The sequence below is a fragment of the Artibeus jamaicensis genome, unplaced genomic scaffold (assembly GCF_021234435.1).
Source record: "Artibeus jamaicensis isolate MK-2021 breed Jamaican fruit bat unplaced genomic scaffold, CSHL_Jam_final contig_477, whole genome shotgun sequence".
In the NCBI taxonomy this organism is placed as follows: Eukaryota; Metazoa; Chordata; class Mammalia; order Chiroptera; family Phyllostomidae; genus Artibeus; species Artibeus jamaicensis.
In genome coordinates, this window is record NW_026521854.1 from 487979 (window position 1) to 548926 (window position 60948).

The window sequence follows — 60948 nt, forward strand, 5'->3', positions numbered from 1 at the left end:
GCCTAGGCTGGTATAAGTATTGCTACCCAACTTTTTAATATTTTTTTAAGAGAGAAGAGAAGGGAGGGAGAGAGAGAGAGAGAGGGACACTTATATAACTTGTGAAGTAATCAGCCCAGTAAATCTAGTACCCATCTGACACCATACACAGGTATTACAATATCATTGACTGTAATCCCTGTAGTCAATGATATTGTACTTTACATCCCATGGCTGTTCTGTAACTACCAATCTGTACTTCTCAACGCCTTCACTTTTTTTGCCCATCCCCTCATCCCCTGTCCCATCCGCCAACCATCAAAATGTTCTCTGTATCTACGAGTTTGTTTCTGTTCTGCTTGTTTATTTATTTATTTTTTAGAGTCCACAGGTAAGTGAAATGATCTGGCGCTCACTTTTCTGTGACTGACTTATTTCACTCAGCACAACACCCTCTAGGTCCAACCATGTTGTTGCAGATAGCAAGGTTGCATTCTTTTTTATGGCTGAATCACATTCTGTTGCATAGCTGCTCCACATCCTTATCCACTCATCTACTGATGGACACTTGGGCTGCTTCCATATCTCGGCAATTGCAAATAATGCTGCAATGAACATATGGATATATATGTCTTTTTTATTTAGTGTTTTGGTTTTTTCCAGATAAATACCAGAGGTGATATTGCTAGGTCCTTCTTTATCTCTTGTTACAGCCTTTGCTTTAAAACCTGTTTTGTCTGGTATAAGTATTGCTACCCCAGCTTTCTTTTCTTTTTTTTTTTTTTTAAGACAGAGGAGAAGAGAGGAGAAAGAGAGGAAGAAAATCATTGACTTGAGAGAGAAACATTAATTGGTTGCTTCTTGTATATACGCTGACTGGGGACCAAACCCATAGATGTCTAGGCATGTGCCATGACTAGGAATTGAACCAGTGACCTTTCACTTTGCAGAGTGACACCCAACAAGTATGCCACACTGGTCAGGGCCCAGCTTTCTTTTTTTCTTTTAATAAAATATCTTTTTTCCATCTCTTTAGAGTCTGTGTGTTTTTCATCTGAAGTGAAGTTCACATGTTAAAGCAAAGGCTATAACAAGAGATAAAGAAGGACCTAGCAATATCACCTCTGGTATTTATCTGAAGTTTTTCATCTCTTGTAGACAACGTATGTAAGGGGCTTATTTTGTTATTCATTCAGCCTCTGTGTGCCTTTTGGTTGGAGCATTTATTCATTTGCATTGAAAGTAACTTTATAAATATGCATGTATTGCAATTTTATTGTTGGTATTTTTGATACCTTCTCTTCCTCCTCTTCCTCCTCCTCCATCTTCTTGAAGACCTTTTAACACTTCATGTAATACTGATTTGGTGGTGATGGCAACTCCTTTAGCTTTTTCTTGTCTGGAAAGCTCTTTATCTGTCCTTCAATTCTAAATAATAGCTTTGCTGGGTAGAGTAATCTTGGGTGTACATCTTTACTTTACATCACTTTGAATATTTCATGCCAGTCCCCTCTGGCCTGCAAAATTTTTGTTGAGAAATCAGTTGACAGTCTTATGGGAGCTTCCTTGTAGGTCATGAACTACTTTTCTTCCGCTGCTTCTAAAATTCTTTGTCTTTAACCTTTTCCAATTTAATTATGATGTGTCTTGGTGTGGGCCTCTTTGTGTTCATCTTGAATGGGACTCTCTGTACTTCTTGGACTTGCAGTCTATTTCTTTGACCAGGTTAAGGAAGTTTTCCATCATTAATTTTTCAAATAGGTTTCCAATTGCTTGCTCTCTCTCTTCTCCTTCTGACACCTCCACGATACAAAAGGCAGTACACTTAAAGTTGTCCCAGAGGTTCCTTACACTATCCTCATTTTTTTAGATTCTTTTCTTTTTCTCTTATTAAAATTTTATTTATTTATTTTTAGAGAAACAAGAAGGGAGGGAGAAACAGAGGGAGAGAAACATTGATCGGTTGCCTCTCATATACCTACAACTGGCAACAGGGCCCACTCCATGTATATGCCCTGACTGGGAATTGAACTGGTGACCTTTTGGTTCACAGGCTGGCACTCAATCCACTTAGCTACAACAGCCAGAGGCAAGAATTCTTTTTTCTTTTTGCTGTTCTGATTGGGTGTTTTCCACTTTCTTATCTTCCAAATAGCTGATTTGATCCTCTGTTTCATCTACTCTACTACTGATTCCCTGTAATGTCTTTTTTTCATTTCAGTTAGTATATTCTTCCTTTCTGATTCTTTCCATGTTTTCTGTCTCCATTTTTATGTTTTCTATCCCTTTGTTGAAGTTCTCGCCAAGTTTCTCTACTCTTCCCCTAAGTTCATTGAGCATCCTTATAACCAGTGCTTTGAACTCTGTGTCTAGTAGATTGTTTGTCTCCATTTTGTTTAGTTGTTTTTATGGGGTTGTGTTCTGTTATTTCATTTGGGTCAAGTTTCTTTATCTCATCATTTTGGCTGCCTCCCTGTGTTTGTGTCTATGTGTTAGGTGGAACTGCTATGTCTTTTGAGCTTGGTAGTGACCTCAGATAGTGTGTGTACTGTAGGGGCCAGTGATGCAACCTTCCCAGTCACCCCAGCTGGGTGCTCCAAGTGCTCCCTCTGTTGGGTTGTGTACACCCTCCTGTTATAGTTGAGCCTTGACTGCTGTTGCCATATTAATGGGAGGGATTTAAGCCCTGGCTGTGAGGACTGGCTGAGACCACCATGGAGGATCTGCTATGCAGGGGCTGACCCCACAGAGTAGAACTCTCTTCAGCAGGGCTCAGGTACCCACCAAGTCCACTCCTTGAGTATGTTGCTTATGGAGGTTATGGGTCTGAATTTACACACCAGGCATATTGGGTCTGGGGCACCTCTGGAGATGCAGGCCAGAGTCAGCAGCGCCTGTGCCCTGTCCAGATCCACCCTGGATGAGCTACAGAACAACTTGCAGATGACTGCTACTTGTGCTGGACTTGAAATTGCCTGGAAGAGGCCAAGCTGTGAACCAAAGCAGGCTGCTTCTAGTGCCAAGCCTGGTGCAACTGACCAAGAGGTACAGGACTCACAGAGGCCAGATGCTGCTTGTCTGAAAGATTTTAGGAAAGTTGGTAGCATGAGCCAAGACAGGTCATTTGTATGGAAAAAGCCACTTGGCTTGGGTGGGCTGGCAAGTTGAGTGGGGTGAAGTCTCGGGGCATTGCCAGGGCAGGGCAAATAGTGTTAACCAGGGTGATGGAGTTTCAGATATGGCACCTGCCTGTAGCTTTTTGGAGGGGAGGGCTCAGAAAACAATGGCCTCTGTCAGCAGTCTGTCTGGGAGAAAGCTGTGTCTCCAGCTCTCACCTGATGCCAGACACTTCAGTTCCTCCCCATATGCCTCTGGTGCTTTTCAAGCTGCCCCAGCACTGGAGCTCAGAGGGAGTGAATCTGAGTAAGTGTCTGTGTATGGGCCCTTTAAGAGGAACTGCCCAGGACTCCAGAAGACTTCTGTCTTACTCAGCCATACTCTCCCCCGATTTTCACAGCCAAAAGTGAGGGTGACTTCTCTTCCTGACACTGGAACCTTGGCTGGCAGACCTAGTGTGGGACTGGAACCCCCTCATTCCTCAGGGGGTACCTCTGTAGCCAAAATATCCCTCCCGATTTTTAACCACCACATGTGGGTACGGGACCAGCACATTCTGCATCTCCGCCCCTCCTACCAGTCTCTGTGTAGCTTTTTAAAAATATATTCTTAGCTACATATGGGACATCTGTTCAGCTAGATTTCAGGTAGTTCTGAATGACAGTTGTCCTGTAGTATGGTTGCAACTCTGATGTGGTAGTGGGAGGTTCTGAGGACCTATGCTGCCATCTTGACCCAAAGATCATTTTTTCCTCCCCCTTCCTAAAAAGTCTCAAATAACCATTAAAAAAAAAAGAGCTCTTCTGGATTTTCTATGAGGGTGAAATTCTTAACATGTGTCAGGACACTTGTTTAACCTGTGTTCCTACTGAATAGAAAGCAAAAAGGTTAACTCAGAAACAAAATCATCCTAGCCAGACACAGAGACCACAGGACAGCACCCTACAGCTGCCAGCTCCTCTGCAGTCACCTCAGCCCATATCACCCCAATGGGCAGCCTCCCTCTCTCATCTCCTCCCTCCTTTCCTTTGTCCCCATGGGCCCTCCCTCCCTCCACAGATAATGCTGGAAGAGACGCTGGTCTGGTGAGCTGGGGGCAGGGAAGGGGAGAGTTACAAAGGGAAGACAGGCCTTCTTGGGCTATCTCACAGTGACATCTCTAGAAAACATGGCTTTCTTTTTTAATTAATTAATTTATTTTTAGAGAGATGGGAAGGGAGGAAGAGAGGGAGAGAAATATCAGTGTGTGGTTGACTCTCATGTGCCCACTACTGGGGACCTGGCCCACAACCCAGGCGCGTGCCCTAACTGGGGATCGAACCAGCAACCCTTTGTTTCTGGTTTGATAGCTGACGCTCAGTCCACTGAGCTACACCAGCCAGGGCAAGACATGGCTGGGTTTTTTTTTTAATTTTTAAATATATTTTACTGATTATGCTATTACAGTCGTCCCATTTCCCCCCTTCACTCCCCTCCATCCTGCACACTCTGTCCCATCCACATTTCCCCCCTTTAGTTCATGTTCATGTGTCATAATTATGAGTTCTTTAGCTTCCACATTTCCCATACTATTCTTACCTTCCCTCTATTTTCTGCCTGCCATCTATGCTATTTATTCTCTGTACCTTCTCCCCCTCTCTCCTTCCTACTCCCCTGTTGATAACCCTCCACGTAATCTCCATTTCTGTGGTTCTGTTCCTGTTCTAGTTGTTTGCTTAGTTTGTTTTTCTTTTTGTTTTAGGTATGGTTGTTAATTATTGTGTGTTTTCTGTCATTTTACTGTTCATGTTTTTTATATTCTCTTTCCTAGATAAGTCCCTTTAACATTTCATAGAATAAGGGCTTGGTGATGATGAACTCCTTTAACCTGACCTTATCTGGGAAGCACTTTATCTGCCCTTCCATTCTAAATGAAAGCTTTGCTGGATAGAGCAATCTTGGATGTAGGTCCTTGCCTTTCATGACTTGGAATACTTCTTTCCAGCCCCTTCTTGCCTGAAAGGTCTCTTTTGAGAAATCAGCTGACAGTCTGATGGGAACTCCTTTGTAGGTAACTGTCTCCTTATCACTTACTGCTTCTAGGATTCTCCCCTTCACTTTAATCTTGGCTAATGTAATTATGGTGTGCCTTGGTGTGTTCCTCCTTGGGTCCAACTTCTTTGGGACTCTCTGAGCTTCCTGGAAGTCTATTTCCTTTGCCAGATTGGGGAAGTTCTCCTTAATTATTTGTTCAGATAACTTTTCTAATCGTTGCTCTTCCTCTTCCCCTTCTGGTACCCCTATAATTTGGATGTTGGAACATTTAAAGATGTACTGGAGGTTCCTAAGCCTCTCCTCAGTTTTTTTTTTTGAATTCTTGTTTCTTCCTTCTTTTCTGTTTGGTTGTTTCTTTCTTCCTTCTGGCCCACTCCATTGATTTGAGTCCCAGTTTCCTTCCTATCACTATTGTTTCCCTGTACATTTCCCTTCATTTTACTTAGTGTAGCCTTCATCTGTTCATGTAATTTGTGACCAAATTCAACCAATTCTGTGAGCATCCTAATTACCAGTGTTTTGAACTGTGCATCTGATAGGTTGGCTATCTCTTTGTCGCTTAGCTGTATTTTTTTTTTTTCTGGAGCTTTGATCTATTCTTCTATTTGGCCCATTTTGGTTTTTTGTTTTTTGTTTTTGGTCTTGTCGCACCTGTTATGTAAGTGAGGGGTGGAGTCTCAGGTGTTTACTAGGGCAGGGCAACCCATTTTGCTGCATTGTGATGCTGTAAGTGGGGCAGGGGTCCTAGATGGAACAATGGTGCTTGCTCCACTCTGTGCTGGACTTCAGTCACTTCCACTGCTTCCCCCAAGCAAACTGGGCCCTTCTGGTGCTGATTCTGGATGGGTGGGTTTGTGTACATTCTAGGACCCTGTGGGTCTCTCCAATGAACTGTCCTGTAAGGCTGTGAGTTTCTCCTGCTGCCGCCTCAACCCTCACAGGTGTTTTCAATTAGTGTTTTGAGGCTTTATTTTCCTGCACTGGGACCCTGGGTTGCATGGTCTGTCTCGCTCCCCAGTTTCACCCAAAGATAACTTGCACCCAGTTATCTGCATGCAAATGTGGGACTGGACGCAGTGCCCCTCTACAATCTACCACCTCACTGGGTCCACCCACTGCCACCTTGCTGCAAGCCCTCTGTCCCGGCCAAGGGACTCCACCCCTCCTACTGATCTGGATGAATGTGTCTACTTTAACTCTTTGGTTGTCAGACTCCCATACAGTTCAATTTTCTGTCAGTACTGGGTGTTTTCTTGTTTGTGTTTTGTTTTTATATTGCCATTGTCCTTATTTTGATTGTGCAAGGAGGCATGGTATGTCTACCTATGCCTCCATCTTGGCCAGAAGTCCAAGACACAGCTCTTTTGATGAACTAGTTTGCTTCAAAAACTGCCACAACAGTCCCTCCTATTGCATGCCTTTGTGCAATGTGACTTTTGCTACTCCTCCTATCAAGAGAGGGGGTCCACACCCTTCTGCTGAGTCCTGCCTGGCCCTCTGACTTTTTCAGCCAGTAAAATGCAGGAGAGGTGACACTGAATGACTCCTAGGCCTAGGCTGTAAAGTCTTCTGGGAACCCAGCTGCCATGCTGTTAAGAAGTGGTGTGGCCTACGAAAGGGATGAGAGGATCCCTGGAGAATGGAGAGACTCCCGCTGATGGCCAGGGCCTCCCCCAGACATATGAGTTGGCCTGTCCATCCCCAATTGGGCTCCGGTCTGGCTGCACCACATACAGGACCCCAGGCAAAAATGTGCAGCAAAACCACCCAGACAGCAGACTCATGAACAAATAAGTGGTTGTTTTAAGACACTAAGTTTTGGGGGTGGGAGGTTGTTAGTTACACTGGAAAGACAACTAAAACACCTGCTAAAGCTGCCTGCTTTTTCAAGCACAGCTCAGGTGTGTTAGACTAACAGAGTCTCCACTCTTTTCTCCATCTGACCCAGAATCCATCTAGTATCCTGGCCTAGAATGGGCTGGGCCCCAGGAAGGGATGGACATATGTGTCCCATTGCAGCAAGAGGGGAAGGGAAGAAGACAGTGTCGCAACCTAGCAGTTACACTGGCAAGTATCTAGTGAGCGCCTGAATAGCATTCAGCCTCAGTCTGGGTGATGTAGGAATATAAAGATACATCTGATAGCATCTCTGTCCCCCAGAAACTTTCCAGATGAGGAGGCAGAACTCACAAGCATAAAACAATGTCAGGCAACTCACATTCGCATACATGTGTGGAATGACACCACATGGTATGAGGTTACAGAATAGGGCACAGCTGTCAGGGAAGGACTAATGGTGGCCATAGGGCTTACTCTAGACCTGGAGAATGGAAGGGCTGACTGGCCCAGGAGAGAATATTTTGGGTGTGAGTCTGGGGGATAGCCTGTGAGTTGGTATGAAGACTGGAATGGGCTTGCTGAGCAGCAGGCAGAGGTGATGCCAAGAGAAGGAAGACACAGCCTGGCCAGAAGGAGGAGAGGCCTCACAGCCATCTCTCTCACTCAGAGCCCCTGTAAGGTACGTGGGGATGTTTGCATGACATTCAACAGCTGACACCGGCCAAGCCTGCTTGGCATTCCATGATGTAAAGTTCTGAGGAAAGGCAGTTCATCCAAGAATGAGCCTATCCTCAAAGCAGGGCCCACCTGGAGAGGGAAGCTGGCAGGGCCAGGTTCCAAAGGGCTTGGTGACAAATGCACTGTTTGCATTTTTGGCCACATTCCATGGCTCAGCCCTGATGGTTCCACCAGTCAAGTTGCTTCCTAACCACGGCCCCACGTTTGGCACAAAGAGAAGCTTCACCTGCCCTGGCCAGCGTCCCAGGGTTCACAGAGCCCAGCTCTGCCCAGGGCAAAACCCCAATATGATGGTGTTGCTCTCTGCCACGTCTACCACTTCCTCCTCCTGCTCTTTGGCAGTACCACCCTCCCTGCCAGGCTCCTCTGTGTGCCTTCAGCCATGCCAGGGCTCTGACCTCACTGGGAGGTGCTCCCACTCCATCCCACAAAAATGACAGTTCCACCCACCATCAGCCCCAACATGGGAGGAGCTATTTAGGACCACACCTTCCCTCAGAGGAGCTATACAGTGTTCATACTCCTGATTTCCAGGTGGGGAAACTGAGTCATGGACATGACCTACCAGGGCATTCAAAACACTTTAGTGACTCAGCGAGATCCAAATGCCACAAAGTCCAATTCAAAGTTGTGTGACCGCAGGCACCTCACTCTGTTGACATAGGGCCTGCCTGGTGCCACATGTTTTGCCTGAGGCTCTGTTGTGGCACTTCTGGGGTTCCACCTGTCACACCCAACTGTGCTGCTGCCCTTAAAGACAGACTGCTGAACCCATCACGGACTTGCGGTTCAGGGGATTCTGGCCGAGGATATTCTGGGTGGCTCCATGTGTCTCTGTGCATGTCCCTCATTCTGATACAAGCGATGTCAGTATATGCCTTCTGCTGTGAGAGGTAAGAATCCCCAATGAAGAATAAACAAAGACCGTAAGTCATAATGCAGACCCAGTCTCTAAGGGGCTGTGCACGCAGGGCACAAATGGCCCACTGGGCCAGGCGCCGGCTCTGCCCCACCCTTGAGCACGCACGTGCTGGACCCCGTGGGGCTCTTAGCGGTGTCTGCACAGCGTCCAGGGAGCCTCGCAGCTCACTTCCTCCTTCCCAGAGGGAAAAGGACTTCTGCTGGGAAAGATACTACAAGGTTTACATATATTATAAATCCTCACCACAGTGAGATACTGTCCCACCCACAAATGGAGACATGGAGGCTACTCGGGCCAGTCGCACTGAGTCCCGCAGCCTTCCTCGCACCCACCTGGCACCAGGCCCCCACTGCAGGGCTCTGGGCTGGCCCAGGGCTTTTCGGGAGCGAGGGACGCCCTCCCACCCCTCCAGTCCTGGATCCCAGCAAGGCCCTGGCCCCTGCCTCGATCACCTCATTCCTTTGGCCTGGGGTACCCACAACTCTGCTGGGCAGATCGCCCCCATCTTTCAAGGCCCAGGCCTTCTCTGTCCTGACACTGGCAAACCCCATGGACAGATCACCGTCAAGACCCCCCAATGGCTGACCCCCTCGGGGTCCTCCTGGTAACCCGTATACCCAGTTCCACCGCCCACTCACCAGCCCAGCTCATCCTGAGCCAAAGGCACAGCTGGGGGTCACTGAGTGCCCTCCCCTCCCGCGAGCAGCCCACCCACCGGAGAGGGAGAGCTGTAGGAAGGGCTGGGGCAGAACCGAAATGCCCAGAAACGTGCTATGGCCGGAAACCTCCACTGCGCCCGCCAACCCCGTTGCGCCCGTGCCTTCCGCACTCGGCGCGCCCACAGGCCTGTCCGGAGCCCTTCCTCCCGGTGCTCAGGCTCCGTCTCCTCCCCTAAAGAGCCAGTCCAGACTCGCCACGCACCGCTTTATCCGCAGGAAGAGAGGCACTTGGCCCAGCCCCTCTGAGCCCCCGCCCATCCCTTCCCTCTCCCCACCCACTCTCTTCGCCTCGTCTTCCCTCCCACCCCCGTGGCTCTCTCCCCTCCCCGCCCTGGCCTTTCCCTCTCCAGGTCCCCTGCGCCGTGCCGCTCTGCCCTGCCGCCCTCCCGCCCCCTGCCTCCGTTCCTCCCTTCCCTTCCCTGCGCCTCTCTCTCCTACTACGCACAGGCTCCCTTCCAGCCTGGCCCCAGCCACTGGCCCCTGCACCACCAGGCAGCCTCTCCTGCACCGGGCTTCATGGTTCGTCCCACCCCACCCTGGTCCCAGCCAATCGGTCAAGAGTTGCCCCCTCTCCCGCCTCCCCTGGGAAGCCTGCAGCTGCAGACGCGGGATTGGAATGTGCGGGCACTGCCTGCGGGAAGGCCACTCCCGGGCTGAAGCCAGATGGGCGGGTCCAGACGCTAGTCCTGTAACCAGAGTCGTGGAGCTGCCATTTAGCACTTAACTTAAAAAAAAACAAACAAACAAACAAAAAAAAACCAAACCGCTTTCCTGTAAAAGATCTCAAGGGGGCCACCAAACAACCCGGCGAGGCGGTGTCGTCGTCTCTTTTCACAGGGGAGGAAATTAAATCGCAAGAAGTGCGGGAAGTTGTCCAGAGTCCCAGGCTGGGCGGAGGATCCGGATTCGGCTGGGCGCAGACCCAGGCCGGACTCCACTGCCCTGCTGCTTAAAAACCGAGGACAATTTGTCACGGGTGATGTTTCTCAGTCGCTCCCGTTGGAGATCCACTTGCCTGGACTACTCATTAAAGTTTCGGTAGCTGGACTGAGAGGCGGAGTTTAGGGAAGGCCGTTTAGGTTGAGGAAGTCTAGAGAGTAGCAACACTCCGAAAGCTCACCCTGGGTTTTCTTCTGCTACAAGTCTGGTTGATCTAAAGGAGGAATGTGCATGTGAAAAAAAAAAAGCCAAAGGCAGAAAAGCCTTGGGAGCTACGATGAGTGGCAGAAACCCCAGGCAGACAAGCTGTACCTGAGAGTGTCCCCAGGACGCACCCAGCCAGGCACGCCCCGCATTCCTGCGCCTCGGGCCTGCAGCGCCGCTCAAAGGGCAGCCAGAGAGAGTGCTGCCAGGCACACGCCAACTAGAGGCCTGGACTGGAATAAGCTCAGAGTGAGGATGGGTCCGGACCCTCCTTCCACAGGCTACCAGTCTTCTCGGTCCCGCCTCCTGGAACTGACCCTCTGCCTCAATGCCCGCGGGCCTTTCCAGGTGCCACAGCATCTTCCTTCAGACCTGCAGAGCTCCCCCTCCCCCACCGCTCCGCTCTCTCCCCAAAGGCTCTGGCTCCCTTTCTCCTTCATTACCTACTTTTTCTCCCTAGCTCTCCTACAGTCTAAGAAGTGCTTCTCAAACCTACATGTCCCTGTGAACCACCTGGGCATCTGCCACAACATGGATGCACATTCTGATGGTCCAAAGCAGTCCCGGAGTATCTAACACGGGCCCACGTTGTGCCGCTGCCGCGACTCTGCCTGCCGGTGTGTGCAGGGCATTTTACACAGAAAGCGTCCACAACACTGTGCTGTACTCTTCATCTTTATGTTTACTTTCTCCTGGCACTAGCATGTAAGTTCCTGGAGGGTGGAGATTTGGTTTGTTTTGTTTGCTACTACATTATCAGCACCTGGAACGGTACCTGAGATACAACAGGGACACATGATTATTTACTGGAGGAAGGAAGAGAGAGGTAATAGCGACACAAGCCAAAAAGAAAGCAGAGGTGATCATTCTAATGTCAACCAAAGAAAAATGCAAGGTAACACTACGTGGAACAAAGTTTTATTTTGTATTTATAAAAAAAAGGGGGGATATCAGTCCAAAACTTTGGGTCTAGAATGATATGCTATCAACTTTATTTAAAGTAAAAACTTTCTGAAGAACATAGAAAACAAATATCACATTGATTTTAACAAAAAACTCCCTCTCTCAGTCACATCTGTTAGGCAAAAGGTGATGTCCAAGACTTGTGGAAAGAAATTAATTTGGTTTAAGAGCTTTTGTGATTGTGGTAAAATATACATAACAAAATTTAGGACTTTGGCCAGTTGTGAATGTGAGGCTCTGTGACATCCAGGATGCTCACGTTGAGCAACCACCCCCACCGTCCGCGTCCAGAACACTCTGTCTTCCCCAAACCATTAGACAGTGGCTCCCGGTCCTCACAGCTGCCGGCCCCTGGCAGCCAGCCTCCTGTTTCCGACTCCAAATTTCACTACTTCAGGTACCTCCTAGAAGAGGAGTCATATAACAGGTGTCCTTTGTAACTGGGTCCTTTCATACAGCATAACGGTTTCAAGGCTCCTACACACATGTTGAGGCATATGTTAAAAGTTCCTTCCTTTTTAAGGTTGTGTAATAGTCCATTGCATGTACATACACTGCATTTTTCCTATGCATCTGTTGGCGAACATTTGGGTTGTTTCCACCTTTAGGCTGTTGTGAATAGTGCTGCTATGAGCATAGGTGTGCAGATATCACTTTTGAGTCCCTGCTTTCGATTTGTCTAGGGATATATATATATATATATATATATATATATATATATTCTCCAGAAGTAGGATTGCTGGATCATATGAACCATTACTTCTTTAAATTTTGAGGAGTCCACATACTTTTCCCCGCAGCAGCTATACCACTTTATATTCCTGACAGTGAGGCACAAGGATTCCAATTTGTCTACATCCTTGTCTGCCCCTAATATGATTTGTATGTACTTTCTATCATTCTGTGGGTTTCCTTTTCATTTTGCTCATAGTGTCCTTTGAAACACAAAAGTTTTTAATTCTTCTTTAATCCTCACCTGAGGACATATTTACTGATTTGAGAGAGAATGAGAGACCTAGACAGAGAGAAGCGTGTGAGAGAAACATCAGTCCGCTGCCTCCCATAAAGACCCTAGGCCAGGGCACAGTTTTCAGTTTGGATGAAGTCCAATTTTTTTTTGTTACCTGTGCTTTTGGTGTTAGAGCCAAGAAATCATCGCCAAATCCCATGTCATGAAGCTTTCCCCCTAATTTTTCTAATAAGTGTTTTATAGTTTTAAGAGCTCTGTATTTAATTTTATGGAGAATACATATTCTTTTTAAAAGCTTGATACATTTCAAAAGTTGAAATTGTACAGACCATGATAACTAGGTGCAATACAATAAAAAACTAGTAATGAACGTATTAGTAAGTGTATATTTGAAAGTTGCTAAGATGGTAGATCTTAAAAGTTCTCAACACAAGAAAAAAATTGTAATTCTGTGTGGTGATGGTTGTCAACTAGACTCCCTGTGGTGATCCAATATATACATATATCAAATCATGTTGTACACCTAAAACTAACATGATGTTACCTGTCAGTACTATCTCAATAGGGGAAAAAGGGAAACCGAGAGCACTGGACATGAAGTGAGTCCCTGGAATTTGATGCTCTACACGGCTGCCCTGCCCATCTGTTGCCTGCTGAGTTGAACGTGATGCCCTCGCACAGCTGGGCCAGTCAGCACTGGTCAAGTAACAGGTTTCTCCTAAACACACACATTCCCACCCCCTCACCCACCGTCCACACCACCATTCAAAAAAAAATCACTAGCAATTAATGACAAACGTTAACTGCTTGGAAATGTTAGAACTCTCTGTAACTCTTGGGCCAAAGAGAAACTCAAGACTGAAATGATAGATTGGTTAGAAAATTACACTGAGAACATTTACCTCTGACAAAATAAGCGTAAGGATATCAAAAGGAAGAAATTAATGAGGATAAGGGGAAATTAATTTGTTAAAAAAACAAAAACAAGTAGTGAATAAATAAAGGGTTTTTTCTATCTAAGAAAAATGGCTATGGGACTTACGGCCAAGATGGAGGCATAGGTAGACACACTGTGCTTCCTCACACAACCAAAAGAAGGAAAACAATTTAGAAACAAAAAAACAACCAGTACTGACAGAAAATTGAACTATATGGAAGTCCAACAACCAAAGACTTAAAGAAGAAACATTCATTCAGACTGGTAGGAGGGGCAGAGTTGGGTGGCCAGGTGAAGAGGACTCATGGCAAATCAGTGTCTGGTGGCCCCTGGGCATGCAGGTGAGAGTGGGCAGACCCAGGGAGGCAGCAGATTGTGGATGGGCTTGGGGCACAAGGCAGCTGGCAGACCAGGAGGTCCCACATTCTGAGGCAGATAAACCAGGTGAAACTGGGCAGTGAGACAGACCGTGCAACCCAGGATCCCAGTGCAGGGAAATAAAGCCTCAAAACACCAGTTGAAACACCTGTGGGGGTTGAGATTCCGGGAGAGACTCCAAGCCTCACAGGAGAGTTTGTTGGAGAGACCCACAGGGTTCTAGAATGTACACAAGCCCACCCACCTGGGAATCAGCACCAGAAGGGTCCAATCTGGTTGGGAGAAGTGGCGGAAGTGACTGAAATCCAGCACAGAGTGGAGCAAGCACCATGATTCCCTCTCGGACCCCTGCCCCACTTACAGCATCACAATGCAGCAAAATGGGTTGCCCTGCCCTGGTGAACAACAAAGGCTCCTCCCCTCACTTACATGACAGGTGCAACAAGACAAAAAAAAAAAATGACCCAAACAGAAGAATAGATCAAAGCTCCAGAACAAATACAACTAAGCAATGAGGAATAGCCAACCTATCAGATGCACAGTTCAAAACACTGGTAATTAGGATGCTCACAGAATTGGTTGAATTTGGTCACAAATTAGATGAAAAAATGAAGGCTACGCTAAGTGAAATAAAGGAAAATGTACATGGAACCAATAATGATGGAAAGGAAACTTGGACTCAAATCAATGGAGTGGGCCAGAAGGAAGAAAGAAACAACCAAACAGAAAAGAAGGAAGAAACAAGAATTCAAAAAAATGAGGAGAGGCTTAGGAACCTCCAGGACATATTTAAATGCTCCAACATCTGAATTATAGGGGTACCAGAAGGAGAAGAGGAAGAGCAACAAGTGGAAAACTTATTTGAACAAATAATGAAGGAGAACTTCCCCAATCTGGCAAAGGAAATAGACTTCCAGGAAGTCCAGGAAACTCAGAGGGTCCCAAAGAAGTTGGACCCAAGAAGGAACACACCAAGGCACATCATCATTACATTAGCCAAGATTCAAATGAAGGAGAGAATCCTAGAAGCAGCAAGAGAAAAGAAGACAGTTACCTACAAAGGAGTTCCCATCAGACTGTCAGCTGATTTCTCAAAAGAGAACTTACAGGCAAGAAGGGGCTGGAAAGAAGTATTCCAAGTCATGAAAGGCAAAGACCTACATCCAAGATTGCTCTATCCAGCAAAGCTTTCATTTAGAATGGAAGGGGGAAATAAAGTGCTTCTCAGATAAGGTCAAGTTCAAGGAGTTCATCATCACCAAGCCCTTATTCTATGAAATGTTAAAGGGACTTATCTAGGAAAAAAAGATAAAAAACATGAACAGTAAAATGACAGCAAACTCACAATTCCTAACAACCACACCTAAAACAAAAGCAAACTAAGAGGACGGCTAGATCAGGAGTGGAACCATAGAAATGGAGATCACATGGAGGGTTAGCAACAGAGGAGTGGGAGAAGGAGAGAGGGGGAAAAGGTACAGAGAATAAGTAGCATAGATGGTAGGTAGAAAATAGACAGGGGGAGGGTAAGAATAGTATGGGAAATGTAGAAGCTAAAGAACTCATAATTTGACACATGAACATGAACTAAAGGGGGGAAATGTGGGTGGGACATGGTGTGCAGGATGGAGGGGAGTGAAGGGGGGAAATGGGACAACTGTAATAGCATAATTAATAAAGTATATTTAAAAAGAAAAAGAAAAATGGCTATGGGGGATGGCTAGGAGCAGGGGACAGGTGCCCATGTTGTCAAGGAGGAGAGAGCAAGACTCCAAAGACTCTCCATCCTTCCCTGCCACTTCCCAGCCTGAGCTGCCCAGAGCATGTGAACAACTTCAGTGTGTTCATCCAAATAGCAGGGATGGGATCTACTTTTTAGGAAGAAGAAGTAAATGAGCTACTGATCTGAAAGAACAAAACACAGCCCCTGGCACATGGGGTGACTGTTATGACTACTTTGTTGGTGGTGGCAAGAATATCAGTGTTTTGTTTCACTCTCTGGGAGGTCCTGCAGAGGAAACGTGGGTGGAGATGCCCCCAAGCCTGGGGCCACACTCACAGGTGATAGGGAGGAGAGGCACTCAGCAGGGCAGCAGCTGAACCCAGTACACACAGGGGCTCCCACCTCCCCCAACCTTGCCCCAGGGTGAGCAAGGGTGCAAATGAAGGTCTCACGCTCCATACTAGGTTCTTCTGTCTCTGCTGCCTGTGGTCAAGGAACCCTGCAGAGAAGCTGGAGAAGCAGCAGAGGAGGGGGGACCTCATCCAGGTCAGATGCTGACAGTGATGGCAGCAGGATGCTAAATGTAGTCAGGACCCAGGTACCAACCTTGACATATGTTCAGCCCCTTGCTCACCTATGCTGGGAGAGGTACGAGTAGGCAGGTTTGGAGTACTAGAGAGATGGGGAGCTCCCTGCACTCCAAGGAGGGTATAGTGCAAGGAGTGGTGCCTCGTGACCAGCCATCCTCAGGGTCACGGGTCTGGGGATGCAGAACACTTAGAGAAATGACAGCTACTGAGCCCATTCACTCATTAGGGCAACCTTGTTTATAGCCCTTGTCTCCTGGGGACATGAGGGCAAATACTGGGTTTCTGAACAAAAAAGCAAGAACTCCACAGATATGCACTCATGGAAACCACACAAACAGCAGGTGGACAGAGGCAGTGCCTGCCTAGCCTGCAAGCAGTCCACACAGGACATCCAGGGAGCAGCTGCTTCCAGCTGGGGCTGCACCCCACACCCCACTTGGGTAGAGGCAGAGAAAGAACATTGCCTGGTGGCACTTTGGAGAATCATCCCCCAAGTTCCATGGTCATCCTCCTCAGTTGTTATGACTGGGGCAGGCCACCTTGCGCTCCAAGGAATGGGCACAGGCCTCCTGCCGCCCCATTGCCACGGGCTGCCACAGCCTTGCAGAAGATCTTTTCTGCCATTAACACTGCAAACCTGGATGGAATCAGCGCAGAGAAGAGTGATCTCGGCTTCTGGGGACAGGTCCTTCCTGAGAAGGAAGCATCACTCAAACAGCGGTTGCTCCTTGGGCTCCACATGATGCGGGTAGGTAAGTTTCCTACCTCTTCCTTCCCCTCAAGCCAGAGGTTATCCAACTCTTTCAGCCAGAGCAGACCTAGTAGCAGAACTGTGTGCCTGAAAGTACTTTCAGGTCCTAACCTCAGGCACCTGTGCATGGGGCCTCATTTGGAACCACAGTCTATGCTGGTGTGACTGAGCTGAGGTGAGGTCTTGCTGAATGGGGTGGGCATTATTAGATGAAGGACATTGGGGTCACACAGGCATACACAGGAAGAAGGCCACATGGGGACAGGCAGAGTGGTGTTCCTACAAGCCATGGACTCCAAGGATGGTGGGCAGCCGCCAAGAGCAAGGAGAGGGGCCTGGAGTTCTTCTTCCAAACCTCCAGAAGAAACCAACCTGCTGACACCTGGATTTTGGATCTCCCGTGCCCAGAAGTGCAAGAGAATCAATTTCTCTGGTTTTAGGCTACCCACTTTGTGGTCCTTTATTATGACAGACTAGGAAACGAATACCCACCTAACAGATGGTGTCAAGTGTCCTATCCCCTCCCACCTCTTTCCTCCAAGACACACATGTAGGAGACCTCTGAAGCAGTGTCAGACTCCACAGTCTTTTTGCTGAAGATGAGGTGTGGGCACTATTTTCAGACCCTTGGCCTCTTGCTACCCTGCCCAGTGCTTTCCCCAGCAACTGTGCCAGAGGGATGAACACAATGCATATTTGTTTGCAACAGCAGGTCTGCCCCCTGGCTGCACCTTAGCATGTCCTGGGACATGTCTGCTATTGAAGACAAGTGCCAGGTGCTGTTCCCAGGGAGTCTGATGAAGTTGGTCTGGTGCCCACTCCTCCCCCACCCCATCTCATTCTATAAAGCTCCTAGGTGATTCTAACACCCAGTCAGGGGTGAGAGCTTCAGATGCAAAAGAGGAGTGGTGTGGGCTTCCAGGCTGGAACCTAGGGGCTGCCCCTGGTGCAGAGGGGAGCTGCGGGCCCATGGAGTGGGCAGGAGGAAAGCGGAAGTCAAGAGTGAAACATCAGGCTGGCTCTCAGCCAGTCACCCAGGCCAGTTAGAAAAGAAAGTCTACTAGGTTAGTATGGGGAGATGCAGCTAGAAATAGCAGGGGGCCTGTCTGGGAAGGCCTTTGAATGCCAAGACAAGTCTGCTCAGCCTGAAGGCAAGGATAAATCACTGGTGATTTTTATGCTAAGAAAGTAGCATGCTCACCCTTGCCAGTGTCTTGTAACATTGGAACATTGTCGTGTAAACCAAAAGGTCTCGGCTTCAATCCCTGGTCAGGGTGTGTACCTGGGTTTTGGGTTTTGTCTCTGGTTGGGGTATGTGGGAGAGGCAATTGATCAATGTTTCTCTCTCACACTAATGTTTCTCTCCCTCCCTTCCCTTTTTTCTAAAATCAATAAGCATGTCATTGGACGAGGATAAAAAATATAAATTAAAAGAACTTCTACATATTAAAAAAATAGCATGATCAAAGAGAAACTTAAGAAGACAACTCCACGTGCAGGAGGTATATAAACTATCTGCACTAACTAATAATACAGTCTGCCAAGGTAATTACACTCGAGCTAACACAGACACCAGTGAGGTTGTCTGAGGATATGAGGTCCTCCCAAGCTAACATTTCTTCCCACACCCTGCACTTAAAGGTCTTCCCACACCCTGCACTTAAAGGTCTCTCCAACTCAGACATGTTCAGACCTCAGTGGTGTTTCTAACAGAATGCTGGATTTGTTTGGAGTTTATTATTATCAGCAATCATGTTTCTTTGAGCCTTTCCCCCTAATGCCTATCATAGAAGGTAATAGTGTCTGGCACCTTTCAGGTTCATAAGCAAGGTTTATAGAAGGGAAGAAAAGAGGAGACCTGCAGCCAGGTGGCATTAATCCTACACAACCCAGGTGGGCCCAGCCGTGGGCCGTGGCATGCTTGGGAAATGGAGGGGAGGGCCTAACCCAGTCTGAGCTGAGGGACCTAGCTGGTGCAGGGGCTGGCCTCTGGTGTGAGTTAGAGACAGTACAGCAGGGTACATCACAAGGGATTGGCTCAGGCTGGGCACAAGGAGGTCCAAACTTAGGAAGGTTGGGGAAGGGGCAGCTATTGCAGGAGGCTCTGGGTGGCAGATGTGCTGAAGGGCGGGTGCAAAGCAAACCCCAATCCCAGCTGCTTGGGTGGGTGGAAGAGTCCTGGCCCAGGGGAGGGGCCCCAGAGCTTGGCATGGTGTCAGGTCCAGCAGACCTGAAGTGGCAGACAGAACATAGGTGGAATGCAGGGGTTGCCACCACTGGAAGCAGCCAGGAGGTAGCTCTGAGGTTCACCTGAGCCTGGGCGTCATGGCTTCAGGGACAGGTGTGGCTGCACTGGGTGGAGGGTGCTCTACCCAAGATGGGCCCAGTGGCTGCAGGGGCCTCCTACCCACCACACCTCCAGCTGATGGAAGTGGGTGGTGAGTGCAGGCAGCTGGTGATTTGCTGGCTTCTCTCTGAAGGAAAGATAACATGACTGGTATCTACTTCCCTGAACTTCCCCACGCCAGGACCACCTGCCCCTGTGCATGCCCACCTCGCCAAGCCTGCATCAATGGGCTTCCTCCGGGTCAGCAGAAAGCAGTAACATGCTCCAGGGGGCCTACATCATAAGGACATTCTCTGAGGAGGCAGCTAGGCTGCTACTTGGGGAAAGAGCCTGACCTGGAGTCAGAAGACCTAAGTCCCAGTCCTGGTTTCATCACTAACTCATTGCACGCTGTTCACCCACCTGCAGACCAGCTGTTGTCCAAGCTCCGCTCCTACTCTCCTCCTCCGATCTTTCACACCTGGATGCTGAATACCATGCCAGGTATGCCACCCATCAAGACAAAAGCTGGAAGGCTGCCACCTCTCCTATCTCGCCAAACCCCTCATGATGTTGCTTTCCACACTTGCTGCTGTGCTAACGGCACTGTGTAACACAGAGGGGAGTGGGGAAGGTGTCAGGGACGGTGTCTGCACTGGGAGATCAAACCGAGTCACGGAGAGTGACAGCTGTGCAACCCTGCTCAGAATCACTGCCAGGCCCCAGCAGGGAGAGGGCGCTGCCAACAGCCCACAGCCCTTCCTGTCTGGAGCGGGACCTTCTGCTGACAGGAGTCCCCACAGTCATGCACTGATCGACACAGTTCACAAAGCTGACCCCGTACCTCAAGGTGGGTCAGTTCTGCAGTGTGGTTTATGTTCCAGAACCTTCCCTCTGTGAATTACCAGACCTAAACCTGATCTGAGACTACACCCTTGTTCAGCCCTAGCCCTGCCCCCTCTCCACCCTGCTTCCTTCTGCCTTCCAGTGCCTTCTGGAGAGCCCTGCCTTAAATAATCACTGCCACAAGAACACCTGCCTCGGATCTGCTTCTAGGGTCTTGATCTCAGAGCAGTGTGGCTTTAACAAGCACATGTAAAACGCCACTGATAGGTAAACCGTGAGCGGGACAGAACATGCTCAGGAGCTTGAGCTCTGGAAGTCAACACCCAGATTCATTCTGAAGACAAAGGAAAGGCTTCTCGAGTCAAAGGAAGCAGAGACAGGCCAGCTTCCCTTTGCCCCTGGAGGGAGCCGTCCCCTGTACTGAAACCCTGGTCTTCCCAATTCATTCCCTAAGCAGCACGGGTTGCTGAGCGCTTCTTAAGTCGGGGACTCAGCTGATTCAGCAGCCCCCCCACCCTTGGATGAAACTCCATAGTGAATGCGATCCTTTTCCTTTTAGAGACTAGGCTGGGGAGGGGGGAGTCCCATCTTAAAAGGCTGCAAAGGGCAACACTAGCCAAACTCGCCCAGCCCACAGTGGCCACCAAGTTCCAAGCAATGTGACCTGGGGCAGTCACAACCGACAGAGCCCAGGTGGAGGTGCGCTGCTGCAGGCACACCGGTCAGACCCGGTGGTCCATGGCCCAAAGGTCTGCACTGACATGCACACATGGGATGCCTGGCCTGCCTCTTGGGGTCTGTGGGGACCTGCCTCAGGGTTCTCACCTGTCAAATGAGGGGCTCATGTGTTAGTAGATGCATGAGTGCAGGGAACAAGCTGAGAACGGTGTTCAGCACATGGAGACATTCAATATATGCTAACTTACTATTGTAATACATGCCCTGTGCATTCATGGGAGGCACAGAGGCCACCACCATGAAGGGCTTTATGTAGCTAAGCAAAACGTTTCAGCACTGCAAGCCCTTATAAAAAAGGCTCAGGAGGATGCCCTCCTTCCAAGGCCACTTGCAGACCCAAGGCTGAGTCAATGACCTGCTGAGGTCAACACTGAGCTCGGTGAGCTTCCAGTTCCAGATTCTGAGCTGTCGTTGTAACTTGGACATTTTTTTCATTTATCCATATGACACTTGTGATGGATAACCTTGTTAACTTGACCAGGCCATGGGGTACCCAGATATCTGGTTAAACATGATTCTGGTGGATCTGTGAGGGTGTTCCTGGACGAGGTGAACACTGGACTCAGTAGGCTAAGCAAAGCAGAAGTCCTCCCCAGTGGGGCTGTTTAATCCACTGAGGGCCTGACCACAACAAAGAGGTGGAGAAGGGCATGGCAAATTCTCTCTCTCTGCCTGACTGTTCAAGCTGAGACCTTGGTCTTCTGTCCTCAGACTGAACATTTTATCGCCCACTCTTCTGGGTCTCCAGCTTGCAGATGGCAGATCACGGAGCTTCTCAGCTTCCATAATCACATGAGCCAATTCCTTATAACAAGTCTTGATAGATAGATAGGTAGATAGATAGATAGACAGACAGACAGATAGATACATAGATACATGGATGGATGGATGGATGGATAGACAGGCAGATAGACACACAGGTAGATCTGCTACAGGCTCAGTTTCTCTGGAGAACTCTGGCTAATACACAACTACTTATGCATGTCCATCAACCAAAAACTCTGAAAGAGGGATTTGTTGAAATAAACAAAAAATATTCAGGAGTGCAATTCATTTATTTTTCAAAAGGAGAAAGACAGCAGGGACAAATCTTCGGCCACCCCCAGGCAAGACGCTTCACTGTTTCATGTCCATCTCTCCTTCCAAACACCGTATGTCCTTACCAAGGATGAACTGTTGCCACCTACTTGTCACCATGGCAGCCCCGCATCCACAGTGGAACTTTGCTTTCACTTCAGAGGAGCGGGTGTTGGCGCCCAAAGCCCATGGCTCAGAGTAGCCAGGCTTCCCTTCAGATCCAGGCCCCATTACTTGCCACATTCCACAACTGAATCCTTACCCAACTGAGTCACACCTTTCTCCTCCACAGCATGGTAACAAAACCTACCTCTCAGTAATGTCATGAGGTGTGCATGGGAGAATGCATGTACGTCAGTCTTTCATTGCTGCTGCAACAAACTGCCACAAACTTCGTGGCTTAAAGCAATACAAATGTATTATCTAACAGTATTATCTAACAGTTCTGGTCAAGTGTGGGTCAGCAGGCTTTATTGGAGAACAATGTCCTCACTCTCTCCAGCTTCTAGATTCTGCCACATCAGTTGGCACATGGCCCCACATCACTCCGAATCCTGCTTCCATCATCCCAACCCCTTCTGACTCTCATGTGCCCTTGTTCCCTTACAGGAGCTTTGTGGGTACAGCAGGGCCCCCTGGATAAGCCATGTAACCTCTCCTCGAGATCCTTAACTTAGTCACCTCTACGAAGCCTCTTTGCCATGTAAGGTCACAAACCTATTCACAGATTCCAGATTAGGACATGAACATTTTTGAGGGGTTGTTCTTCTGCCCACCATGGCATGGGAAAACCTGGGACAGTAATTTTGAGCATGGAATCGGTGCTGCACAAACAGCATTTATTTGGCTAGCAATAGGGCAGCTGTACTAAAGCAATAAATTCAAGTTGATGGCATTCACTGGTACACCTGACAAATACAACATGGTCCATTCATATGAGGCAGCAAGATTGTTCAAGTTCAAAGACACAGAAAGTGGGATTGTGGCTATTGGGGCTGAGGAAACGGGGACACAGGAACTGCGCACAGAGCTCCAGTTCTGCAAGACAAAAAAGTTCTAGAGGCCCGTCGCACAACAGTGTGCGTGCAGTCAACACGCTGAAGTGGACACTTGGAAATGCTTAGGATGACTCAAAATGGATCACAGACATAAATGACAAAATGTAAACTGCAAAACTATAAGACTCCTAAATGATAACATGAAGAAAAGCCTGACGACCTTGGGTTTGGCAATGACTCTTCAGATAGGCGTGATCCTTGAAAGGAAGAATGAGTAAGGTGGACTTCATTAAAATGAAAAGCTCTGGGGACTTCCGCCAAGATGGAGACGTAGGTGGAAACACTTTACCTTCTCTCACAACCAAGTTTAAAAACAACAAAGTTTTAGAAACAAAAACACAGCCAAACCACAGAAAATTGAACTATACAGAAGTCTGACAACAACGAAACCTTCAGCCAAACCGGTAAGACAGGCAGAGCCAGCAGCAGAGCGGGGCTGGGCAGGAAGGATCCACCGAACCCACCACGGTGCGCAATCCAGGCACGCTGGCAGCTGTGGGCGGATCCCAGGTGTGGAGTAGGGGGCAGACCCACTGAGGGCACAAGGCAGTGGACTCACTGAGGGCTGACCACGGTCACACATTCAAGCGCAGATAAACCAGTGAAGGAGCCAGCAGTGACACAGACCATGCACGCCCCAGTGGCAGGAAGCAGCAGAGGGGACTGCCATTGTCCCTCTCTGACCCCGCCCCCACCTACAGCGTCACAAACCAGCGACCTGGGTGGCCCTCCCTGGTGAACACCTAAGGCTCTGCGCCTCATAGCTAACAGGCATGAAAAGAGCAAAACATTATGGCTCAAGAAGAACTCAAAGCCCCAGAGCCAATAAATCTAAGGGATGAAGAAATAGCCAAACTTTCAGATGCACAGTTCAAAACACTGGTGATCAGGATGATCACAGAATTGGTTGATTTTAGTCACAAATTAGAGGAACATATGAAGGCTAAATTAATTGAAATGAACGGAAATGCACAGGAAACCAATAGTAATGGAAAGGAAACTGGGACTCAAATCAGTGGAATGGACCAGAAAGAGGAAGAAAATGACCAAACACAAAAGGATGAAGAAACAAGAATTCAAAAAAATGAGGAGAAGCTTAGGAACCTTCAGGACATCTTTAAACATTCCAACATTGTAATTATAGGGGTACCAGAAGGGGAAGAGGAACAGCCACGAGTGGAAAACTTATTTGGACAAATAATAAAGGAGAACTTCCCCAAGCTGGCAAAGGAAATAGACTTCCAGGAAATCCAGGAAACTCAGAGAGTCCCAAAGATGTTGGACCCAAGAAGGAACACACCAAGGCACATCATAATTACATTAGCCAAGATTCAAATGAAGGAGAGAATCCTAGAAGCAGCAAGAGATAAGGGGATAGTCACCTACAAAGGAGTTCCTATCAGACTGTCAGCTGATTTCTCAAAAGAGACCTTGCAGGCAAGAAGGGGCTGGAAAGAGGTATTCCAAGTCATGAAAGGCAAGGACCTACATCCAAGATTGCTCTATCCAGCAAAGCTTTCAATTAGAATGGAAGGACAGATAAAGTGCTTCTCAGATAAGATCAAATTCAAGGAGTTCATCATCACCAAGCCCTTATTATATGAAATGTTAAAGGGACTTACCTAAGAAAAAGAAGATAAAAAAGACGAACAGTGAAAGGACAGCAAACTCACAGTTATTAACGACCACACCTAAAACAAAAGAAAACTAAAAGGACATCTAGATCAGGAGTGGAACCATAGAAATGAAGATCACATGGAGGGTTATCAACAGGAGAGTGAGAGGAGGAGAAGGGGGGAGAAGGTACAGAAAATAAGTAGCATAGACGGTAGATAGAAAATGGATAGGAGGAGGGCAAGAATAGTATGGGAAATGTAGAATCTAAAGAACTTGAGACACGTGGTCATAAGCTAAAGGGGGGGAATGGTGGGGGAGGGGGTGTGCATGGTGGAGGGGAATGAAGGGGGGAAATAGAACAACTGTAATGGCATAATCAATAAAATATATTTTTTTAAAAAAAGCTCTGCTCTGTGACAGACACTGTCAAGAGAGTGAGAAAACAAGCCACACACTGGGAGACAATATGTGCAAAAGGCACCTCTGGTAAAGGATTACTACCCTGAACACACAAAGAGCTCTTGAAACTCAACAGTAAGAAAATAAACTCAGTTTAAAATGGGTCAAAGACCTTAACAGACATCTCACCAAAGAAGATAGATGTAGATAGCAAACAAGCATATGAAAAGATGCACCACATCATATGTTCTCAGAGAAATGCAAATTAAAACAAGGGTACACCACTTCACACCTGTCAGAGTGGCTGAAGTCCAGAGCACTGCTGGCACCACACGCAGATGAGGACATGGAGTGGCAGGAGCTGTCACTTCAAAGGACAGTTTGACAGTTTCTTATAACTAAACATACTAAACCAAGTGATCCAGCAATTTTACTCCTTGTTATGTACCCAAATGAGTTGAAAACTTACGTCCACACAAAAACCTGCACGCAGATATTTTTTTAAATTTTATTTAGTTATTTTACAAGTACAGTTTTTTTGTCTATTTCTCCCATCCCAGCCTCCCCCGCCCCTTGCTCCCCACCTCCCTCCCATTTCCACCCCCCTTAGTTCTCATCCCTGTGTCCTTCCTATTCATTCCTCCAAATCCCTCCCCCCTTTTACCCCTTAACTTCCCTTCCCTCTCCCCTCTGGTTGCTGCCCACTTGTTCTCTATTTCAGTGTCTTTGTTTTTATTCTGTTTGCTTGTTTGTTTTGTTGTTTAGCTTCCTGTTAAAGGTGAGATCATATGGTATTTGTCTTTCAGCACCTGGCCTATTTCACTCAGCATAATGCTTTCCAGTTCCATCCATGTTGTTGCAAAGGGTAGTAGCTCCTTCTTTCTCTCTGCTGCATAGAATTCCATTGTGTAGAGCAAGGAATATAAAGGAAAGAATAAACAAATGGGATCTCATCGAAATAAAAAGCTTCTGCATTGCTAAAGAAAACAGTATTAAATTAGCAAGACAACCAACTGTATGGGAAAACATATTTGCCGATGATACCTCAGACAAAGGTTTAATTTCCAAAATATACAAAGAACTTACACAACTCCACTCTAAGAAGACACCCAACCCAATTAAAAAATGGGAAAAGGACACACAGATATTTATAGCAGTTTTATTCTTATCTGCCACAACTTAGAAGCCACCAAGACACCCTTCAGTAGGGAAATAAAGTAGTACATCTCAAAAATGAAATATTATTCAGCAATTAAAAAAATGAGATATCAAGTCATGAAAAGGCATGGAGGAAACTTAAACACATATCACTAAGTGAAAGAAGCCAATCTGAAAAGTATGATTCCAACCATATGACATTCTAAAAAAGACAAAACTTTGAAGACAACGAAAAAGTCCGTGGTTGTCAGGAGTTGGGGGCGGAGGGATGAATGAGCGGAGGAGCACAGAGGGTTTTGAGGCAGTGAAAACACTCTGTACGATACCACAGTGGTGAATATGTCCTTATACATTTGCCCCTTATCTCACCAACAGTGACCCTGATGTCAACTATGGGTGATGACGGGTGTCGTTGTCCAGTCGTCAACCGTAACAAGTGTCCCCTCTGGTGGGGATGACTGTGGGGGAGGGAGTACCCGCGTGAAGGGAAGGGTATACGGGAAATGTCTGTACCTCTGCGAACCTAAAACTGCTCGAGAAATAAAGTCTATTAAAGTAATATTTTAAAAAGTGGTTAAGATGGTGGGTTTTATGTGTTTTATTACACTTTTAAAAAAACACTCCTTTGGCCTGTCTCAAAGAGACTAATCAAACTGCATCTAGTTGACTTGCTTAGAACAGGTTGGAGCGAGCTTCCTACAGCACCATTTAAGCCAATAAATGGTGCCTGTAACGTGGTTTTTAAAAAGCACGTTTTCAAGTACATCCCACACTGGCAATTAGAATGCCATACCATTTTTTTAAAAACAATTTTGTCAGGTGACTGCTTAAGTGTCTCAAACCATCTCTGATTGAAGTTGTTTTCTTCAGTATTTTGGTCTTCAAATGAGGATAGTTTGAATAATGTGAGGATGGGGAATTGGGAGGGGGCAAGTGACGAAACTGTTCTGCATCTTGACTTTGACTTTGGTTGCAGTTATACAGTTTTTTGTATACAAAACTTTTGTCAAAACTCCCAGAACTGTGTGCCAGAAAGAGTTTTACTTCATGTAAATTAAGCTTATTGTGTACGTGGTAAGCACAGCTCTCTAAGCTACAGTGTTGACCCACTGTAATATTCTTGCCTTTAAGTGGCCCCATCACCCACTTGGTCTGTGAGACAGACAAGGCCAGCGCCCCTGAAGAAGAGCCTGGACTTCCAAACCCTTCTCAGCCGGAGAGTTTCCGAGGCCTCCTCCCTCTCTCCGCGCCTTCTCCGCCCCTCCCTGAGGACGTGCCCTTGCCCCGCATGCCTCTCCCTGGATTGTAAGGACCAGTTTAGTTTTCTGCCTTGTGCCCTCAAATCACACATCAGGTGTAATTGGTAGGGTTGGATGGAGTTGCAAACATGCTTTTAAAGTCACTTTACAAGTAATATTTATTGGTTTAGTGGTGTTCAGAACAGCCGTCCCCAGCAGGCACTATTCACTGGCCTCACAGAGCAGGCAGGGGCCTGGAGGCAAAGGGACCAGTGAGACAGCTTCACGAGGCTTTTTCGTCCTCTGTGACACAGAACTGAATATGTCAAAAAGAAAACAGAACAAGACTCTGCCACCTGGCATCCCTCCCTTGTCTTCAACTTCTCTTTCTCCTAGATCCTTCTCTTCAGTATTTAAATATGCTCAAAATCTGTTCCATCTTTTAGAAACAATCCTCACTGCCCCCTCCCTGCTGATGCCGCCCCATCTCATCCTCTCCTTCAGGGCCACGGGACCCAGAAAGGGCTGCCCTTGCTCGTCCTCTTCCCATGGCCCCTGCGGCACCACCTTCTAAATGGACTTTGGTTCTGGTCCATAATTCCTAGGTTGATGAAAGCAGCCAATGCTCTGCAATGCTAATTTCAATGAATCTTAGCCCTGGCTGGGGTGGCTCAGTGGACTGAGCACTGGCCCGTGATCCAAAATTCACTGGTTCAATTCTCCGTAAGGGCACATGCCTGGGTTGAGGGTCAGATCCCCAGTTAAGAGCATGTGAGAAGCAACCAATCAATGTTTCTCTCACACATGTTTTTCCTCTCTTTCTCCCTCCCTTCCTCTAAAAAGGAAATCAATAAAATCTAAAAACAGTGGATCTTAAAACATCACTTGGCACTGTGGCTCTGGAGAAACGTTTGCGTGCTTGGCTCTCCTCCTCCCCTGGCTCTTCCTTTCCATTCGTCTCTTAGCTTCTCGAACTCTGTCCAATCTTTCAGCACTGTCGTTGTCTACGGTTCTTTCTTCATTCTCTCCCTTGTCTAGACCATACCTTTATCCCATGGCTTCATCCGCCATCCTCTTGCTAAGATCAAAACCAGTATCTGCAGCCCCCAGCTCCTTCCTCTGAGTTCCAGACTCAACTATCCAATGACCTCATCTGACTCCAACCCTATTGCCTGACAAACCCTCAGTCTCATGCTGGACCACTGGACAGGCTGTCCCTCAGGAACTAGCACCATCAACCAGTTAACCACCTAGGAGTAACCCTTGTCACATTTGGGTGACATATCCCATCACTCATTCAGCCCTGTTGATTTCACCTCCTGGATGGTTCTCAAATCCCTATTTTTCCCCATTGCCACAACCACAAACTTAACTGGTCATCCCTTTATTCATTCTCACCCTTCTCAAGTTCATTCTCAGTTTAACAGAGTGGTCTTTTAATAATGCAAATCTCTGCCTGCTAGTCACCTTTTAAAATTCCTCAGTGACCTCCCAAACTTCGGAATGAAGTCTACAGTCCTTCGCGTGGCCTCCAAGGCTGTACCTAACGTTTGCAGTCTGCCTGTCCAACTTCTCCCCCTCTCCGTCTCCACTCTGATCTGCTTTCAGTCACTGGCACCTTCTTCACCTTAGAGCAGATGCTGCCCCCAGGCCTAGAATGTTCTCCACGCTTTTTGCCACAGACCTGCCTGCTTCTCAGCCTTCAGGGAACTTCCTGTGCTCCCCGCATTGAAGCACCCATGTGACAGGCTTCCCAAGTGTTCTTTACTTCTTCTTAACACTTGTAGTAATTTGTGCAATTGTTTGTTTGCTTTCTCTGCTAGACAGGAAGCTCCACGTCTGTTTTGTTCAGTCACAGATATTTGTCTTTCCTTTTGACAACACAGACCTTGAACTTGCTACGCTAGAAGAATCAGCCACTTTATGAATCCTGGTGCAGGGGCAGGAAGGCAAAAGACCATCCCCAAGCCCTTACTTTCCCAGCCTCTCTTTTGGGTAGAACATGAGCAAACAAACCCCCAGTTGGCACATCCTTAGAGGGTTTTTTTGGTCAACAACTGGTAACCCAGAGGGAGAGGCTGGGGAACACTCCTCTCCTTTGGGCAGCAGTGCAGGGCGTGGCTCCAGGGACAGAGGCAGCATTGGCATGGGCTGCCAAGTGAGGTCCTGGGAGAACTGGAGAAGGTGGTAGTGCCTGGTGTACAGCGGTTCCCATCAGTTCTGGAGGGTGGCTCTCCAGCCTCTCAATGATCCCACCACCTCAAATCCATTTTTTCATGGACACCATGGGCTTCAAGATCAGCCTGAATCGACTTGTCAGAGTTGACTAATACAATAGCTATAAATCTGGTGTCCCAGAAAGTCCCTGGCATGCAATTCGTACACAGTGAATATCTGCTGCTTAAAAGAATGCATGAAATAGCCTCGGCTGGTGTGGCTCAGCTGGCTGGAGCATCGTCCCGTAAACAGGAAGGTCACGGGTTCATTTACTAGTTGAAATAAGTGACAGCTAACCAATCCATGTTTCTCTTCCTTTCTCCTTTCCCTTCTAAAATCAGTAAGCATATCCTTGGGTGAGGATAAAAAGAATGTGTGAAACAAAAGGGTCATAGCTGCTCTGGTGGAACAAAGATCTCTCTCTTACACAGAATAGTTTTAAAACTTCATCCACCTGACGTTTAAATGGCAAAAACCATGAATGTTAAACCAAAGTTTGGAAAACCCTGCATTAGTTGATGTAGGAAATTCCTTTAAGATTGTGTTCACTGCATTCACACGTAATTTCTTTTCCCACTAGGAAGTCACATCCGCCAAAAAATAAAAAGTTGACCCAGCTACCACAGAGTGTGCATTCTTTGAGGGACAGTTCAAGTTTAAGGGGAGGGCCACCCAGCTATGACCAGAGACCTACCTGGTTCAGTTACTGAATTTGGAAGAGCGCCTATATTTCTGAATTTCTCTCCAGGAGAATAAAAAAAGCAACTACCTCAAATGAATTGTTGTGGGGATTAAAAAATACAGGCGCTCTTGCCCTGGCTGGTGTAGCTCAGTGGATTGAGCACGGGCCTGAGAAGCAAAGAGTCACTGCTTCGATTCCCAGCCAGGCCACATGCCTGGGTTGCAGGCCAGGTCCCCATAGGGGACACATGAGAGGCAACCACACATTGATGTTTCTTTCCCACTCTTTCTCCTTCCCTTTCCCTCTCTCTAAAAATAAATAAGATACTTTTAAAAAAAGGAATCTAGGTGCTCTTTACCAATGTCATCCCAATCAATTTAACAACAACAACAGAGAGCTCAAAAGTCAGTTTCTGGCCCATGATAAGTGCTCCCTCAATGTTTCCATACGTCTTCCAGCCTCGCTCCGCACCCAGAACAGTGACTTACTAAATTATGTGGCTAACACAACAACACTGAAGAAACCAGTGATACTGAATTTTTTTCATGCTATTCTCACCCTGAATCACACCCCCCAAAATATGGATCCTTTGGCAGGAACATTACAGCATTTACGAAAGCACAGATAACATCAAAATTAACATTCAGAAATGGGTGAAATGTGTGTGAATTTTTTTCATTATTCCCAATGCTGAAATTAGTGATACCCAAATGGATAGCTTGGACCTTAAAGTCTGTCTCTACACAGAAGTCCCAGCACTGCTGAGTACAGAGGACCAGGCCATGCTGATACAGCTGCCTGCGTTTTGATCTGATTTTGTCTCTTCCCAGATCGCCCTTTATGAAGTGTAATGTTTTAGTTAGAAGCTACGACTTTCAGCTTAGGACACAATTTATGCTTCAGAATTATTTCCGAAAAACTAAAAAACCCTAGATGCTTCATTTCCTACCATAATTCTTTGGGTTTTGTGAATTTTCAATGGCTCCAAAAGTCCCTCTACTCCTTTCCAAGGTTAATTTCCCTTCTGAGTCCTTAATACACACTGCTCCTGCCCAGGTCTTATTCCATTATTAATCTGTTTGTTCCCACAGCTTGAACATGTCCTTTGCACACTCTCCTTAGCCTGAGAACTTACCCACAGCTCTTGTCCCAGCCATCTCAGCCTAACTCAGTAAATGATCCTACCATCCTGTCTCTTCAAAATCCTCTCATTTCTTAGTCTCTAAATTTACTGAGGAAAGCCAACACTTTCTCACTTGCTACTCAGTCATTGACTTATTTATCTTACCGGCTCCCCTCTTTTGCTCCTACAGGAAATGCTCTTGCAAAGATGAGCAGTGATTCATTCGTGAAGTTCAAAAGCCTCCCTTCAATTCACCCTCAGTAACCACTCAACGTGATAGGACTGGCTGCCTCTTCTGGTGGGGAGGGGTTGTTCTACTACAACACATACCTTTTTGAGCTTCTCTGCTCAATCTTCAAACAGTAAACACTTCACTGCTATTTTAACTTCTTTCTTCTTTCCCCGTGTCCAAATCTTTAATCGCTGTATATTTGTATATGCATCTCCGGGTTTCATTTCCACTCTACACCTTTCTCCCAAGTTCTAGTTCTGTGTAAGTGGTTATGTTCAAACCAGGTTCAATGTATCAAACATGGGAGCATCACTTTGCCCTTACCACTCTATTCCTCCTCCTGTCCTCACTTCCTCAGCTAGTTTATACTTAGGCTCCCCCTAGACACCAGCACAAAGTATAAACCCCATCTTCCCTCCCGCTTTGTCTCAACCTGCACAGCCACCGGGGTCTCCCTGTCCCATCCCCCAGGCCCCCCTTTGTTACCTCCAGCACTGACAGGTCCTGCTTCTGCCTTCCCTTCACTTTCAGAACTGTCTAACACTTAAGTCCTCAGCCATTTTCCAGCTTTAAGTAAGCCCCCCAAAGGGATCCAACTGACTACACACAGTTCAGTTCCACCCCAGCAGGCCACATACACATCGTCTTGGTTCAAGGCAGAATGACCTCTCTGCCCAGTGTTCCCAGACACACTGAACTTCACACTATTTCTGGAATGCAGTTTCGCATGTCGGTTCCTGCCATTCCCTTCCCAGGCATGCCATGCTCTTAATCCCCTTTTGCACTTGTGGGGCACTTAACTCTTCTTTCAATATGTCACCTCCTCTATGAAAAATGTCCTGACACTATCTGGCAGAAAAAAGGCTCCGCCTGCCATGGTCTTGTCGTGCTTCACACGCAATTCTCACACCAACCACACGGTGTGCTGCCTGTCTCCCTGGTGCAGGACATTCGGGGCAGGAGTGTCACTCACTTCCACAGGCTCAATGATAAGAATGTTCTCATCTCCTCTAAACTCCCAGGCAACACATGACTGAGAATGATATACAGACAGAAAGAGTTTTGTGAGAGCTTTAATGGCACAAAATGTTTATAGCTACAAGTTATACATGTATTGTAAACTGTATATAATGATACAAAGTGCTAACTAAATAGATGAAGAATGCATAATCACTTTGGCTCAGTTAATTCCAATAATTTCAACAACTGGTTCACTTAAAAATTCATCTGCCTGGCTAAGTCTTCAGTTTTCATTTTTTTAGGACAGTAAATATTTGTACTGTAATCAAAGTAACATGTTGAACCTTCAGCATGCAAGTTTGTGCAGTTTTGCTCTTGACTATTTGTAAATATTTTAAGCCAATTTTCATCAAACAGAAAAAATTATGCCTGCCTTTTTATCTCCTGTAAACAGGTGTAAAGTTTTTTAAACATTAATCTTAAAATGTCAACAGTTAATTGTTGGGTTCTCCTTTCCAATCACACGATCTGTTTCTGCTCACCACACACCTGCGTGGAGAACACAGACATTCATCACGCGTGGTAGGGCCACCGACTAACCCCACGGGGTCCCGCCTTAGACCTTCTACTGTGACCCTATAATAAACAGTTCAAAATTTCACTGGTATTTTTAAGAAAAATGGCAGAACTAAATTTATTTTCAATGTGGAAAAAATAAACAGACCCAAGTTCAATCACACCACTGATAGAACTGCTACTGAATTTCAGTAGAGGGTAATGTACTGCCTGTAAAAAGTTGCTCTTATTTTAAGAATAATTTTACACTCCCCTCCCATGATACCAATTGTAATACAAATTATATAATATAGCAGTTTATTTATTTAGCCCTCCTAACCTGCCCAACCTTTTAAATTTTACTCAGGCTTTGCGAAAATCAGTGGGCCATCAGATTTTTGTTTTTTCCAAAGAGACTTAAATATGAACACTTGAAATAAATAGGTTATAGAAGGCAAATCAAGTGTTACCAGGTTTAAGAATAAAATAGAAACAAAGTATAATAAAAATCTCTCCAAAATTATTTAGCATTCACTGCTAGAAAGAAAAACAAAGTAAAATAATTCAGAAAACTATTTTGTATATATCATCTTTTTCTTAAGACAGCCAGCTATATACTTGGAAAAAAAGTCAAAAATTTATTTTTTTGTTTTATCTATATGTTATTTTCCACTATAACATGTAAATTTTACAAAACTTGATGTGAGAGAGAAAAGAGAGAGTTTCTGCAAACTGGTGAACCTGGTTGTCCAAGTGTTTTTATTCAAGTCAACCTGATGCACTTTATTTAATGAGTAAATTGCTAGTTTTAAAATTAACAATGGTTCTCTAAATATTCAATAGTAATGTCTCTATCATAAACAGTAATTATTTATATATAAAACATATAATAGTATCCTTCAGAGTCATGCTATGAGTTCTGAAATCCAATAAATCTACTTGACATAATTGGTAATCCTGACGCTTTCTAACAATTTGGTCCTAAAGCTTCACATTTTAGAAACAAACAAACAAAAAAAGCATGTCATTGAAGGAAGTTGTTGAGGGCTCTGGAACATCAGGCATTTGATGTAACTGAAAAGACAGCTGCAACAGAAAGTGGGCAGTGCCTGCAGATCACAGGATCACCTCAGAAAGATCACATAGTAAACATTTAAAAAGGGGAGATCAGAAAACAACAGATGGCATCTTTTCAGAACTGTGTCCAATGTTCCCACAAACCAAGTCTGTTTCTCCAAGTTGCTCAAGTGCTTGGATTAACTCAAAACAATCACCTTTAGTTTAAAGGCTTCAGAGTAGATGTGATGCTTCCAAAGGCAGTGAGCCTGTATTTACACCACAAACTGGACCTCATTCCAAAGTCTCTTCTTAGAAAAGAAAGTTTTTTTAAATGTAAAGAAAGTCATGAAAAATTCACATGCAACTAATAAACATAAAAATACCAAACACACACACAAAAATCTCAAAAGCAATTTCATATATTTCTAGGCCTGAGACGTTCCTTATCAGAAATAAAGATTCTACAACATAGAAAAGACAGCATTACAACATACTAGTAGTAAAATCTGCTGATGTATTTTAGTTCCTATTCCATTTCATAGCTGTCATTTACACAGATCGCCTCCTACGAATGAAAAGGTGCCGTCAGGAGCTTAGACAAAGAGTGGCTCCAAAGCTGGTTTAAAATAATTTTTTATTGCCCAGGATATTTTTTCCTTGTGTCTTGTGGGGTCTTTTTCTGTTTTCTTTCTAATAACTAATAAATTCAAGCTTAGAGAAGCTTGCCTTTGTCTTGAAAAACAAAACAACAAAGCTTTTATATCATTTGCCAACCCGATCTTGTTTTTAGAGAGAGAAGGGAGTCATCTTGCAACAGTAAAATTTGTACCATGAGTGGTTCATGTCTCAGTCTGGTGGTACCAAAAGGAGACAACAGCATTACTGACAAAGTTATCATCTGCTGGTGGCATTTGCGGAAAAGAAGCCCTTGCAAATTTCTAAACAACAGTAAACTCTGTTAGGAAATTCTAAAGTGTCTTACAGGCCAAAAAGGGAATGAGGTTAGTAAAATGCCTCAACAGAGTTTGAATAAAATACTGGATTTGAGAATTACTGGAGCTTGGATATGTAAAAAATAGGGTTGTAGGTTGGGTCATGCTTACAACGGTCTCAAGTTCAAATACACTACTGTGACAATACACCAGTTCACAGGTCACACGCTTTGCCAGGGGCTTCTTTCCTTCAGTAGGTGCTGGCAGAAGGCGAGCTCAGTCGTTTTCCGATGTAGATGCTGAAAGGAACAGAGAGTACCATGTCTCATCTATTTCAACAGTTCTACCCAGGCTTGCCCACAGGATGAACTTTAACAAAAACTAAAAATTCAGCCCTTATAAAATGCTCAAAAGGTATGAGTACATAGTCCCCAATGTCCTGAAGTCATCAGTGACTGACCTAAAACTAGTCACCAGCCAGCCCAACTGGTCTCCAGAGGCCAGACAGGACAGTGCAGGGCCAGCAATTAGACAAGGGAAGGGGAGAGAAAACAGACACCCCAGGAGAAAAAAAAAAGGCCAAACTCCTTTCGATTACTTCTTTGTGATGGATAAAAAGTTCTATGTTTTTGTAATTGACTGATACTTCAGATACAAAATATATTGAATAGTAATATCCCCAATTATAAAGCTCCCCATGCTTTCAAGAGGGCTCTTACTAACAGTTGAACTCTTAAGAACTAAAAGCCCAGTATTATTTGTTTGTGCTAAGCAACTACTTTACCCTTAAACACCATAGCAGAAGGGAAGTTAAGGAAAATACGAAATTAGTCCTACCCCCCACCCAGTGTAATAAAACCAACCAACTTTTAAAATCCCTATTCCTACATTCATCTATAACAACAGTTACACTTACAGAAGCAAGAGAAATAGTCTGGATTCAAGAAAGGAAGAGACACTGCAAGGTACAAAAACCCACCTCTTAAAGGCAAATGGACCACAGTGCAGTCAATATTACAGGGAACTGGAAGTCCTACCCCTGCCCCCATTCCAACCCCATACAACAGTCACACGTTCCCTTCCAACCCAAACCTTCTGCGGTGATGCTCATGATCGCTGTCCTCAAAAACAGATCTATCACTCAGAAGACAAAGGGGGTGTGTGGAACAGTCACGCATGTTTCTGTGTTCATGACTGTGCACATCTCTCCCATATGCTGAGCTCCTTAAAAGGAAGCTTAGGAAACATGTATTTTTTGCTTATTATATACAGAAAGTGACCCACTGGACATGCTTAAAGAGAATTAACAGATGTTTTGGAGTAAAATTAATAGCTAGTTTTCAACTCCTAAAACCTTTCAAAAATATATTTCCTCAATTATTTAAATCAAGACAAAAAAGGACTTTAAAAGGCATGCCTGAAAAATTAATGAAGTACAGGTAAATGTGGAACCAATTTTAGAAGAATAAATGGAAATGCTACAAAGAGAAAGAAAACAGTACCTCATCAAACAACTGACCAGTCTCACTCAAGGACTATAATATAATAAAATGGTTTATTTTCCCAGCTAGGGAAAAAAGTTCACATCAACCCCCAAATTTAGTTTACATTAAAGTTTAAAGAATTCTAAGTAATTTATTCAACAACAATAAAACCCAAAAAGAAAAATCAATTACAGACAAGCCCATTTAAAAATGGGCTTCACTTAGGCTCTGACTTGTACGGCTCAGTGGGTTGGGCATCATCCCACAAACCCAAAGGTCGCAGGTTTGATTCCAGTTCAGGGTGTAAGCCTGGGTTATGGGCAGGACCCTGACTGGGGGCATGTGAGAGGCTGCCTGTTCCTCTCCTGCCTCCCTTTCTCCCTCCCTTCCCCTCTACCCAAAAATAAATAAATAAAATCTTTTTTTAAAAAGATCACTTACAAAATTAATATGAACTTATTTTACAGAAAAAACTACAATTAAAAATGCTAATCACTGTACCAACAGTGGACCAACCTTAACAATTCTTTTAAGCTCACACCCTATTTGCACTAAAACATTAATAGGAAAACAATACAAACTGATTTTACATGTGTTTCTTAAATCTGGAAATAAAACATGAGGATAAGATGAACAAAAAAACGTGTACAAGTTGCTCAGTACTTACCCTAGCCCCAAAGCCAAAACATGAGACAGGAAGAGGGATGGAATGAACACTTTAAGAAATTCCGCGGAGAAAATACCCCCTTTCTTCATGGCTCCGCTTTTCCTCATGCTTAAAGAAACAGACCGTTTTGGGTGTCGGAAATGGAACTCCCTGGGGGAAGAGATTCAGAAGTGGGTATCAGAAATGCATGTGCTGAAAACAGCGTGGGAAGTAGCAGGTCCAATGCATATATGCCCATTGTGCCCACTGAAGAGAACAAGTGAGAACTCACTTAGGTGGAATGTTCTCGGGCCTACTGGACCAGTCTGACACCCAGTCCACACTTTTCTTCAGAGCATCAACTTCTTTCTCTCCTTCTACAGCTTCTTCTTCTGACTATAAAGAAGAATTCAAAAATTAGAAAGACAAAAAGGAATACCAGGTCTTCCTACTACAAAAGACAAATCCAGAAAACACATGGAAATCAAAAGGTTGAACATCAGTACTTTTTATGTAAGAAATATGTCATTTTTTCTGAAAAGGCTGACAGAACTTGAGTAAGTTTCACTATTTTTATATCTAGGCATAGAATATGAACCTGAAACTTCAATTAAACCTCAATAAAAAAAAGTGAACCTAAAAACAAAACCACATTTGAGCCCTGGCTGGTGAAGCTCAGTGGACTGAGCTCCAGCCCATGAACCAAAGGGTCGCCAGTTGGATTCCCAGTCAGGACACATGCCTGGGTTGTGGGCCAGGTCCCCATTGCGGGGCATGTGGGAAGCAGCTGCACAGTGATTTATTTCTCTCCGTCTCATCCTCCCTTCCCCGCTCTCTAAAAATAAATAAACCTTCAAACAACTAAAAAAAAAAACACGCATTTGAGGCTATGCTAACTGAAGTGTGGAAAATGTTGATAATTGTTGAATTTGGGTGATGCTTACATAAAGGTCTACTATAATATACTCTTTACTTTTGTATGTATTTAAGACTTTTTACAATTAAAAGTAAAAGACAACATATCAAAAAGTATTCTGTATGCCACAGGTGGGAAGAACAAGTCCCGCTGGCCGAATCCAGACCTCCACCTTTTTTTTTATCCAGCCCAACACCTTGTTTCTACCAGGAGGCCGTGCGGAGGAGCTCCTCGCCCCTAGTTAATTAAGGATTAGTTACATTTACACAGCCCTAAAACCACATTCAGCCCTTTGAAGACAACCACGAGGCTGATGTGGCTGCTGGTGAAAATGAGTTTGACATCCCCGTACATGCTACCAAATATAAAGTGATGAGAAAATAAGTAACTAGGAGACAGACATGATAAGTAAACAAATAATAATAGTATTTATTAAGCATGTATCAAGAGACAAGTCTATCTCTAAGCACTTTCCATGCATTAACTTTTACCATGCAACCCTGTAAAAATAGGAACTGTTAATACCCAATTTTTGCAGATGAGGAAACATATAAGTTAAGTAATTGCCTAAGGTTCCATAAGCAGTAAGTAGCAGGGCCGAAATCCAAACCCAGGCAAAATGTGAGGTCTCTAGAGCCCTCCCTCTTGGGCATTAGGTTTTACTCCCTAGAAGGTTCTATTTTTCTAGACAAATCAGTATCCAAACATTTCCCAAGGTTTATTCAAAACTTCTTAAGATGAAAAGCTGTTTTTGTGGTTTTTTTGGAATAAGTTATTTTATACGGAGTCAGAATTTGACCATCTTTTTTATCAACTAAATGAAAAAGAAATGTATTTTCTCTTTAATAATAACCTTAAGTTTTCAGGCTAAGAGCAATCAAATTTTCCAAAAGCTTCTTTTATAGTAGAACCCACAGGAATGAGACATTCCTAAAAATGACACAGCATTATTTATTCAGTTTTAGGGAATGTGATGCTATGACCTCAAACCAAAGGATCTCAAAGCTAAGAATTGTTTCTGATTTGTTATTTTGTTTGAATAGGATCCAGTCTTTGATCAAAACTTTGATTTTTTTCAGTAGGTAGTTACGAAATGCAGAGCCTGACATATCCCAAGATTCTTTTTCAACAGGTCTGGTCCTCTGTGGAATAGCTGCCCAGAGAAGGCAGCTTCAGAACTCTCCAGATACAGGTAGTCCTTTTTACTACCAAACCAAAAATACCATCCCTGTTGATTTTTGCTATGGTCTTATTTAGTGTGCCTGGACTTCCCAAGTTCCACTGGATGACACAGTGTAGCCTTGAGGATTAAATTTTTCCCACTGGGAAAATCTCAATACCACTGGGTATTGAGATTACTTAGAATCATGAGTTGGCTCTTCAGAGTAAATCTAAAAACATCCTAAATCAAAAACGATAAATTGTTACAATCTATTTATAGACTGATTTGTATACACACAGTATCTGACAACATCTAACACGCTGCATATCCTTTCTGTTAAGTTTCCAACTTAGGTCTCATATATCTCTCTAAAACTGTTCAAAGTTTTAGGTTTAAATTTGTGAACAGTTAGTATTTCATACTTTCCAAGAGAATTAAAAAATATTACGATTTTTTTTGCTCTATTTTCTTAAGATGATGTAATTTTCTCAGTTGACTGAAGCAAAGTTATCTTTGGACTATTTTTTTTAAACCCAGATCACTTTAGAGTCAGGACCATAAGCTCTCCAGCTGTCCTCATTTACTATCAGCCCTAAGCCTCCTTTTATTAATCTTAAATTTGCCAGTTTCAGGTTTTAAATTGTCTTCCAACTCAGAATTTCAGAATGTGGTAAAATGTGCTTAATCTAATTAAATAAGAGCTATGCTTTCAACTGAATCGATAACCCTCTCTCTATACCTACATCTATTCACACAGTAGATTATGGTCATTTTAGCCCGTCCTCATGTGGAGGGCCCTCAGCTTCTATCCCTTATACCATCCTTCTCTGGCCCACCTCAAGTTCTTTAAGTCTCTAAACATGGGCAGTAAACTGCAGTCTGTGGGATCCACGTTTAGATAAACCAGTTTACAAGAGGGAAAAGAGAGGACAATTTTAGTTTCTATCACCTTACAAAGATACCCAACACTATGCTGGCCTCTTTGGTCCTAGACACACACTGCAAAATGCCTTCAAGAGACAATCCAGTCTATTTTCTGTGACAAAACTGAGACTCTTGAGGACTACCATCCTGAAAATATAGTCTGAATGACCTTTTGCCTAAATGCATTCTAACTTAGGTTTCTTCATACCGTAACTCACCAGACATGTGTTAGTTTGTTCTCAGGACCTTGTGAGCTCTCCTGAAACCAATTTCTTTTAATGACTTATTTTAGTAGAAGGAATGGTAGTCACAGGCTCAAACAGCCCTGGCTCTATCACTTATTTGCTCTGTAATCTTAGATAAGTAACTTAATCAAGACAAAGCCTCACCTTTTGTTCATGGGTATAATATCACCTCCTTCACAGAAATGAGAACATTAAAAGTTGGATAAACCTAAAAAAATTAATTTAGCACCAATAATATGTCTAATAAATTTCAATATTTTTCCTTCTTTCTCCTAGAAAAGGCTGAAAATGTTATATTTCTGGTATAGACATATATAGAAATATTCAGTAAGAGCAAGTATCATAATAGTCCTTTGTTAACTCCTTTAAATTGGTTCTTAACCCTACACTTGCTTCTCATTCATGAAAAAAAATTTCAACCTCCCACACCTAAAGTGATTAATTTTACATGATCTTTTCTGAAATTAAAGAGGCTATTTGAAAGTTTAAATAAACTGTATCTACCACCGATATTTCCTTCACTAAAAGTCTTACTCTAGATATCATGCTTCAGATACCCTGGCTGGGTGGCTCAATCAGTTGCAGCATCATCCTGTACACCAGAAGGTTGCAGGCTCCATCGTGGTCAGTGTACATACCTAGGTTGAGGGTTCGATCCCCTGCTGGGGTATATAGAGGAGACACCCAATCCCTATTTCTCTTTTTCTCTCTCTCTTCCCCCTTCCTTTCTCACTTAAATCAATAAACATATCCTTGGGTGAGGATTAAAAAAAAAGACATAATGCTTTTGATATATGTGTAAAAGTTAAACTGCTTTTCCAAACATGTAATCCTACTTAAACTGGCTGATCTGATTGTTACACTGCTTATCCAAAGGTTGATATTAACCAATGTTCTTTCAGGTACTTGTTTCTGAGTAGGAATCCCACAGCAATGCTATCATAACCTGACCTAGAGGCCAAAAGTCTTACACATTCAACTCCAGGAGTCCCCTAAGTTCAATCATCAGTTAAGTCTAATTGTACACCTGCCGTTGCACGAACACTGACCAAAATGGTCCATTACGTTGTTAGGTGGAGTATCAGAGGGGAACAGTGTACGTGAAGGGAGAGGGAGATCTATGGTCAAATGAGTAATTGGGAAATACTTGGTTTAAATAAACAGATTTCTTTACTGCAGGAACCGTCAGAGCTTGTAATGTTCCCACCTGCTGTGACTAACGGAGAGGAAGGAGCCCAGGCACCATATCCTTTCCCATTTATCTGACATCAAAACGATTTTGTGGGGTTTCCCACTGAGCAAACGTTCCTCAAAATATATTCTGGAAAATGCTATTCTAGATTTTCAAGTGTCCATACAAAAGACAATACGGACTGAGGATATTTTCCTCAGAACAGACTACAGCGAAAAATTAATTTCGCTTCTCTATCTTGGCATTCCTTAGTACGCTTTTTGCCATGGAAACTTCAGACTTCCCTCTTCATTGTTACAGCTTACTGCACACAGCCAAACTTACATACAAAAGCCAGCAGTTTGGCAAGTCCAGTCAGACACCTTCCTGCACGAGAGCCGAGCTACTCTAACCTCCTCCACAGAGCCCAGTTCATCATGAAACACATTTGTATTCAATGCCAGAGGTTTCAGAGAACAGCACAAATAGAGCAGAGTCAAAGCAGGAAGAAATCATGCAGCCTTCTGAAATATAACAATAGTGGGTGGATCCCACAAAACATGCAAAATATTTCTAGTGCAAAGGGTTCAAGACATGTACAGTGAGAATCCCACAAAGCAAAGTTTTTATTACAATTTATTTAATCATTCATTCAACATACATTCTTCAAGTACCTTAACACAAGAGAAAAGGACAATAGTTCCCATCCTCAGGAATCTGTACTCTGACACTTTGAGGTGACCTGACATCAATAAAAGGCTGGCTATGAACATTTGAAATCATTAACAATTACTTACTCATCACGAATTTTATAACATAGACCTTTATAAGCTTTCAATACCATATCCATCTATACTTCCAACAACGTCAACTCCTAAGTGAATTATATTTACCTTACTTAACTTGAGGAACCTGTATAATTTAGATCAATTTTATCTTAGCTGTTGAAATTCATCTCAAAAGTCACCGTTTCATTTGGGATGCAACAAAAGTTTTCATACCTGGTTCTACAACCACCTCCCTTTTCATTTATTTTGTGACCTTAAATGAGACATGTGTTTTGGTTTTCTATTTATAAACTCAAGAAAACTAGCCTGGCACAGTAAAATGACACCTCATAAACAATCATTTTCCAATTCTTTTAGGGTGATAAGCCCCCAAATTCTCAGTTGTAAAGGAATACAACAAGAACTATATCATCTTAAGTGAATTCCAAAATCAGAAACCGAGTAACTTAAAACAGCTTCAAACTAATTTTTTAAGTCTTCTAATTCTTTATTTTAGTCAAGCATATATAATTAGCCATGGCTGCTGTAGCTCAGTGGATTGAGCACAGGCTGCGAACCAAAGGGTCTCAGGTTGGTTTCCCAGTCAGGGCACGTGCCTGGGCTGCAGGCCAGGTCCCCAGTGGGGGCCATATGAGAGGCAACCACACACTGATGTTTCTCTCCCTCTCTATCTTTCTCCCTTCCCCTTTCTCTAAAAATAAATACAATATTTAAAAACAACAACAACAACAAACATACATAATTAGAGGCTTGCATTTCTGTATCTATTTGCTGTGAATCAGAAAAGTAAATTAACACACACACACCTGAGAGCTATGGTCCCTGCTGGTGTGCATTTCCACATCAAAAGTAATTTGTCCATCTTCTTGTGGGGAAGGGCTAGGAGAGAAAGAATTTGGTCATTAGTTTTAATTCCCATTTTGTCAAATAAATTATTCTAATTTCTACCAGAAATTATAAAATTAAAAGTTATAGCAGTATGGCTATGAAAAGCAGCAAATCAGAAGTACGCCATAACCCCATAGAAGAAAAAGTGAAATTGTGCAGCACTTTTACTTCCAAAATGTTCTGGAATTTTTCTGTGGTGATAAATTCCTTCACAATAACTTTGCAAAGGAAATGTTACCTACAGATGCAAGAATGTCACATTTTATTTTTACTTCCCACCCCCCCGCCCAATAAAGGTAAAATGATCTTTAAACCCAGAAACCTTGTTTGGGGTTCTTTGTTTCAAAGTTCCTTCATCATTAAATAATTCATTACCAACAGTTCTCAAAGTGTGAAAGCAGTTTCCAAAGACTCATTCCAAGGGTCTCAAAGGTTAATACTGTTTTCATAATATTATTAGATTCATTTGCTATTTTCATTCTCATTCTCTCATGAATACGCAGTGAAATTTTCCAAAGGTTACATGTGTGACATTACAACAGATCGAAAGCAAATGCACATGAGAATCCAGCTGTTTCCTAAGCCACATATTAAAGAGATTTACAAAAATATAAAACAGTGCCACTAGTCCTATTAACTTTTTTGTTTGTGAAAACTAGTTATTTTCCATTTTAAAAAGTTATGTTAAAATATAATGGTTTATTATTGTTGAATAAATACATTATTTTAAAATTTTCTCAGTTTTAATTTTTAACATAGTAAATACCACAATATATAATCCATGTAAAACAAAAGTTTTTACATGGGATCCCTGATAATTTTTAGGAGTGTAAAGAAGCACAAAGACCAAAAAGTTTGAGAAGCATTATTCTGCTTATTTCAGAAATATTTGCTTTGGGACATTTCAGTGAATTAGGTAAACATATATATTTATATCTGTATCTACAAATATATGTATGTATATAAATATATAACCTTTAATGAAAAATACAAAATGTAATCCCAGAACTATAAAAATGTACAGATAAATTTTAAGACAAAAACACATGACCACTGACTGTACTTGATACACTAGATGAATATAATGTGCTATTCTTAGCTTTATCAATGATTCCTTGTAAAATTCCACAGCAAGTCTCTAGATCTTTCACTAAACACTGTCCCCCAAAATCTAAATTCAAGTAGAGATTAAAAATGTTCAGTAGAACAGATGTTAAGTATTAAAGTTATCATGAGCATGTATTACAATGTTAATATACAGAGATGTTGGTAAGACTGACTCAAAAATAAGTGCAGTTACCAGAAATGTATCAGGTTGATTAAACCCAGGAGTCCTAGGCTACTACAACTGACACAGGAGATCCTTAAAGGAAGGCAGGAAAAGAAAAAAGCTGGATCTATATGAAATGAACATAATAATGTATTTGACAAATTTTTGTCTTGAACTAGAAATCTTAATTTACTGTCATTACACTCATAACTCTGTTGGGTTCACAGCCAAAGGTCAAGTTAAGGGCTAGCTTTGCAGAGCTGTGAGCAGGTCAAGGCAGCAGCATGACAGGTGAGAGTCTGACCCAAGCACCGTTCTACTTGCACACTCTTCTCAACACCGTTCCCATCTCCCTCAGAAATACCAAACATGTCTTTGGTAAACTGCTTACCACTCCTCACACTTTGGAATGCATTAGATACAGAGGTGTCGAACTCATTTTCACCAGGGGCAACATCAGACTCAAGGTTGCCTTCAAAGGGCTGAACGTAATTTCAACTCCTCATCAGTTAAAGAGCAGTTATATTTATACAGTCCTAAAATTATTTCATCCCTTTGAAGGCAACCACAAAGCTTACGTGGCCACCGGTGAAAATGAGTTTGACACTCCTATATTAGAGCTTCAACCCTGGCTCATGTCGGGACTGGCTGGGGAGATTTTTAAATATTCTCCTGTTTCTACCCATCCCCTGACAACAGAACGAGAATCTCCAGGGATGGTGTCTGGTGTGCTGGTAATTTTAAAAGCTCTCTGGATGAATCATAGGTTGAAAACTGCTACAACAGGATAGAATACAGCGCAAAACACATAGGTCTTATCTTCAAACAACCACCACAGTGACAAAAGTGTACCTATGAAATCATTTTTAAACTGAAAGTGTACATAAATTAGCTTTGGGACCAATAGCCAATAATCCTAAAACTTTGCCACCTACAAGAAACACTTCTCAACAACTTCAAATATACAGATGCATGACAATTCAAATGACATAAATTTTGACGACACTTTTAAATGTTAAAGTGTGTTAGATATCCCAAGAGTCTTACTGCGCTGGAGTTCTAAGCCTCCTCTGAAAGACAGTCAGTAAGCCAGGGCCTCCAGATATATAAGTCAAGGGAGAGGAAAGTGTTCAAAAGCATCTGCCACACTCACTTCACGTGGTTGGAAACCCAGCTGAAACATGAGCACAAGAGGGTGAATTCATATTTGATCACAGGTATCACTGCAACCATCACTGAAATCAGATGACCAAGAAGGCGAGCAAGTGACTTTTCCTCTGCTCAGTAACAGCACCAAGTAACCACCAGGTGAAGCAACACACTGGCACGGGTGATGAAGGGTCACATACTAATGCAGAGTAAAAGCCTATCAACAGGACCATATGAGCAGTGAACTTCAGAAATCCACCAGGGAGTCCCACGAAATGAATGTAATACGTTTATAGTTTACTTTTTCTATGTTTTATTGTGCTTTGCTTTACTGTACTTTAAAGATGCTGCATTTGTCACAAACTGAAGACCCTCCACCAGCAAAAAGATGACGACTTGCTTTATTGTGACATTACTGCGGCGATCTGGAACTGAACCCACAGTATATCTGAGGCCTGCCTGGGTAACAAAAACTTCATTCTGAAAAACTAATGCTGTTGCAACTGGAATCAAAGGCAAGGTGCTCAGAAAGCTATCCACTCTCCTTCTGCTCGTTACTAGAGCCATCCCAAGCTCTTAAGGAGCACAGGGATAAATCAGCCATGAGATGGGGTGGCAGGGGTGTACAATGTGCCACAGCTAAGACCTCAACCAGGCCTCTGCTGCCTTGGGAATATTGGTGGATCATAAGACACACAGCTACCTGAACATGAGTTACCTCTATTTCTCCTTCTATGCTTTTTCTGGTGAGTAATAATATGTGCCAAGCACACAATTTTTACAAAGCACAAAAATATTCAGAAGAAAAAAAATCTGTAATTCCATCCCCTGGAGATAATCACTGTTTACATTTTTAAATATTTCTTTCTCCCAGGCATTTTCTACATGGCCAATATCAGTTAACTCTTAATTAACCAGAAGATCATCCAATACCCTGTAATGCTATCTGCATGGCTGTCACTGGTCTAAGAATTGTCAAATGATACCAGTATGTCATTTAATATCTAGTCCCTCTGAAAAAAAGAGAAGCTTATATTGAAAATTAAACCAACAGCTCAGGCCCTGGCTGGGTAGCTCAGCTGGTTGGAGCATCATCCTGATATGCCAGGGTTGCAGGTTCGATCCCTGGTCATGGGCACATATGAAAGTCAACCAATGAATATATAGATAGATGGAATTACAAATCAAATGTTTCTCCCTCTCTGCTCCCTTCCCCTCCATCCCTCACTAAAAAAAAAAAGATCAATAAGTAAAAAAATAAAACACTAAACAAACAGCTCAATTTCATTCTACCCACACATACCTCTATATCCTTACTGTTTCACTTTAATCAGTGGAATTAGTTTCTCTAACTCAAATAGAGAAAAATGAGGTCTGAAATAAAACTTCCTCTGAGGAAACAGAATGGCCTTCAAAATTAACTATCTTTACAGACCTTGGTTAGTGCTTCCACTGTGCAAACATTGCTCTAACTTGAACCAACCTGCAGTTCCTATAATGTAAATACTACCTGCCAGCACCATTACTTCGGGAATACCAAGGAACACTGCGGGAAACATTACCCGCCTCATGGAGCCACACAGTTGAGAAGGGAAGACAGATATACACATAGATAACTATATTCAAGACAGAGTATGAGATGTGAGACAGGGACACAAAGGACAATGGGAGAAAGCTGGATTAATTCTATAAACAAACATTTATGCCATTGAGCTTTAAACTGATAAAACATCTAAAAACAATATAATCTGATAAGGAAATTGATTTAATCTGGGAGAAAACACTAGTACTTCTGAATGAGTTGTCTAATTTAAATATACAAACTGTGCCCTGGCTGGTATGGCCGAGTGCCAGCCTGTGAACCAAAAGGTCAATTTGATTCCCAGTCAAGGCACATGCCTGGGTTGTGGGCCAGGTTTCCAGGTGCAGACATGCAAGAGGCAACTAATCAATGTCTCTCATACACTGATGTTTCTCACCCCTCTTTCTCCCTCCTTTCCCCTCTCTCTAAAAATAAATAAAATACTTTAAAGAATACACATACTGTAATAAATTCAGTGTCATATTTTGTGAAATGAAGATGTAAGCCACTTATTTTTCTTAATGGGAATTAACCTTGTACCCATCTGTTTCCTGAATTCCACCAAAACCTCACTTACCTGTCACAGTGAGAACTGCCTCTTGAACTGCTCTGTCCTGATTCATGTTGTGCATCCAAAAGAATCTTCTCCATGTCTCCATTGTGGATAGAGGATGAGGAAGGGACGTGTTCCAGCCCCCCATTTTTCCCATTGCCATTTTCGTTGTCATTGCTGCTGTTCATGGGGAGCTCCACCCAGGAACCTGTTGGGCAAGTCAGATAACTTGTTAACTACAGCAGAACTGAAATCTGTCATGTGCACACCAATGTGAATATGGTGAATCCAGATAAGAAGTCTTACTTGCCTGAAACAAAATGCAAAAAGTATTCTGAAGACGACAAATAAGAAGCAATAATAGTCTACCAGTCTTTATAGTTCTGTTCCTGAAGTAGGGCAAACAATGAACCAACTTAGAAAAAGCTGGAACTCTAAAACTAGTACCGTAGAATATGTCTTTAAGCCAATTTTCTCTCTGGTTAAAGCTTAATTTACATACAACAAACACTGAACTGAAAACTTTTAGGCTGCTTTCCAAAAAATACTTTATATCTAGACAATTACTTTTAATATTTTACCTTTAATATATTTTCCACAGTCCTCCTCAGTTATTTAGTTGTCTTCTCTTCACAAATGAAATAAATATATGACTTAAATTTATAAAGGTCATCTAAGTAAGTTAACAACTATGTCCTAATTAGCACAAACAACTACAAAGCTCCTAGAGGAGGGACTCGGATGCAATCATAAAAATTTCAGTTTGTGTAAAAATTTGAGCAAAAAGTTAATGCAGCTGGCTCACAACTAAGTCAGGTGCTAGTGCTAAGAAAACCTGGAAAAAAGGTGTACCTCTAACCTGACAAATCATTTCTTCCTTTCCTTTATGCCTCACTATTTTCAGCCTTTCTCTTTTCTCTATCCACTAAACATACCTTGTGAACTTGTCTTTTCGCTGTTCTCTCCCAGGAGTTGCTACTTTCTAGGGTTTTCAGTAAAGTCTCTTTGGTTTGCGGGGAGGAACAACTGCACGTCTGCCACAGGTGACACTGAAGCTTTCTCATGGGAACAGTGGCAGAGTGCGGAGCCACAGGAGAGGGGCTATGGCTCTGGTAATGTGGATTGGTCTTAAAAATATTTACTGGCTTGATGAGTTTGCTGAACACATTAAGGAGCTTTAATTTTAACAAGAATTAGCAACAGTAGCTGATAAGTCAATTTCACAGAGATAGTAATTATTTTTTTCATTATTTCCATTCAATCCAATAAACTTTGTTTTAGAAGCTGTCACCACATGGGTTGCTGGGACCATTCCTCTGATCTCTCAGCAAAAGCGTCAGAGAGAGTTCTGTGGCCAAACACTACTCCATCAGCAAAACAGGATAATGACCCAAACAGGCGTGCAAACCCTAATGGCATTCTAAATGAGGTGATGGCTATTCCAGACCTGGACACCATCCTCAAGTGAAGGAAAAGCTCAACAGCAGACCTGGTTGGAAATCTGGCTCCACCTCCTACTAATCTTAATCTATCTGACTTTCTGACCTTGAGTTTCCTCATTTGTAAAACAAAGATGAGAACATAGTGCTGCCCTGGCTGGTGTAGCTCAGTGGATTGAGCGCGGGCCTGCGAACCACACGATCGCGGTTCGATTCCCAGTCAGGGCACATGCCTGGGTTGCGGGCCGGTTCCCTGCAGGCCAGTTCCCAGCAGGGGACGCACGAAAGGCAACCATACATTGATGTTTCTCTCCCTCTCTCCTTCCCCCACTTCCCCTCTAAAGATAAATAAATAATAAAATATTTAAAAAAAAATAAAAAGAGAACATAGTGCTTACCTCCCAGGGCTGCTGTGATGATTAAATATAGGAACATGGACAAACAGTGAGTGCTCAGTTACAAACTGGGTAAAAGAATTTATATTTGTAAAGTACTTAGAACAGTGTTTGCTTAATAAAAATGAAGTTACTCTTTCTGTTCTTTCCCTCTGAGGCAGTCCTGCACTGTCACAGTCCCCTAACCCCCACCGCATCTTTGGGACGGTACTGCCAAACACCAGTTAGATGACATCCCTGCAGCCTCAGCCTGTACACCCACAAAGACAGACACAGACAACACAGAACTCGACATGACTTAACAAACTGAACCAGCAAAGCTAGCGTAGATCTAACGCTAAAGGTAATTTAACTAAATATTTAGAGTGCCTCTGCACTGTATAATAGGCTAAAAGCATCCCTAAGTTTAGAGAGCTGCAAAATATTTTAACTGGAAAGAGAGGCAAAGAAAAAGTGAGGTACATGATAAACTGTTTTTCCCCTGCTAGCACTGTTTCTGGGATTTTCAAACTTATTTAACCAATGGGACCAGTTCTTGTACAGAAGCCCACTGTGTACAAGTGAACAAAAACAAAGAACAGGCCAGACCTGCTCTGGTGGAGACAGAACTAAATAAGCAGGAGTTCCAGACGGGACGCGGGGGAAGTCAGTGTTCCTCAAAATACAATAAATGTTCACTTGAAATAGCAGATCAAAGAGAAAAAAAAAAGCATGTAACAATATCAGGTGTTCTTGACCTTACTGTTCTGAAGGATTTCCATACCAATGTCTCAATTCTACTTCCTGCATTTAAAATATGTAAGCAATAATCTAGGAACTTGGGGAGGCATACCTAGAAAAGCTTAGTAAAAGCGGCCTCTGTAATTGCCTTAACACTCAGTATAACTGAAGGCAGTTCTACTTAAAACAGATGTTTACTTGACATGTATTAGGAGAGTGGTTAAGAGCTCCGACTCGCACTCTTTTATTACAGCTGCTGCACCCCAGACCTGTCAGTTTTCTCATCTGTAAAATAGAGATAGTAAATGTATCTACCTCATTGCACTGTCAGGAGGATGACATGAAGAAACCAAGTTAAAAAACAGGAAAAGTTACTAGTACAATGTGTTAGCTAATATTATATCTTTTAAAAACATTTAATACAAAGTAATGTTTCTTGAAAATGCAACATCAGTACATAAAATAAAAAGTAATACCTCTCCTCCCAATCTCACATCCCTATCCCAAAGGAAGCTACTTTTAAAACTTTCCTATGTAAACTTCCAGAGTTTTCATAGAAATACAGAATCACTGCCCTGGCTGGTGTGGCTCAGTGGACTGAGTGCCAGCCTGCAAACCAAAGGGTCACTGGTTCGATTCCCAGCCAGGGCAAATGCCTGGGTTGCAGGCCAGGTCCCCAGTAGGGGCCACATGAGAGGCAGGCACACAGTGATGTTTCTCTCCCTTTCTGCTTTCCCTTCCCCTCTCTCTAAAAATAAATAAAAATTAAAAAAAAAAACTGCTTTGCATCCCATCATGATATATCATACTTTAACCATTATACGAATGGCAATGGTTAAGTGCTACCCAAATTAATGTTTATATTGTTATTGAAATCAAGGCTTCAGTGGAGGATAGTTTGACAGTATGTATTAAGAGCCTTAAAAAGTTAAGATTTTCTTTAATCAATAATTCTCTTCACAGAAATATCATCTATGGTGAAAAAAACAGTACTGCAGAGAAAGTTATTGCACACATATTCATTAAGAGGCTACATACCACTCTTATCTTTTGAGAAAAATGCTTGTGAAAAAAGCAAACTTTTTCTTCTCCACAGAGGAACTCCATATGCCTTTTCCATCTCACCGCATTCATTTCTGATTTACAGCTCAGAATTTCCTGGCGTTCTAACTCTACAGATCCTCACTAGTCCCTTTTTATTTGGAAAGGAAACAAGACAAGATATGAGGATCATGCTGCCCAAGCAATACAAACTAGAAAAAAATCTGAGTGAATTCTCTTTCTAAAATCAAGCTTAAAAATTAAAAACCACAGGCCCTATTATATTAAAAGCTTACAAACAAATTGAAAACTATTCTCTTAGGACCGATTGTACATATACACCACACGTTAGACATTTTCTAGTTTAAGTTCTTGAGAATTGCTAAAAGATTCGGAGAAGCATGTTTCTACATTCTCTAATATAGTACATCGTGAAGGCTGGCCTAATTATGGTTTACATTCATGACTGTATGCTGCATATACTTTCTCTAGTTTTACAATCACCAGGTCAACCCTCCTGCAAAAAGGAGGGTGGGAGAGCTAGAGGGTGAGAAAGAAGAGAACAGTACTATTTCTCACTTTCCAAGGCTCCATGTGTCAATCTGACCCTAACCAGGAGTGACACATTTCATTACGTCTTATCCTCTTTCCTCAAAGCCTTTATTTTATTTCAAGTATCTGATGCTAGAATTGAGACATGAACAGTCACGGACATTCTTATTTTTTTCAAAAGCCAGTCTTTTTGCACAAGTAGGTACTCACACAATAATTATGTATTCTAAACAGTATTATAAGACAGTGACATTTCATGTATCATAGTCTTAAAAGCCTTCTTGCAATATTGGGGAAGCAAGAACATCGTGGCTGAAGATGTTTAAAAAAGGGGAAAAAACACTGTACTTCCTACATTAAACAAGAATTATACTGGTATCTTGATTTTCCTTATATTACGCCTACTGATTTTTATGACATACATGTCCTATACAAATATTCTTAAGTAATTTTAATAGTTTTCTTAGATAAAACCAACATTAGAAATTAGAAAATATCCTTTTAAACTTAGAGAGCAGTTCAGGTACTTGTTCACTAATTTGTAATGAAAGTGAACAGTTCCCCTAAAACAGTAAAAAAAAAAAAAAATCAGAGAAAGGTTTCATTATTCCAAATATTTCAATAACTTGCTATTAAAACTCTGCTTTGATCCCTGAACTAGAGATAAAATCCCAAGCCAGAGATAATTTGTACCATGAGTTCATCTCCTGTTTTTCGTAGTTGTGCAACTCTACCCGACAAAGAACTTCAACTTATCAGCAATTTGGAGAGTACGTATCAGAAGCCTGAATAAGTTGTTTGCCCAGTGCCCAAAAATCACTTGAAGGAATCAATAAGGCTTATTTTGCTCAGTCCAGTGTTGTATAATGAGCTAAAAAAAACAAACTGTAAAAGGCAAGAGGGAGTAAATAAATCTGACACTATCCAAAAGCTCTTCAGTAACTTAAAAGCTCAGCCCACCCTCAGAATACTTCCTATGTAGCAGATTTTCAAAGTAATCAAAGTAACATTTTGATTACCACACACAGGCTCAGTGTTCTTCCACCTTTTAAGAGCTAACATAAACATAGCAGCAACTGCTTGGCCAACATCATTAAATACCTAATAGGTCTGTCAGACACAGAGATAAAAACAATCACACATAGCTCGACACCATTTTTGTTGTTAAATGGTCAAAGGAAAATTATAATTCCTCTGCTTTCTGTGAAATCATGTACATATACTAACCAAGCAGCTAACTTAAAGGTATCACAGACAAACACTGAGTACGATTAAAAAACAGGTACTAAAAAGAGACAGAAGGGCAGGCCACCTCTGTATATTACATTAGGTGGAATAACACATTCACAGAATTAAAAACACACAATTCTGGGCCACTGAAAAGAAGTGTCCTGAAAGGAGCACTAGATGGGATGAACATGAAAACCTCAGCTCCAGATCCTCGCCAGATTTCAACTTGGACAACAGCACTTTTGACTCTAAACTTCTCTTTCCTGGTAAATAAGAGGTGACAGAAATCTCTAAAATCTCTTCCCAACACTTTGTAAAGTAGAAGACTGTCTAAACACTGTGCTAATACAAATAATCCCACAGTTCTAAAAGAATGTGCTAAACACGGGTAAATGATTTTAAAATGCAGATTAAGCCCTGGCTGGTGTAGCTCAGTGAATTCCGAGCTCAGGATCCCGGTTCAATTCCGAGTTAGGGAACATGCCTGGGTTGCAGGCCAATTCCCAACATGGGATGCAGGAGAAGCGACCATACATTAATATTGCTTTGCCTCTCTCCTTCCCTTCCTCTCTAAAGATAAATAAAATCTTTAAAAACAAACAAATAAATAAATGTAGATTAATATGTATAGCAAATAACACTGGCACAAATTGATCCTAATTTAGTGTGGGAAACAATGTTTTACATTCTAGAACATAAGACACCTTTTAAAAAGCTTTAACAATCCTGGCTGGTGTAGCTCAGTGGATTGAGAGTGGGCTGGGAACCAAAGGGTCACCAGTTCAATTCCCAGTCAGGGCATATGCCTGGGTTGCAGGCCAGATCCCAGAAGGGGGCACATGAGAGCCAACCACACATTGATGTTTCTCTCCCTCTCTTTCTCCTTCCCTTCCCCCTTTTCTCTAGAAATAAATCTTTAAAAAAAAAGTTTTAACAAGTCAACATTTCAGGAATTTATCCACGAAAAGATGGAGCAGCAGCAATAAGCAATGAAAACATGTTAAAATAATCGAATTCTATCCCTATCTTGAGAGGCCAGGAACTCTCTTCCCTAAGATAATTTTGAGGCCTTAATGCAACACCTTCCTTTTATGAAAGAAACTGCAATGCCCTCAAATGTCATGTAAGCATCCAAACAATTTTTTAACAATTTTATCTGGTCATATGAGAACTGAACCAACCACGTCTTTCATGGGAAGAATTTCAGGAAGATGAAGCAAAACCCTTCCCAAGACTCTGAACAGTACAGCCATCTGGGACTAACCTTAGGACAAGATGTCTGAGCACCAGAATGTTATGAAAAGCAACTGTAGTTGGTCTTAATTCAATAATGCCATTAACTTTCATCCGCTCTTGTATATGAATGTTTTTAAACCCATTTCTAAAAATTCATTGCCCCAGACTCCGTGATTTGTGCAATCTTGTATGGTTCAAGAGGGTGTTTGTTCATAAACTGGTTTACAGGACACACAGCCCCATCGTTGAAAAGAAAAAAATCATTTGAGCAACTCTGAAACACCAAAAAAAAAAAAAAGTGGCATAGCGTCCCCCGCCCCAGACGTTAACCAAGTAACCACTAAATTACCAAATGATTTTCCTAACCAGCCTGTGGTAACAAAAGAACGCAACCAGAGGTTTCTCACTCTCCTCCAGGCCGACCCAGCGACACAAGGCGGGGTCAGCCGCGCCAGGCTCCGCGCCGCCGCTCACCTGACCTCGCGCCCGCCCCTCGGCCGCCCCTTCCCCTCAGTCTGAGGCCCACGTCCATCCATCCCCCAGCGTCTCTGCCGCACGTCCCGATCCCTGCCCACGTCCCCTTCCGCGCCCGCTCCGCCCACCCTCCCAGAGCTCCGGGGCCCGCCCCTTCACTCCCGGACAGGCTCCGCTCAGGGGCCCACCACAGGTGGATCCACTCGTACCCCTCCTCTTCCCTCCCACCAGCCCTCCGAAATCGTGAACATCGGCCCCCGCCCCGAGACCCCAAGAAGGAGGGGAAGACCGGTCCGGAGGCGGACACAAACACCTCATCCTGACAGGTGACAGAAACTGTCAGTCACCCGCACATCCTCGGTCTGGACCAATGGGCTGCCTTCTCCTCCCGGCAGCCCCCCTCCCGGGGGGAACTGGCCGCGGCAGGAGGGGCAGCTCCTCCTCCCCCATCTCCTTCACCTAGTCTGCCCGCCCAGCACTCACTGTTAAGGCCAGCAGGCGGGGGCAAAGGCTGCTCTCCTTCTTCACAGTTGTTGTTGTTGTTGTTGTGCAGGGGCGGCGGCGGCTCCAGTAAATGAGACGACATTGTAGGGCGGCTGGAGGAGCTCTGTCCGCAGCTGGACTGGCTCAGGTTCTGGGACAGCAACACAACAAGCCGAGTCCCCCGCCCCCTTTTCTGCTCCTGCGCAGTCCCTCCCCTGCCCCTGACGTCAGCACCCGCCCCAGCCACGTGATGACAACACAACTAGGAACGGGGTGGGCCCAGGGCGTTCCCGGGCTGACTTCGGACGTGGAGACGCGGGAGTCACGCTGACGCGTGCGCCAGGAATGAAGTCTTGCGTATCGTTAGTCCCGGCGGGGTGGGTGGCGGTATGCGCCGGACATTGGATGGAGATCTGGGAGAAGCGTGTAATGAGGAGGTCTAGGATGCTCAGGTGTTGGCACCCGGGTCTCCCACACCTACGACATTGTATCCGTCTGTGAGCATTTCCTTTTTCGTATCCTAAGGACTCACTTCTGCAATAGGTGTTGGTAGTGAGACAAAGGAAGCAAAGACTCCAGTGCCTCCCTGTCATAATCCTCAAATAAAGCTGGTAAAGCATGAACAATATAAGGCAGGCCAGACTTTTCAGTTGTTAGAGAATTTCAAAAGTTTTAATTACAAACGATCGTTGTAAAAAATTTTTTTTTGGAAAATTTCAGGAAAACGTAGAGAAGAAAATAACTACCCAGATCCCATCACCTAATGTACTCCTGGGGCACGAGTGGGGCAGCCGGTTCCCGTACACGGGTGACCCCAGAGAACGCACGTTCCCAACAGCCACCTACTTGCCTTCAATGTGTTTGTGTAGTTTCTTTGGTCTGATTTTTGTGGGGGATTATTTCTCTTTGTCTATTGTCTTTGTTTTACTCTAGACGTTTAAGACTTTCACGTAATCAGATCTGCAGTATTATTTTTATATGACTTGGGAATAGCCTCACACCACGATTATGAGTGTATTCCTTATAAATTTTTCTAATTTTCTTATAGGTTAATTTTTGTATTTAGATCCTTAAGCCATGTGAAATTTAATTTCACCCTTTAGTCAATTGACCCAAAATATTTATTAATTTTTAAGTCACCCTTTCCCAACTGATGAAATGGGACCTTTATTGCCTTCTAAATTCCAACAAAAAGGTGAGTCTATTCCAGGACTCTACAACAGCTCTGTTAGGTAAATACAAGAGAATGTGGCTGCTCATATGTATTTTTGAACATTTTCATGACTATTTAATTACTCTTCAGATGAACTTAAAAATTTACTTGTCCAAGATTGGCCATGTGTTGGTAATAAAGCTAGATGATGAATACATTAAGCTATTTTTCCAATTTTAAAATATATTTGAGTAATTTCATACTAAAAAGTTTTTTTTTTGAGGATTGATTTGTCAGATCCCATGGCCCCTGGATGGTGTAGCTCAGTGGACTGAGCGCCAGTCTGTAAACCAAAGGACTGCTGGTTGGATTCCCAGTCAGGGCACATGCCTGGGTTGCAGGCCAGTTCCCAGGAGGGGACCCATTAGAGGCAACCATACATTGATATTTCTCTTCCTCTCTCCTTCCCTTCCCCTCTAAAGATAAATAAATAAATAATCTTTTAAAAAAGAAAATAATTCTTTAAAAAAATCCCACAGCAAATTCTTTTAAGGTTTTTGTTAGAAATGTATTCAGTTAATAGATTAATTGGGGAGGTAGGCAAATGATATATTTACAAAGTTGTTTTCCCATTCAGACTGTGATATCCCTCCTTATACTATTTTTCTTTAAAGAGTTGCTTCTTCTAAAATATCTTAAATGTTTCTCAATCTTTTTTGAGTTTTGTATAATCTTACGCTCATTTTATTAAAAATTATTAGAAAGTTTCCTTTTCTATGGTGTTAAGTAATGAAGTTGAAATTCCTTTTTTTTAAGGATTTGGTCTCCCTAAAGAAACTGTTCCTCTAAGGAAACACACAGAGCTAGTGTTTTTATGGAGGTTAACTCTTGTTTCTCTAGGGTATTACCTTTGCTTCTTAATTTGTGTTATTTGTCCTCTATTTTTGGTTTATTATGGTACCTAATGGTTTATCTATTTTATTGACTCTTAAATCTAATTCCTTCTTCCTAATGGTATTATTCTTAACTCTCTTCAGCTCACTTCAGATATAATACACATACTACAAAATTAGGCCATTTAAAGTTCACAATTCAGCGTTATTATATTTAGACTCATACAACCATCACCACAATCTAATTTTAGAACACTTTGCCACCCAAAAAAGAAACCCCTGTATTCATTAGCCATCATTCCTTATCTTTTCTTAACTTCTTACATTTGATGCTTATTTCATTCTTTCTTTAATTATTTGGATATTTAAGAATTTTCCCCTGGTTAGAGGATATTTTTGTACCATTTCTAGTTTGGAGATTTCTTCTTAGGTTTTCTGTGAGGCCTAATATATGGGTCCTTTTGGGGAATGTTCCAAGAGTATTTGAAAAGAAGGTATATAGCTCTTATGTTCAGGGTATCAAGCTTGATGTATCTATTGGAACTATCATAATATTAATATCATTTTTATATTTCCCCCCTCTTTATGTGTGATGGATTCTAAGAGGTAAATTAATATCTTTTAATGTTTCTATTCTATCTCCTTTCATTATAGTTGGTGCTTCATTATTTGATGCACAGATATTATAACTATCGCTGTTAAGCCATCATAATTTTGCCCTTTGCTGAACCTTGTCTGATATTAAAATCATGATGTTGTTATTGTTATTGTTATTGTTGTTTTTTGTTTAGTGGCAACATTCTGATGTGCCTTTACCCACCCTTTTAATTTTTTGCCTTTCTGAATCACTTTCTATTACATGTATCACTTGATAACTGCAAAAAGTCTTTGCTTTAGGGTCTAATCAGAATTTTTTTCTTTTTATAGAGTAGTTCTGCACATTTGTTTCTATTGATAATATAAATGTATTTTTGTTATTTCATATAATTCAGCCCATTTAATATCTTAAAATATCTCACTATGAGCCTATTTGTTTTACAATATATTTCATCTTAAAAGTTAGGAATTTTTATTTTGGTATTGTGACTTCCCTTTGTAACTATATATTCATATAATTCCTTTAATCTCCATTTCTTTAGGCAATTTCTTTTAATGGCCAGAAAGAAACAATAATGAAATTAGTATAATTCTTTTTCTTCCACTACTCATTTTATCAATCATACTCTCTTAATATTTACTTTTGTAGTTTTAGATACTATTGTGTATCTGTCATTTGATGCACAAACTTGATATATTTGATGAGTAGAAATAAGGTATGATACTTGGCCCTATCTCTTACTTTTCAACCTTTTCTTCACAACAAACAACTTTTGTTAGTTATTCATTTCAATATTATTAGAATTTATATATTGTATGTATCCTATAGCTATTGCCACAATCATGCCATATAGTAAACCACCCCAACTCCTTGGTTTAAATAAAAAGAATTAATTCTCTCTCTTGCATCTGAAGGATAGTTAATATAGACTTAGCTCACATGGATTTGGTTTCAAGGTGAAAGGTGGTCCAACTCTGCCCCATCAGTCATCCTCTTTGAACCATGGGGTTGGTCAGGGATATTCCTTTCATAATGATGAAAGAAAAAAAGAACGAGTAGATGCAGCTCTGAACTATCATTTCCATGTATATTCCATTTGCCAAAGCAAGTCAAATAGCCAATTGCAAAGTCCCATTGCACGAGGAATAGATTCTGGGAGTGTGAAGAACTGGGAATAATAGTATGATCAATAACAGTGTGAGCATTTTTCCCCTATTTGTTTTAAGTCTCAGTTCTTTTTTTTTTAAATATATTTTATTGATTATGCCATTACAGTTGTTCTATTTCCCCCCTTCATTCCCCTCCACCCTGCACACCCCCTCCCCTACCTTTCTCCCCTTTAGTTTATCCCTCACATGTCTCAAGTTCTTTAGATTCTATATTTCCCCTACTATTCTTGCCCTCCCCCTATTTTCTACCTACCACCTATGCTACTTATTTTCTGTACCTTCTCCCCCCTTCTCTTCCTCCCACTCTCCTGTTGCTAACCCTCCACGTGATCTTCATTTCTATGGTTCTGCTCCTGATCTAGCTGTTCTTTTAGTTGCTTTTGTTTTAGGTGTGTTTCTTAATAACTGTGAGTTTGTTGTCCTTTCACTGTTCATATTTTTTATCTTCTTTTTCTTAGGTAAGTCCCTTTAACATTTCATATAATAAGGGCTTGGTGATGATGAACTCCTTGAATTTGATCTTATCTGAGAAGCACTTTATCTGCCCTTCCATTCTAAATGAAAGCTTTGCTGGATAGATCAATCTTGGATGTAGATCTTTGGATTTCATGACTTGGAATACTTCTTTCCAGCCCCTTCTTGCCTGCAAGGTCTCTTTTGAGAAATCCGCTGACAGTCTGATGGGAACTCCTTTGTAGGTGACTATCCCCTTATCTCTTGCTGCTTCTAGGATTCCTTCATTTGAATCTTGGGTAATGTAATGATGATGTGCCTTGGTGTGTTCCTCCTTAGGTCCACCTTCTTTGGGACTCTCTGAGCTTCCTGGATTTCCTGGAAATCTATTTCCTTTGCCAGATTGGGGAGGTTCTCCTTAATTATTTTTTCAAATAAGTTTTTCACTGGTGGCTGTTCCTCTTCCCCTTCTGGTACCCCTACAATTCAGATGTTGGAGCATTTAAAGATGTCCTGGAAGTTCCTAAGTCTCTTCTCATTTTTTAAAATTCTTGTTTCTTCATATTTTTTTGTTTGGTCATTTCTTTCTTCCTTCTGGTCCACTCCACTGATTTGAGTCCCAGTTTCCTTTCCATCACTATTGGTTTCCTGTGCATTTCCCTTCATTTCAATTAGTTTAGCCTTCATATGTTCCTCTAATTTATGACTAAAATCAACCAGTTCTGTGAGCATCCTGATCACTAGTGTTTTGAACTGTGCATCTGAAAGTTTGGATATCTCTTGGTTGCTTAGAGTTATGGGCTCTGGGGCTTTGAGTTCTTAGAGCCATGTTTTGGTCTGTTCACGCCCATTATGTATGAGGAGCAGGAGCTTTAGGTGTTCACCAGGGAGGGGCCACCCAGGTCAATGAGTTGTGACGCTGTATGTGGGGGCAGGGTCAAAGTGGGGCAATGACGGTCCCCTCTGCTGCTTCCACCGCTGGGGTTTACACAGTCTGTCTCACTGCTCGCTCCTTCACTGGTTTATCTGTGCATGAATGTGTGGCCGCAGTCAGCCTGCTGCCTTACGCCCTCACTGGTTCCACCTGTTGCTACCCCATGCCTGGGATCCGCCAACTGCCACCTGTGCCTGGGTTGGCACGGGGATCTTTCCTGCCCCAACCCACTCTGCTGCCGGCTCTGCCCCTCTTACTCGTCTGGCTGAACGGTTTGTTGTTGTCGGACTTCCGTATAGTTCAATTTTCTGTGTTTTGGCTGCGTTTTTTGCTACTAAAACTTTGTTGTCTTTAAACTTGGTTGTGTGAGAAGGTACAAT

The 60948-nt window shown here is 43.2% G+C and overlaps 1 protein-coding gene and 1 long non-coding RNA gene across 2 annotated transcripts; both read right to left on the reverse strand.

Moving 5' to 3' along the window:
* Window positions 1-34491: 34491 nt before the first annotated feature.
* LOC119065187 (BCL2/adenovirus E1B 19 kDa protein-interacting protein 3-like) lies at window positions 34492-55569 on the reverse strand. The gene is made up of 6 exons (XM_037167110.2): window positions 55369-55569; window positions 47823-48006; window positions 43163-43235; window positions 37443-37546; window positions 37172-37321; window positions 34492-35319 (listed from the first exon to the last, which is right to left on the reverse strand). Exons 1-6 carry the CDS (start codon window positions 55469-55471, stop codon window positions 35271-35273), a joined length of 663 nt encoding a protein of 220 aa, XP_037023005.2. The 5' UTR covers window positions 55472-55569; the 3' UTR covers window positions 34492-35270.
* Window positions 48548-54938, reverse strand: LOC128627860 (uncharacterized). The gene is made up of 3 exons (XR_008392162.1): window positions 52639-54938; window positions 51391-51544; window positions 48548-50637 (listed from the first exon to the last, which is right to left on the reverse strand). It is a non-coding gene; the product is annotated as an uncharacterized LOC128627860 (long non-coding RNA).
* Window positions 55570-60948: the final 5379 nt, after the last annotated feature.

What these genes read in the sequence shown, in the direction of transcription:
- LOC119065187 (XM_037167110.2), bottom strand. Translation starts at nt 55,471, where the DNA reads ATGTCGTCTCATTTACTGGAGCCGCCGCCGCCCCTGCACAACAACAAC. An exon ending in CCCGCCTGCTGGCCTTAACA is followed by an intron (nt 48,007 to 55,368) that starts GTGAGTGCTGGG and finishes CTTGCCCAACAG; the next exon opens with GTTCCTGGGTGGAGCTCCCC. An exon ending in GGCAGTTCTCACTGTGACAG is followed by an intron (nt 43,236 to 47,822) that starts GTAAGTGAGGTT and finishes TTTCTCTCCTAG; the next exon opens with CCCTTCCCCACAAGAAGATG.